A 60,948-nucleotide genomic window follows, 5' to 3' on the forward strand; every position below is an offset into this window, starting at 1 on the left:
TTTAGTTAAATAATAATATAAATATTATTAACGGCCGGGCCAATACTAATATTAAGATTTAATATATTAATATTAGCCTAGTAATAATAACCGAAATAGGTAAGTTAGAAATATATAAAGTTAAAGTAATAAACTAATATTTAAAACGGCTCTTATAAGCCCCCCTAGGTAATAATAATATTTATATAAAAAAAAAGATTATATTAGACCTAGTTACCTATATAGGCTAGTATTTAAAGGTTTTATATATATTAAAATAGGTAAAGCTCGCCCTCTAGACGGCTAGAATTACGTAGCGGAAGGTCGGGAGCTATTAATAAAAAGGAGAAAATGGTCGAGTCGGTTAATTTTAGTTAGTAGTTAGGTTTAGAGCGCAATATACCCAGTTTTCTTTAATATATAATATATAGTACGGCCCTAGCGGATTGCTCCGTTAGGGGGATAAATAAACCCTATAGTTCTATAGAATAAAAGAACTTAAAAAAATCCCTATAATACTATTATTAAAAAAAAATAACTCTTTATGTAATACTAAAGACGTCTTTTATAAAGAATTATTTTAAGTAAAGTACTTTAATAATAAATATTTTTAATATCTCGTACTTGAAAAAAAAGTTATTTCTATTTATATAAATATGATAACTAGTTTATTAAAAACGTCTACGTTAATAATTAATTACCTAACTAAATATTTATATACTTTAATAAAATTATAAATATAATTAATATTAAATTTATTAAATTTATAAAGTATAAGCTTAAGAAGAAGAATAAAAACGAATTGAATAAAAAAATAGACTAAAAAAACGAATATTAAAAAACGAAAAAAGCTAATTATAAAGGAATAATAAAAAGTAAAAACTAAAAATAAGTTCGTATATATAACTTAATAATATGATAATATATACCTATAAATTTAACTTAATATTTATAAATAATAATTAAACACTATTATTAATAATAGTATATAAAAAAGCTTTATATTACTAAAAATAATAAATAAACTTAACCTATTATAAGTATAAAAAAATAAACTATACTAATTATAAATAATAAAAGGCAATGTGCCGGATCTTAGTATCCGTACCGGCCCGGCTATTTACGGCGTTTATATTATTACCTAGCTAGATTCCGTACCGCTAGAGGGCACTATATTACTCCTTCGGTATACCTACGTTAACTATAATAACTAGGGTATCGAGGGGGCTTGAGAATCTATCGAGCCCTAGAGGGGGAGACCTATCGAGGGGCATCGTTAGTAAAATAGGTTCTCGTTAAAATAGTCAGTTAATTAGCTAACTACTTAACTAGTTATCTAACTAGTTATTTATTTAGTTAGTAGTTTATATATTAATAAACTTATTTAGTAATTTAGTTAGTTTAAATTAAAAGTAGTTTATAAGTAATATAAAAAGTAATAAAAATAAAAAAATCTTTATAGTTAAGGGCCGCCTTTAACTTTTATAACTAACCTCTATAGTTAACCTTTTTAGCTATTACCGCCGCAAAGTAGCTTATTTATCCTGAATTATATAGCGGTTTTTATATTAAAATTACTATATTAAATTAAATATGTATTTAAAGTATATTATATGTATTATATAGTTAAAAAGTATACTATATTATATAATTTCTTTTAAAAGCCTAATCTCGTTAAGGTCGATCTTTTATATTTATAAAGCTAGAAAAAAACCACTATATAAATAATAAAAGAAAAACGAACTAATTATAATTACGAATATATTAATTAAAAGACTATATACCTCTCGATATTTATTAATAATTGATAAAAGTAATTATAATATAATCTTATAAAACTTCAAAATATAAATATTATCCTAGGGATTTTATAGTTATAAAAATATAATTTATAAATAGATTAAACTATTTACTAAGTCCTATAAAAAAATCTAATTACTAAATTATTTAAAAAGAAAAAGGGATTAAATAGATTTTCAAAAACTCCTAAAGAACGAAAATAAACGTAATATATAGCTTTTATTAAAATAATAAAAAGCTCTAAAAAGCTTATAATTAATATTAATAATTAAAAATCGTAACGACTCTAAAGTATACCTAAAAAGTATTAAATATATATAAAGTTATCTATAAAACCTAAAAAGAAATAGAATTATTAAAATATAGTAATTAAAATATAGAAAATTGAATTTAAAAAAAGAATATAACTTAGATTCTATTTATTATACTTTATAAACTAAAAGATTAAAAATACTTTAATAAATATATTAATAAAAAGCTTAATAAAAGATATATTTAATTATTAAATTCTTTTACAAAATTTCTCCTATTCTTTATATTAAAAAAAAAATTTAAAACCTATTATTAATTATAAAAAACCTAACGAAATTATTAAAAAGAATTACTATTCTTTATTATTTATTATAGAATTTAGAGATTTATTATATAAAGCTAACTAGTTTATTGCTATAGATTTTAGAGAAGTAAGGAATTAAATTTAAAATAAAAAACGGTATTCTAAATATATAAAAGACTTTTTAAATATCTTATTATACCTTTTAGATTTATTAACGTATTAATAACCTTTTAAATAATAATTAACTATATACTCTAGGAGTACGTCGATATCTTTATTAAATCAAAAAAATAATAGTTTTATATTAATTATAAAGCTTTTTATAATAGTTAAAAAGATTAATACTAGTTTAATTCAAAAAAATAACCTTTAAGTTTATTATAGAATTCTATAATATATTTATATAGTAGTTCTTTTCTAGCTTTATAATTATAAAAGATCGACTTTAACGGGATTAGGCTTTTAAAAGAAATTATATAATATAGTATACTTATTAACTATATAATATATATAATATACCCTAAATACGTACTTAACTTAGTATAATAATTTTAATACAAAAACCGCTATATAATTCGGGATAGGTAAGCTACCCTTTTTATTTAATTTTATATTAGCTCTATATCTTTATCTTTAAAAAGTTAAGATAGGGGTACGCTATTTATTAATAATAAGCTAAATAATATACCTATATAACGGCGGCGGCTAGAAAGGTTAACTATAAAGGTCGGCTACAAAGGTTAAAGGCGGCCTTTTTTAACTATAAAAGTTCTAAACTTTAATAATAATATAAAGGTTTTTAAAGAAAGGGCTAAAAGGGCTAATTTTTAAATACTTTTTAAAGCTTATAAAGATTTTTTTTATATTTTTATTACTTTTTATATTATTTATAAGCTTCTCTCTATTTAAACTAAATAATCTACTAAATAAACTTATAAAACGAATTTATTAATATATAAACTATTAGCTAGGTAACTAGTTGGATGATTATTTAAAAACTAGTTAAAAGTCTAGCTAATTAAACTATATTCACAAGAATTTAATAATACCCCTCGATAAATCTACTCCCCTCGGACTAGGCCCCTTTTTTTAACTAACTTAATACTATAACTATTATAATTAATATAAATATATTTTAAAAATAGTAAAATACTTTTTAATAATATAAATTTTAATTAAGTAACGGTATAGATATTATAAATAACTAGGCTAGTATTAATATTAAAATCTAATATATTAACGCTAGCCTAGTTATAATAACTAAGTTAAGCCGGCTAGAAATATATAAAATTAAAATAATAAATTAATATTTAAAACGGCTTTTATAAGCCCCCCGGGTAATAAAAATATTATATAAAAAAAGAGATTATATTAAACTTAGCTATTTATATAGGTTAGTATTAAAAGGTTTTATATACGTTAAAGTAAATAAAGCTCGCTTTTTAAATAGCTAGAAGTAATAGAAAGTCGGGAGCTATTAATAAAAAGGATAAAATAGTTGAATTAATTAATTATTATTTTAGTTAGTTGTTAGGTTTAGAGCGTAATATACTTAGTTTTTTTTAATATATAATATATAGTCCGGCCCCGGCAAATTGCTCTATTAGGGGGCGAAGCTCTTTTATAAAACTAATATTTTAATAATAAAATACCGTTTTTTCTTTTTTTAACTATTTTAGTTTTTTTTTTTTTAAATCTGGTTATTTAAAGCTATGTTTATAGATTTCTCTAGCACGGTAGCTTATAACGAAGTTATAAAAGTTATCCTTATAAATAAATAAATAAAATAAATACTTATATAGAAGTAAGAATATATAAATATAAGGGGTAATAAGCGTAATAAAAGAGGTTTATATATTTAAAGAGAGTAATATAGTTAGATTATTATATAAAAAGTTACTTATTTAACGAAAGGTCTAGATAGGTAAAAAGACGCCTCTATATAGGTATAAAAACCTCCTACTAGAATATTCTATTACTTATTAATTATAATATAATTAATAAGCGTATACGTAAGTAAATACGTAATCGTAGTGTGTAATACTACTTTAAGTAAATTCTAGAGTATTTCGTTACCTTTTAGTACTTTCTATAGCTCACGTAAGCTTACATAAGCAGTATTGCTTACATAATCAATACTTATAATCATTTACAAAAATTATGAATTAATATAATATATAATATACTTATATCCCTTTAGGGTCTAGCCCGCCTTATTGGGGGCTATCTTTACCTTTATAAGTAAATTAGTCTATTAAAATAAATATTATATATTATTATATAATAAACTTTAAAACTAACTATAGCCGGCCGTAGCCGTTATTAACTACGCTAATATAGCTTAAACTATTACTAACGATATAATATATTAATCGCTTTTTAAATAGCTAAAAACTACCCCCTATTTTCCGCCCTATTTAATAACTCTAAAATATCCCTTTTAGTCTTTCTTAGTTTACTCCTATGCTACGATTTTAGGGTATTAATAATACTCTAGAGTCGATTAGGTATTTCGAGGCTATGTTATATAAGTTAGGCGCTAATAATGGCAATACCTATATCGATATGCCTGATCTTTAAGTCGATAGTATCTAATCTATATTCTTTAAAACGATCTTCCTATAGTTCGGGATCCTCTAGTATAATGCTTATAGGATCGAATATCTAGCTATTAAGGAAGCCCCAGGGGTTAATAATGTTTAGGCGTCTCGGTATTTTAACGAGTAGGTAGACGATTCGATAGTAATAACGATAAATAGCGAGGGAAATAGCGTTTTTTAATTTTAACAAAGGAAAAGAGGTAACGAATATATATATACGAGTTAAAGTTAAGAGGTGTACTAAATATTAATAAGGGCGGTGTCATTCTTAATAACGGCAACGAGGGTATTTCCAATACTACTATTATAAGCTACTATTACTTAGAGGGGCTATAAACTTAGCTAAGTGGGCGGTTTATAAAGTAATAGTATTGCGCGCCTAATATTACTATTAATTAATCCGTAGTTATAAACTTTATAAAAGGGAAAGTTAAAAAGGTAAAAAGAAATCTAAAAAAAATAGTCTATTAGGATAGTAAGAGTATCTACTAATACTATATATATATACTATATAAACGATATCGAGAATTGCTCGAATAGCTAGTAAAGGCAGAATATTAAAAATAAATAATATACTTACGTAATATAAGGAATAAGGTAAATAATAAAGTAAATGAATTTATCTTTATAATAAATTCTTTTTATAAAAACGTAATCCCCCCGACGGAGCAATCCGCCGGGGCCGTACTATATATTACGTATTAAAGAAAACTAGGTATATTACGTTCTAAACTTAATTACTAACCAAAACTCCCGACCTTCTATTATATTAAGTCCTCTAAGTTCTAGCTATTTAGAGGGCAAGCTTTACTTATTTTAACGTATATAAAACCTCCTAATACTAGCCCATATAAATAACTAAATCTAATATAATCTTTTTTTTATATAAATATTATTATTATTTAGGGGGGCTTATAAGAGCTATTTTGAATATTAATTTATTATTTTAACTCTATATATTTCTAGTTTATTTATTTTAATTATTATAATTAAGCTAATATTAATATATTAAATCTTAATATTAATACTAGCCCGGCTATTTATAACGTTTATACCGTTACTTAGCCAAATTCCGTATTATTAAAAAGTACTTTATTATTTTTTAAATATACTTATATTAGTTATAATAGCTATAATATTAAATTAACTAAAAAAGGGGCCTAGTCCGAGGGGAGTAAGCTTATTAAGGGGTATTATTAGCTCGCTAATTACTAACTATATATTAAATATAGACTAATAGTTTATATATTAATATGTTCGTTTAATAGGTTTATTTAATAAGTTTATTTAGTTTAAATAGAGAAAAGCTTATAAATAATATAAAAAGTAATAAAAATAAAAAGAATTTTTACGAGCTTTAGTACGAAGAGTAGCTAAATATTAGCCCTTTTAGCCCTTTTTTTTAAAAACCTCTATATTATTATTAAAATTTAGAACCTCTACAGTTAAGGGCCGCCTCTAACTTTTATAACTAACCTCTATAGCCGACCTCTATAATTAACCTTTTTAACCGCTATTACTATATAGGGTAGCTTATTTATCCCAAATTATATAGCGGTTTTTATATCGAAATCACTATATTAAGTTAAGCGCGTACTTAGGGTATATTATATATATTATATAATTAAAAAGTATATTATATTATATAATTTCTTTTGAAAGCCTAATCCCGTTAAGGTCGATCTTTTATACCTATAAAGCTAGAAAAAAACCACTATATAAAAACGTAATATTAATTAATATTATAGCCTTAAAGTTAATTTGTTATTATAGAGGGGGTACTAAGGACTAATAATAGTTTATATTAATATTCTAAATATTAATTATATATATTTAAATAGAGGTATTAATTATAAAAAGTTATAATAGCAATTTTTAACTTTAATAAAAGAAACGAGGTAATGAATATATATAGACATATATATATATATATATGAATTAAAGTTAGAAGTGTACTAGATATTAATAATAAAGCTTATAGCTAGCGGCGTTATTTTAATAACAATAATGAAGGTGTTTTTAATATTATTATTATAATTTACTATTATTTAAAAGGGCTATAAACTTAGCTAAATAGATTTTTTATAAAGCAATAGCGTTATATATATAATATTACTATTAATTAATTTATAATTAAAAAAAGGAAAGTTAAAAAAGAAAAAAATGTATAAAAAACAATTAATTTATTAAAATAGTAGGAGTATTTATTAATATTATATATAAATATTATATAAACAATATTAAGAATTACCTAAGTAGCTAATAAAAATAGAAAATTAAAATAAATAATAATTAAAGTATTATTATTAATTAATCCGTAGTTAAAAAAGTTATTTATTTAGAAAAATAATTTATTAAAATAGTAAGAGTATTTATAAATATTATATATTAATATTATATAAATAATATTAAAGCTAACTTAGACTAGTAGTTTATTTATTAATAGGCTTATTTAATAGTTTATTTAGTTTAAATCGAGTTTATAAATAATATAAAAAGTAATAAAGATAGAAAAAATCTTTATAAGCTCTAATATAAGTAACTAAATATTAGTCTTTTCAGCCCTTTTTTTTTTTAAAAGAAATCTCTTTATTATTATTAAAGTTTAGAACCTTTATAATTAAGGGCTACCTCTAATCTTTATAACTAACCTTTATAATTAACCTTTTTAATTACTATTACTATAATTATTATAAAAAGGAACTCGAGGCAGGTTAGAACGCTACTATATTAACTTAATAAATATAACCTAATATAAAAAAGGAAAAAGTAAATTAATAAACGGAGTTTAATACGCTAGGCTTTTAGGTTTAGTAATTTAAATAGTTATATAACCTATAAAGGGTCCGTTAAGTACCTAAGGCCCGGGTATATAGGGGCCTAGTACTTAGTATTATAATATTCCCCCCCCCCTTCTAATATAAAAAGGCGCTATCCGTAGTGCTCTATTATTTAGCTATATCCTTTATAATTATCTTTCTATAAACTACTAAAATTTTATTAATTATTTATCGTCCTTTTTTATTTTATTATTAGCTAGCGAGGCCTAGAACTTTACTTTTTTATAAATATTAATAAATTAAAGGTTAATATTAACGCGGGTTTAGTTTATAAAGTACTAAACTATAAAGCTATTACGGGCTAAGGCCTATTTTTAAAGGGTCCGTTAAAGGCTTTAGAGGGCGTTAGTAATTTAGGTATTATTGTTAATATTTTATATATTATTATTATAAACGAGGAAGTATTAACCTTAGGTAGCGTTTTTAATTATTATTATAGCCTAGGTATATTAGTTTTTTATTATATTATTCTTTATATTTTTATTATTATTTTTCAAGTCCTCTTTTCCTATTTAATTTTTTAATAGGGTACTAAATAGTGCAATTTTATAATTATTAATAGTTAAGGCTTATAAAAAAGTAATAAAGATATTACGGTTATTTATATTAACTAAATAATTATAATATAAATCGTAGACTTTATTAATAACGAACGATACCTTTTAATAATAAATATAGGGGCCTCTATTATACTAAAGGGTTATAAAATAGTTAGCCATATTTAATATATAGTGGTTTTTTTCTAGCTTTATAAGCGCAAAAGATCGACCTTAACGGGATTAGGCTTTTAAAGGAAATTATATAATACAGTATACTTTTTAACTATATAATACGCATAATATACCCTAAATACGCGCTTAACTTAATATAGTGATTTTAATATAAAAACCGCTATATAATTCGGGATAAGTAAACTACCCTATTTACTATATAATAGTAATAGTTAAAAAGGTCGACTATAGAGGTTAGCTATAAAGGTTAGAGGCAGCCCTTAACTATAGAGGTTCTAAACTTTAATAGTAACGTAAAGGTTCTTAAAAAAAGGGCTAAAAGGGCTAATATCTAGCTACTCTTTAGAGCTCGTAAAAATTCTTTTTATCTTTATTACTTCTTATATTACTTACAAGCTTCTCTCTATTCGAACTAAACAAACTACTAAATAAACCTATTAAACGAACCTATTAATATATAAACCACTAGAGTTAGCAATTAGCGGGCTAACAATGCCCCTCGATAAGTCTACCCCCCTCGGACTAGGCCCCTTTTTTAGCTAGCTCGACGCCGTAGTTATTATAACTAATATAAGTATATTTAAAAAGTAATAAAGTGCTTTTTAATAATATAGAATTTAGCTAAATAATAGTATAAATATTATAAACGGCCGGGCTAATATTAATATTAAAATTTAATATATTAATACCGGCCTAATTATAATAGCCGAGATAGGTAAACTAAAAGTATATAGGGTTAGGGTAATAAACCGGTACTTAAAACGGCTTTTACGAGCCCCCCCGGGTAATAATAATATTTATATAAAAAAAGATATTATATTAGACCTAGCCGCTTATATAGGCTAGTACTAGGAGGTTTTATATATATTAAAGTAGGTAAAGCTTACCTTCTAAATAGCTAGAAGCGGTAGAAAGTCGGGAGTTAATAAAAAAAAGAAAATAGTTAAGTCGGTTAACTACTATTTTAGTTAGTAATTAGGTTTAGAGCGTAATATACCTAGTTTTCTTTAATATATAATATATAGTACGGCCCCGGCGGATTGCTCCGTCGGTATTATAGCTAGCTAGTCGTAATAAATATATTAATAGAAGTTAAGGCTACAAAGGCTAAATAAATAATATCGTAATTATAGATAGCTTCCCTAAAGCTATATCTATAAATCGTAAAGTAAATAAAGCTTCGGTAATTAATCGTAGTTTTATTAAAAAAGGTTTTTAATAAAAATAGCTAAAAATAATTATAAAATCTAATACTAAATTAATTACTAAAAAAGCTATAAAAAGTCTATTTTTAAGCCCGGCTTAAATTTATACTATATATAAATCTCGTTTTTAAATATATCCTTTATCCTATACGTATTCTACTTATTAATAATTACTAAGTAGATCTTAATAAGCGCTTACTTAGAGTAATTATTATAATTATTTTATTACCTAATTACTTTTTTATTTATATATAACTTATTTTATAGTTCTTCTATTCTTTCAAATAATATATTTATTCCGTTTAATATATATATAGTATACTATAGCCGCCGCGGGCCTACGGGGCGGGCCCTAGTTTTAGTTATATACGTTAAGTCGTAATAGTCGGGGGGGCTATATTTAATATAAATAATAATAAATTAAAATAATACGTTACGGCGTTTATAATAGCTATTATCGTTATTAATATAAAAAGAATTCTTTATTAATTCCTAGGACTAGTTAAATTGTTAAGAAAATAAATAGTAATATAAAATAAAAAATAAGTTCTTAAATAGTAATTTAAAATTCGTTAATAATAGCTTTTTAATTAATTTATAAAGGAAAGAAGTTTAATAGGTCCTCTTGCTTTTTAAGTAATATTTAAGCCTTTTTTAATAGATTTATTATAATAAAGACTATTATAATATTATTATTAGCCCGCGGTAGAGCTAGGTTATTACTAGCCGCTATGTTTATTTATAACGAGAGGTTTTATAGCGGTCCTGCGGCTATAGGGTATTATTTATAAAAAGCTTATAGTATTACTAATATATAATAAAAGCTTTTTATATTATACTATGTCGGGTTATTATAATACCCTTTTTAATCGGCCTAGTATTATAGCTTATTATATTATATTTATAATTTAATTATTTATAAAATCTTATATTTAGGTTTATTAATATTATAATAGATCGGTAGTAGGGGGTTTTAATATTATTTGAATAGGGGGTCCTCTATAGCCTTTTATAGTTTATTTAAATAAAAAATAAAGTAAGCTTTATTTTTTATAAATAATTTTATAATATATATACTACCTAGGCCTATATTAATAATTAACTAAGGGCTAGCCTAGGGCTATTATAGTTTATTAATGTTTTTAGTCTTTTAATATAATATATTTATAAATATTTCATTATTAATTTTTAGGTTATTTAATTATTAATAATAGTTAGCATATTTTTAATATTTTACCTAGGTAATTTTTATATTACCTTTAGCGATTTTTTAAACTTTATAAATATTTTAAGCTATTTACTAGGCCTCGATATAGTTAAGCTTTTTTTTAATTAAATCGAAATACTAAATTTTAATAGCTTAGTTAAAAAATAGCTAAAGTTAGTAACCGAATTCGATTTTATAAAGTAATAGCTTTATAGTTTTATTTAGCTAAGCTATATAAATAAAGTTTATTATAAATAGTATATTATTTTAATTATTTTAATAATAATTAATTAAAGGCTATAGATATTAAAGGATATATTAGTTTAGGACCTCGGTTTAGTTATCTATCTAAAAATAGTTTATTATTAATAATTATAGTTTAATATTATAAGGTTTATATAGTTCTTTTTAAAAGTCTAATATAAACTAAGAGCTATAATTAAAAATAACAGTTTTAAATAGCCTAAAAATTAATAATACTTTTTTATAAAATATTTTATTTATATCTTGCGCTAGAATAGTTTTATAATATAATATTAAAATAGCTCTTTTATTTGATTTATTAACTATTATATATATTATATTATAGCCTTTTTAATTAAGGATTACTATTATAAAATTTATTAAAATATATTATTATAAATAGTTAGGTATTAATAGAAGCCTTAGCTCTCCCGGGGGCCTATTATAGGGTTTTTAAAAATAACGGTATATATAATAGTTTTTAATATATTAATATATATCTATTATAAGGCCGGGCTAATAGTATTATTATTTAACTATTTTAATTACTCTATTTTAGCCTAGGTATATAAATAGCTTTTATTTATATATTTTATGGATTATTATAATATATAAATTATTCTTTTTTAGGATAACGAGCTTATTATTCATTATAAATAGACTATTATTTTAAATCTTTTAGCGCTCGCGGCTTTTATAAGCTAGTACTTATATCGGGGCTAATAGGGGCGTTATAAAATTATAATTTAACTTTAATACTTTTTTAATTAATAAATACTTTTAAAGCTCGTTTTTTAATATAAAGGAGTTAATAATAAGCTCGGGCTATTAAATTTATTAAGCTATAGCTTTTAATAATACTCATAGCTCGGTAATAATATTTAGTAATAGTAGTTCTAGGGGTAATAGGACCTAAATATGTGGTGGTTTTTTTCCGGCTTTATAGGCGCAAAAGATCGACCTTAACGGGATCAGGCTTTTAAGGGAAATTATACGATACGGTATACTTTTTAACTATACGATACGCGCAATGTGCCCTAAGCACGCGCTCAACTCAGTATGGTGATTTCGATACGAAAACCGCCATGTAAATAGGACCTAAATATAATTAGCCTCTTTAAATATTTATTAAGTCCTAATATCCTCTATCTTTTTTAATAATATATTAGTAAATATATTTTTTTATTTTAGCTTATACTATATTTAGAAATTAAAGTTAGCTAAAGTGTTAATTTACTAAGCTTATTATAGATTTAAGAGCCGCTTTATTATAAAAAATAATAGCGGCTAGTAGTCCGTAATAATATTAAATTTTTAATAATAATTAACTAGCTTAATACGCTACTTTTTTATATAGATTATTATTATTAACATTTCTTATTATATATAATAGAATTAAGCTTTATATTACTTATAGTTTTTAAATAGAACGTAATAGGGTATTATAAACTATTATTTATTTATTACTAGACTAGGGCCCCGGGATATATCAAATTTAATTTATTAGTTTTTGAGTATATAAATAGCTTTAGCTTAAAATAATAAAATATAAATATTATTATAAAACCTAGCTTTAATATATTAAACGCGCTATTATAGTTTATATTAAATTAAAAAAAGTATACTTTTATTAACTAACTTTATTAATAGCCTAGCTAAGTATCTATAGTCCTTTATAAACCGTTTATAAAAATTATAAAATTTAAAAAATAATTAAATACCCTTTAATAATATAAATAGTTTTTAGTTACGTATTATAGAGACTTTATCTTTATTAAGCTATATATTATTAATATTAATTTTAAATCCTAAGTACTTTATAATAATAATACCAAATTTATACTTTTTAATATTAGCTTATAATCTAGCTTTTTATAAATAGCTTAATACTTTTATAACGTATCTATAATATTATAAAAAGTTATTTCAAATAATTAAAAGATTATCTATATATATAGTGTAGAAGTTATTTAGATATTTTATTAATATATTACTAATATATTTTTAATATATAGTTAGTTTATTATAAAGGCTAAAGAGTAGTACTTTATATTTATATACCCCGTAGCGGGTATAAAACGTTATAAAGTCTTTTAAAATGGGGTTAAAGCGGATATAATAAAAGGCTTATTTAATATTGAGTTTAATAAATACTTTAGCTCGGCTTAGCTATATTAACGTTTTATTAATTAAAAATAAAAATTAATAATCCTTTTTAATAATCTCGTTTAGCTTTTTAAAGTTAATATAGAATTATAAACTACTATTATATTTTTTAATAAATAGCGTTAATAACGTAAAGGGGGTATTACTAAGCTTAATAAATCCTTTATAAAAGTATTTTAAAAAATAGGCTCGGGTTATTTTTAGTTTAAGTATTAATTATTTATAAAAGGGGTAATAAATAAACTTTTTTAAACTTCTCTTTATAAACTCTATTTCATAATTATAATTATAATATAGTACTAATATATTACTTGTTATTTTACTAAAAACGTTTATCTAGGGCCTTAGGTATTTTAAAAGCTTTTTAATAATAAAGTCTTAGGTCTTTTAATTATTACTATTTAAAGGGTCCTTTTACTTTTTTTATTTATTTTTAATTATTTAGTCTAGTTTATATAATAATATAAAGCTTAGCTTTATATTTTTATATTTTAAATTAATTTTAAACGCTAGGGTACTATTAAAGGTAATATTTAGGGCATTATTTTATTTTTTATATTAAATAGAGGCTTATATAGGTTTAGTTTTTATTAAAAGTATTAATAATATATTTTAAAACGCGCAGTCTATTTTTAAGCGTTTTTAGTATCGTTAAACCGCTATATATATCGGTCTTTTTTATTTAGAAGTTAATTAAATATTTTAATAGGCTTAAATAATACCCGTTTTTTTATAGCTATTCATTATACCGTACTATATTTATTTTAAATATATCCTATTATTATTTAGTATCGATTTAATACTATATATGGATAACTTTAAGGGTATATAGGTCTTTTATATCCTAGATAATAATAAAGGGGGTATTTTATAATAGTAATTCTTTAGGCTATATAAAGCGCTTACGGTATATATTAGGGTTTACTTTATAATATTTAAACTATTTCTATTTAAAAATTAAATTATAATACCCTATATTAAGCTAGAATAGAGGTATTTTTAAAAAGACTTAATAGTTAATATATAGGTTAATAGTTTATATTATATTAATATTTTCTAATCGCTTATTATTAAATTTAATAATAAAAATAGGATATAATAATTTATTAAATAGGGCTATATAGAATTCTTATAATAATAAAGTTATGTAATTATTTATAAATCTATATTTATTAGTTCCTATATTAAATAAAGTTTTTAAACGAATTCTATATTTATTAAGGGAATTAATATACCGGTATTATAAATTAATATACCGGCGTCGCTATTTAATTCTTTAATTAATCTAAAAAAAATTTATTAATATAGTTAAATTCTATTAAATACTAATAAAGTATTTTAAGCCTTTATTCCTTTACTCCCTTTATACCTAAGTTATATTATTAAACCTCGAAATCTAATTTATAATATTTACCTATAATAATTTCTATAATTAAAGTTAGAGACGTTCCCTAAAGCTAATTTTAAAATAATACCCCTATTAAAAAACTTCCCCCTCTATAAAAATAACTATTAATTAATTATAGCCTCTTACTATTATCTAGCTAACTACTATTATCTCTCTCTTTAAAAAGTAGCCGCCTTAGTATTAATTAATTCTATAGAGTTAATAATTTTAAAAAATAGCATAACTTTATTACCGAGCTCTTAATTAATATATTATAAAACACGCAACCTTTTATAAACAATTACTTTAATATAGAGCTTATATTATACTTTACTTACTATTTCTTTAAAAATATAATAAAAACCTAGCGGACTACCTTCCTACAACTTTCTTTAAAATATAACCCCTCTCCCCCTAATAAACAGTCTTAATAACCTTCTTATTTTATAATAAAATAGTTTAATAATACTCTTTAGTTTATTAAATAAATTATTAAAACTAATTAATAGCTAATAACGGCACTACTTTAATAATAAGAATATATCTATTAATAATAAAAAATATAGGGTCCTTAAGTTAATTTACTACCCTATTTACCTTTATAGCTATCCTTTACTCGAAGCGAAACGTCTTTCTAAACTATAACCTTTTATTATACTCTAAATAACCGATCCTCCTCTCCTTTTATAACCTAAATCCTAAACCTACCGATTCTTAGTAATCTAAAATAAACCTATAATACCCTCTTTAACTAAGTTAATAACTTTATAAAAGCTAATAAATTTAGTATTATAAAGCAAAATAAATATAAAGCTCGAAGCCGAATTATTTAATATACCTTCTAATATAATCGGTTTAATAAGCCTAGGCCTATATAAAACGCTAATATTTAATAATGTAAATTTTATAAATACGGTTATAAATAGTAAATTATTATTAAAGCTTAAAAAGAGGATAAATAGCTATTATATTATTATCTAAACCCCTAGTATAATTAATATAATTACGGCCCTAATCTTAAAGCCTTTATATACCCTTTATATCGTAAGCTTATTAAAGTAATTTAGGATATTATTAAAACTATAAGCCGACGAGTTAGGATTCGGGCTCGTAATATATATATTATTATCTAAAAGTAGTTCTTAAAATCCTTATTTATTTAGCGAGATATTTATAACGTTAAAGCTTATATAAACCGAGAAAAACTAACTAAATACTTACTAATTATAGCGTTAATTAAACTATTTAATAAACGAGATATCCTATATGTAATAAAATAGGTAAATAACGAGCTAAACTACTTTATTAACTTTATCTAAACCTTTTTTTACTATCTCTAAATATAAAAGCGATTCCCTAAAATAATTAGCTTTAATAATATTTATAATACTAATTACTTTAAGCTCCCTCTTTTCTAGGCTACTAAATAAACTTATTTTAGATTTATTTATAACGCTACGTTCGGCTTTATTAATAATAAAAGACTAAAAGGTTTCCAGTTTCTTTTAATAAATATCCGCTAACTTATAAACTAACACTTAGTCCGTTACCCTACTATTATTATTATAAACTATAACAAATAAATAAAGGCTATACTAAATAAATAGTTCCCGGACGTTTAATAATAACTCTATATCTACTATATTAACTCTAACGTTATACTTAGGGCTAAATAAAAATAAATTAAAGACCGTAGCTATAATAATAATAGTAATAGGTCTAATAACGAGAAATATTAACTACTAAAACAAATAATAACTACGCTAAATAATAAAAATAAAGCCTATATTAATACGCCTATTAATAAACCCCCCCTTATATATATCATAAAATCCTTATAATATAAAAACTTATTATTTTTATTAAAACTAAGCACACTTTTAAAAAAGCCTAAACTAAGCTTTATAAAGAGTTTAACGACTAACGCCCAATCCTTTAATACCTCTATATAATATACTTACCTTTAAAAGTATAATAAGCCCGTTACTCTATTTAAAAATACTAAAACTTTAATATTCGTATTACCTCTAGTACTAAATTAAATAATAATAATATTAAAAGTTATCTTTGAAATAGTCTTAGTTACCTATATCGGTTTATTAACGTTATATAAAATATAATTAATAATTAAGAGCTACGCTTTTACTAGGCCTATATAGAGGACGAAGTATTTATAGGCCGGGAATATATAAATACTCGCTTTAAATACCTAAACGAACTTCAAATAATACTTTCTTTAAAATATTTTATTTTAATTAAAACATAAAGCCGGCTTATAAAAAAAGTAATACTATTTAATAAAAAGCTATTCCTAGCCCCCCTTAAAAACTATAATCTAAACTATATTATTTTAATTAAACTAAATATCCTATACTACTATAAAATCTACTCTAAAATATTAAATTTAACTACTTTTAATAAATAAAAAATATACCTTTAATAACGTTTTTAAGAGACGTTTTCCTTAAATCTATACTACTAGATCTTTAACCTTAAAATTACTATATCCCTCCGTAATAAACTAAAGAATATAATATAGCCTATTTTATTATAACTAGCTTTACCTAAAAAAGGCCGGTTAATTAATTAAGCCCGCACTATTTATAATAACTAAAGTACAAATAATAAAAAACAAGGCTACTTACCTAAAAATAAAAATAAATCGACACTAACTAAGTTTATAAAAAAATAAATTAACTAAATTAAAGCTAAATATTAAACTTATCCTAGTAATAAATAAAGAACTAGTTTAGCGTTTTTAATAAAGGAAGGATAACGGGGAATTATATAAATAGACGGCTAATATAGCTTAGTATTCAAAAAAAACGGAGCTAATAAAAAGTAATTTATAATAATAATAAATCTTTATAACTATATTAAAAAAAGTAGTTAAGTAGACGTTGCTATAATTTACTCTCTATATATTTTAAATATATAATAAAAAGAAGCCTTACCTATTTAAGATTTATAAAAGCTTATAGTACTATAATTTAGCTTATATAAATCTTAAATAGGCTATATAGCGGTTCCGAACGAGTACGTAGGTTATATTACAAAATAGTAGTATTTTTACTTTTAAAATCTTAAACTAGAGCTTAAATTAAAGAGGATAATAAAAATAGCTATATTAATATAGTTACCTTTACCGCCTTTATTAAAAAGTACTATTTTTTTAAATTAATTAAAGAATCAAATAGCGACGCCGGTATAAGAGCGACGCCGGTATATTAATTCCCTTTATTAAATACTATTATAAACTCGATTTTAAAAAGGTCCCTTTTTATAAAGTTCTATAGGTTTATTAAATAAATCGCTAATTTTTTATCTTTTTTATATTTATCCCCTAATTAAAAAGTTATTTATACTAAGGGACCTAGTTTTTTTAAATCTAAAACTTATTATTTATTAATAATATTTATAATAATTATAATAATAGCTAGCTTTTTAAAGTAGTTTTAAAAAACATAACTAGATTTATTATAAATAAAGTAAATATTACTATTTTTAAGTTTTTAATATAGGGCCTTAAAAATAGTTTTATAATTAATGATTTAGTTATAGGTATTCTATTTAATAATATTACTTTTATTTTTAATAAAAGTAATATAAATAAATATAGTACTCTTTAAGGCCTAGGTATTAATTAATAGGGGCTATATTATATTAGCGAACTAAGTAATATATTTAATATATTTTTAAAAAGTAATGTCTTTATTTAAGTATTTAGAAATAGCTTAATTTTAAAAATAAATAGAGAGCTTATTATAAAAGCGGCGCTTTTATTAAAATTTAAAGAGTTTATTAATATAAGTAAGCTTAGCGAATATAAAGTATTTTTAATAAATATTTTTAAAAGTAATAGAGAGGGTATTTAGTTTTTAATTAATATTATTTATAGTAATTAGATTAATATAGGCCGATTTAAGTTTATATAATAACTAGTTAGTTATAATAATTTTATTAATAACTAATATAGGGTAAATAAACTCGGCTATAATATAATTATTTTATTAATAATATACTTTAAGTAGTAGCTATTAATATTAAAATTTATATTTCAAAGACGCTTCATAATATATTAAAGCTAATAAAAGAACTTTAAACTTTTATTATCGTTGTTATTTATAAAAATAAGGATATTAAATATTTTATTTAATTTAATAAAAAGTTAATAAAACGAGGCCAGGGTACCCTCGTAGCTACTTTGTACTTCGAGTTAGGTAAGACGTAATTCGAGTATATAATAGGCTTTATTATTATTATTATTATATTTATTATTATTAGTACTAAATATAGAACCGTTCTCTAGTTATTTAATATATTTATTAAGCGTAGTATTAATATAGAGGGCTTTATTTAGCTACTTTTTAATATTTTAAAGCTCTATAATAGCTCTATTAAGAACTTTAATATTTTTTTTAATTATTTTATAGATCTACTCGGTATTATTACTTAGTTAGCCGATTATAAAGACTAGTATTTAGTCGAATTAATATTAAATAATATATATTTTTTAATTAACTTTTAATTTAAATATAGAGGGTAATACCTTTATTCTTTTTATATAATTTTAAAATCCCTTTAGGGTCCAGCCCGCTTTATTAGGGGCTATCTTCGCCTTTACGGGCAAGTTAATCTATTAAAGTAAATATCGTATATTACTATATAATAAACTTTAAAACTAACTATAGCTAGCTATAGCCGTTACCGACTACGCTAATATAGCTTAAACTATTATTAATAATATAATATATTAATTACTTTCTAAATAATTAAAAACTGCCCCCTATTTTTTACCCTATTTAATAACTCTAAAATATCTTTTTTAGTTTTTCTTAGTTTATTCCTACGCTACGATTTTAAAATATTAATAATATTTCAAAATTAATTAAGTATTTCGAGGCTATATTATATAAATTAAGCGTTAATAATAATAATACTAATATTAATATATTTATTTTAGATTTTTAAATTAATAATATTTAATCCGTATTCTTTAAAACGGTTTTATTATAACCCGGGGTCCTTTAATATAATATTTATAAAATCGAACTTTTAATAGTTATTAAAAAAGCCCTAGGGGTTAATAATATCTAGGTATCTCGGTATTTTAATAGTATATATTTAAAAATAAGTAAACGATTTAATAATAATAATAATAAATAATAAAATAAGCGTTTTTTAATTTTAATAAAAGAAACGAGGTAACGAATATATTTATATATACGAGTTAAAGTTAGAAATATTTTATAAAGGGTAGCGTTATTTTAATAACGGTAACGAAGGTATTTTTAATATTACTATTATAAACTATTATTATTTAAAGGGGCTATAAACTTAGCTAAATAAGCGTAAATTTATAAAATAGTAGCGTTATATACCTTAATATTGCTATCGATTAATCCGTAGTTAAAAGAGGGAAAGTTTAAAAAGTAGAAAATTAAAAAAAAAATAGTCTATTAAAATAGTAGGAGTATTTATTAATACTATATATTAATATTATATAAACGATATTGAGAATCGCCCGAGTAGTACGTAAAGGCAGAATATTAAAATAAATAATTTTAAAATAAATTTAAAATTAGCTAGGTATTATTTAATATTATTAAAAAGTCCTTTATTATAAATTTAAATAAGGGTTATAAGCTCGTTAATAATATAAAAAAAATTAAATTAAATATTTTATATAATAGAGAGTAGAAGCTACTCGACGGGCTAATTAATAAGGTCGATATTGGGGTTAAATATAAAAAGCTCGGTATTTTTATTAATATTTATAATATTTTAATACTATTTATATAGGTAATAGTTTTATTAAAAATTATTAATATAAAAAGATATTTATCCTCTTTAACTTTTATTTTAAATTATAATATTTAGTAAAGGGGGTATACGTATTTAGAAAAGTATTAATTACTTTATATAGTTAGTTAGTTAGTTACTACTTAACGTTATACTTTTTTTAATAAAAATAGCTATTTATTATAATAGGTTTAATAAATTAAAATATTATTATTTTATTTTTAAAGAATAAGTTAAATTAATTAACGTTAAATAATATTATAAAAAAAAACTTAAAGTAAATTAGAACGCTATCATTTATTTTAATATTCTATTTTTACGTATTACTCGGGCGATTTTTAATATCGTTTATATAGTATTAATATATAGTATTAATAGATATTCTTACTATCTTAATAGACTATCCTTTTTTAATTTTCTACTTTTTAAAATTTCCCTTTTTTAATTATAGATTAATTAACGGTAATATTAAGCGCGCAATGCTACTACTTTATAAGCTATTTATTTAGCTAAGTTTACGGCCCCTCTAAATAATAATAGTTTATAATAGTAATATCAAAAATATCCTCGTCGCCGTTATTAAAATAACGCCGCCCTATACCTTTAACTTTAATTTATATATATATATATATATATTTATTACCTCATTTCTTTTATTAAAGTTAAAAAACGCTACTTCTTTTACTATTTATTATTATTATTATTAAATCGTTTATTTATTTAAATATATATTATTAAAATACCGAAATACCTAAATATTATCGACCCCTAGGGCTTTTTTAATAGCTATTAAAAGTTCGATCCTATAAATATTATATTAAAAGACCTTGGGCTATAATAAAACCGTTTTAAAAAATACGGATTAAATATTATTAATTTAAAGATCTAAAATAGGTATATTAATATCGGTATTATTATTATTAATACTTAATTTATATAATATAGCCTCGAAATACTTAATCGATTTTAAAATATTATTAATATTTTAAAATCGTAATATAAAAGTAAATTAAAAAAGATTAAAAAGAATATTTTAAAGTTATTAAATAGGGTAGAAAATAGGGGGTAGTTTTTAGCTATTTAAAAAGTAATTAATATATTATATTATTAATAATAGTTTAAATTAATAACGGCTACGGCTAGCTATAGTTAGTTTTAAAGTTTATTATATAGTAATATACGATATTTACTTTAATAGACTAATTTATTTATAAAAGCGAAGATGGCCCCTAATGAGGCGGGCTGGACCCTAAAGGGTAGAACGCTACTATATTAATTTAATAAACGTAACTTAACGTAAAGAAGGAAAAAGTAAATTAATAAACGGAATTTAAGGCGCTAAGCTTTTAGGCCTAGCGGTTTAAATAGTTATATAACTTATAAAAGGTCTATTAAATACTTAAGGCCCGGGCGTATAGGGGCCTAGTGCCCAGTGCCGTAATATAATAGTTTATTTATTTTAAATTATATAGCGGTTTTTATATTAAAATTACTATATTAAATTAAATATATATTTAGGGTATATTATATATATTATATAGTTAAAAAGTATATTATATTATATGATTTCTTTTAAAAGCCTAATCCTATTAATATCGATTTTTTATATTTATAAAACCGGGAAAAAACTACTATATAATTAATATTAAAAACTGACCGAGTAATTAATAAAAATAGAAATATAAATAAATAATAACTAGGGCGGTAGCCCTTTAGGCCCGGTAATCTAGCCTACTATATTACTATTAGAGAGTTAGCTTTGATACCTAAAGCTAAGCCTATATAGGCCTATAGAGCCCTAATGCCTAGTGCTATAATAATAGTATTTACGAAGTATCAAAACCTACCCGAAATGCTCGTTAATAAAAGTATTAAGTTAAGCTTTTCTTAAGAAATAAATATTTCTTCTTATAGCAAGCTGGTTGCGATTACTAAGGTAATTCTAAAGCACTACAGAGGCGCCCGGGCCAGCCATACGTGGCTGGCTAATTTCAGTAAAATTCGTACCAGCGACTTATGTGGAACCTGTGTGCCTGAGGGGCCCTGAGGAAGTCCAAGTGCCCGGACCCCGGTGCTTTAAAAAATCCCAGCCAAGGGGAATCACCTCAGAGTCATACTCTTTTGGCAGCTCCGGTATAGGCGGCATGAGAATCCACTAAGCCGCAATAGAAGAGCCGTTCCTGATCCCTGCTCGTGCCATCCCCGCCCCCGCCAATTGTCCTTGTCCGATGTGGTAAAAAAAAAAAAAAAAAAGGTGAGTCCTCTTGGGAAGAGTCACTGGCTCCATACACCCTACGCCCACATAAGGTAGGCGCACCCGCGAGTCTTTGCACATTCAACGCATTCAATTCACTTACCGTTGCAAGCTCCACGACAGAGACCAATCCAATGTGCCAGAGCTCTAAGTAATTTACGACTTACCACCCTAACATCTGCTGCCATCGATCATGGGCTTGGTCAATGGCTCAGATTCGGGCTCAGGCCCGACCCGGATCACGATCCTGGGCAAAGACGACATCGTCGTCGACCACGGCATCTGGCTTGACTTCGTGACTCAGGATCTCCTCCACCATCTCAAATCATCGACCTACGTCCTTATAACCGACACGAACCTCTTCGATACCTATGTCCAGCCTTTTCAGAAGGTCTTTGAAGCTGCCGCGCCTGCTTCGGCACGACTGCTCACGTACGCAATCCCGCCCGGCGAAGCTTCAAAGAGCCGCCAGACCAAGGCGGACATTGAAGATTGGATGTTGTTGCAAAAATGTACGAGGGACACGGTCATCATTGCTCTAGGCGGCGGTGTCATTGGCGACATGATCGGCTATGTCGCTGCCACTTTCATGCGGGGCATTCGCTTTGTACAGGTGCCGACGACGCTGTTGTCTATGGTTGACTCATCCATTGGTGGCAAGACTGCCATCGACACCCCAATGGGCAAGAATCTCATCGGTGCTTTCTGGCAACCGTTCCGTATCTATATCGATCTGAGCTTTCTCGAGACGCTGCCAGCGCGGGAGTTCATCAATGGCATGGCCGAGGTCATCAAGACGGCCGCCATCTGGAGCGAGGACGAGTTTAGCGCACTCGAGACCAACGCACCCGCCATACTGGCTGCTGTCAAGTCCCAGGGGGAAAAGCGACTTTCACCCATTCGAGACATTCTCAAGCGAATTGTCCTTGGCTCTGCTTCAGTCAAAGCTGAAGTTGTCTCCAGCGATGAAAGAGAAGGTGGCTTGAGAAATCTGCTCAACTTCGGCCATTCTATCGGTCACGCCTACGAAGCCCTGTTGACACCTCAGCTTCTTCATGGAGAGGCCGTCGCCATTGGCATGGTCAAGGAGGCAGAACTGGCCCGCTTCCTTGGTGTGCTCCGTCCTGGCGCTGTAGCACGACTTGTCAAGTGCATTGCGAGCTACGAGCTTCCCACCTCGCTACATGACAAGAAGGTTATTAAGCTGACAGCAGGAAAGAAGTGCCCCGTTGACGTGTTGTTGGAGAAAATGGCGGTTGACAAGAAGAATGATGGAGCCAAGAAGAAGATTGTGCTCCTCTCTGCCATCGGAAAGACCCACGAACAAAAAGCCAGCGTAGTCCAAGACCACGTCATCAGGGTAGTCCTATCATCGGCAACTCAGGTCATACCAGGCATGCCAAAGTCTCACAGCACCATAGTCACGCCCCCCGGCTCCAAGTCTATTTCCAACCGCGCCCTCGTTCTCGCCGCTCTCGGGCAGGGAACGTGCCGAATCACGAACCTGCTGCATTCTGACGATACAGAGTACATGTTGTCAGCCATTGCTCAGCTTGGGGGAGCGACATACGCCTGGGAAGATGCCGGGGAGGTGCTGGCTGTCAAAGGCAAAGGCGGCGAGCTCAATGCTAGCAAAGAGGCGCTGTACCTTGGCAACGCTGGTACCGCATCCCGATTCCTGACGACTGTTGTGGCTCTTTGTGCGCCGTCCGGAGTGTCTTCCACAGTACTTACCGGCAACGCTCGCATGAAAGTTCGTCCAATTGGTCCTCTGGTCGATGCTCTCAGGGCCAATGGGCTGGGAATCAAATACCTTGGGCAAGAGAAGAGCCTTCCTCTCCAAGTGGATGCTGCCAATGGCTTCGAGGGCGGTGTCATAGAATTGGCCGCTACTATCTCATCGCAGTATGTGTCGTCAATTCTCATGGCTGCACCTTACGCGAAAAACCCAGTCACCCTGCGACTCGTGGGCGGAAAGCCCATATCACAGTTCTACATTGATATGACCGTCTCGATGATGCGGACCTTCGGCGTGAACGTCACGAAATCGACAACGGAGCCCAATACCTACCACATTCCGAAGGCGGTGTACCAAAACCCAGCCGAGTACGTCGTGGAGAGCGACGCCAGTTCCGCTACCTACCCTCTGGCTATTGCAGCCATTACCGGCACCACTTGTACTGTGCCCAACATTGGTTCAGAGTCACTTCAGGGCGACTCTCGGTTTGCTGTTGACGTGTTGAGACCTATGGGATGCACGGTCGAGCAGACTGGAACTTCTACAACTGTCACAGGCCCGCCCATTGGCGGTCTCAAGGCGATTGAGCATGTCGATATGGAACCCATGACAGACGCTTTTCTCACAGCCTCCGTCCTAGCCGCTGCGGCATCCGGAACAACCAAGATAAGCGGCATCGCCAATCAACGCGTCAAAGAATGCAATCGCATCGGGGCAATGCGCGAGCAGTTGGCCAAGTTTGGCGTTGAGACTGACGAATTTGACGACGGGATCATCGTCACCGGCCGCGCCGTGCAGGGGCTCCAGCAGCCTACCGAGAGTATTTATTGCTACGACGATCACCGCGTCGCCATGAGTTTCGGCGTTCTTTCAGTGGTATCCCCCAGGCCTGTGACGATTCTTGAGAGGGAATGCACTGGCAAGACATGGCCTGGTTGGTGGGACACCATGTCGCAGTTCTTCAACGTTGAGCTTGACGGGATTGACGAGCACCCCAAGTCAGTGGCTACGGGACTTCCCACGAGATCTCGTAAAGATAAGTCTGTTGTTATCATTGGTATGCGTGGCGCAGGCAAGACGACTGCGGGAAGATGGATGGCCGCGACACTCAAGAGGCCTTTCATCGATTTGGATGAAGAGCTGGAACGGCGGTCAGGCATGACAATTCCGGAGATGATCAGAGGTTCCAAAGGATGGGCAGGCTTCAGAAGTGACGAGCTTGAACTTCTCCGGGATGTCCTGGAGAAACAGAGCCATGGGCATATCTTCTCATGCGGCGGCGGCATTGTAGAGACTCCCGAAGCTCGAAAACTGCTTGTCGCTCACTGCCAGAACAACGGCACTGTGTTACTCGTCCATCGTAATACTAAGGAAGTCGTTGACTACCTTCTGCAGGACAAATCAAGACCAGCCTACAGAGAAGATATTGAAGATGTCTACTGGCGTCGGAAGCCCTTCTTCGAGCAGTGCAGCAACTTTGAGTACTTCAGCCCTCATCCTCCCGGTACGTTGGCTACGCGGGAGCCGCCGCTAGACTTTCGCCGCTTCGTCAATGTCTTGTGCGGAGAGCAGATACAAGTCAATAAGGCACTGGCGAAGAATCCCAGTTTCTTTGTTTCCCTCACGATACCAGAGGTTGCGTCGGCTCTCACTCTGATACCGGCTGTTGTGGTTGGTTCTGACGCCGTGGAGCTCCGCGTGGATCTGCTCCAGGACTATTCTGAGGAGTTCGTTGCACACCAGGTTGCGCTTCTTAGATCGGTGGCAGACGTGCCCATCATCTTCACTCTGCGCACACAGTCTCAGGGCGGAAAGTTCCCTGATGACGCTCACGACCAAGCCTTAGGGCTGTACCAAAAAGCAATTCGCATGGGGGTCGAGTTCGTCGATGTTGAGATGACACTCCCAAGGCGAGTCATTAGAACAGTCGTGGAGAACAAGGGACCCGCACGTATCATTGCCTCCCACCATGATCCCCAGGGCAACCTGTCGTGGAAGAACGGTTCTTGGATCCCCTTCTACAACAAGGCTCTCCAATGGGGTGATGTGATCAAGCTGGTCGGTGTCGCCAAGCGGATCGAAGACAACTATGACCTAGCCCAATTCAAGTTGGAGATGTTGTCTTCGCACAAAATCCCAATCATCGCTCTGAATATGGGACAAGCTGGAAAGCTCAGCCGTGTCCTGAACGGCTGCCTCACCCCTGTCTCCCACCCCAGTTTGCCATTCAAAGCAGCCCCGGGGCAATTGTCCGCGGCTGAGATCCGGCAAGCTTTGGCGTTGCTTGGTGACATCAACCCGCAAACGTACTATCTTTTCGGTAGTCCCATCGCAGCGTCGAGGTCACCTGCTCTACACAACACTCTGTTCGATCTGGTCGGATTGCCTCACCGTTACTTGCGCAAAGAAACGGCTAATGCAGCCGACGTGCGCGACTTGATCCGAGCTCCTGACTTTGGCGGCGCATCCGTTACAATCCCGCTCAAGCTTGACATTATGAAGGAAATTGACGAAGTCTCGGAGGCGGCTCGCATCATTGGCGCTGTGAACACCATCGTCCCAGTATCAACCGGCGAGGACGCGGCTAAGCTCATCGGTGACAACACTGATTGGTCAGGTATGGTTCACTCTCTTCAGTCGGCAGGTGTTTCGTCCCAGTCGGTAGAAGATGGTCAGTCTTCTGCCATCGTTATTGGCTCAGGCGGAACAACAAGAGCTGCCATCTTCGCATTGCACGCACTTGGCTTCGGGCCCATCTACGCTCTAGCACGCAACAGTGGCAACCTGGAAACCCTGAAGGCGTCGTTCCCCTCAGATTATCGCATCGAAGCCCTCAAGAATGCCAGCGAAGTTCCTGCACTCGCATCCTCGCCTACCGTTATGATCAGCACGATCCCTGCCGACAAGCCAGTTGATCCCTCGCTCCGAGAAACTCTCATGGCAGTATTGCGTCAAGACACGGCGGTCAATAGAAAACGCGTCCTTCTTGAGATGGCCTACCAGCCTCGCCATACACCACTGATGCAATTGGCCGAGGACGCCGGGTGGGAGACCATCCCTGGCCTCGAGGTGCTCTCAGCCCAGGGCTGGTATCAGGTAAGTGAATATTCGTGGACGGTGGACACGAGACACCCAAGTAGAGGAATGTGACATAGGCAGCTAACTTTGATTTCAATTTAGTTCCAGAAGTGGACGGACATCACCCCTCTCTACCAGACCGCTCGCGCAGCCGTCTTGGGCGAGCAAGTGGCGTAAGATGGCTAGGGCATGCTGCAGGAGCCGACCATTGAACATGCATACCAGATATCATTGGTGTTTCGTCTGTCTAGTTATGAGTACTAGAGTAGAGAAATGAGCTATAGGACCTAGCATTGACCACACAGACCTAGTTGCCGAGTAGGTGACTAGACTTTGGGACTTCACCATAGAAATAAGGAATAAATATTTGAATTGGAATAAAGAGTATCATGTCCTTATCTTGTAATCAGTGTATATTTGCGTGTCGTCGCGAGTGTAGCCCGATGTCCTTCTGTGGTCCTTTTTTTAGCCATTGGTGTCGGCCACTTATGCCATACGTGGTAGGACACCAATTTTCACTGGTGAGGATTAAAAAAGGGCACAGGATCAAGTTGAAAATGGTGTTATACATATTAATATTTCTATAATGCATCATTCCCCCTCATCCCATATCGTAAAAACTAGCGACGCCTGCGTGCCCTTGAAACCTCCAAGTTCCCACCCCTTTTTTTTATCTAGCCTTGCGGTCTCGATTTGGACCATGGTACCATAGTGTACAATATCTCATACGTAATCGCTTCGTGGAAGAATGAGCAATGTTGGAAATTCGCTAATATCCGCCAGCCCCAAACCATCGCAGAAATCAAGTAAATGATGAAAAGTGATAAACATCGCTACTTCTCAAAGAGGAAAAAAAATGCACAAGTCCAGTCCGACCAGTAGTCAACGACCATAGATTGCATCATATGGATAAACAACCACAGGTTTCGTTCGATTCGGGGCTGTCCATATCGCATAGAAAGGAAAGGATAAGCCTGTGGTGGGGACGCATGTAGTGTAACGTCATATCATCCATCCTCCCCAGCTCGGTCCCATCAATTCCCGATTTGATAGACTCAGACGGAGGTGAATGATGATGCCAAGGCTCATGATGATGTCGTCGAGTGGAGTCGGGCAAGTTGCACGACGTCTGGCCATGAAAACCTAGTAGGGATTGCGAACAGCAAGTGATGTCATTACGGGTCATGTGGATCGTCAGGGTCGCTGTGCACGGACTATGTGATGTCATGTTGCACGACCCTTACTGCACCATCGAGGACCCTGAATTCGCAGCCTTGTTGATTCGCCTGACCTCCCCGCGTCCCTGAATCACTCCTCATGTTCGGATGGTGCACGCTATTGACGATGGTTGGGTAGACCATCAGCTTCCTCGGAGACCGGTGCATTCTTCAGCCGACTAATCCAGTGTAAAGCCTGTCGCGGAGCAGACACCATCCGAGCTGGGTGGTATTACCAGTAAACGTAGGTAGCGTATTCAGACGTTATGCCCCCGGCGTCGGTGCTTGCCTGGGAATTCAACATCCGGATGACAGACTCGGTAATGTCGTGTGAGCGCATCGGCACGACTGAATGTCTTCTCTTCGGTGCAAAGATTACAGCGCACCTTTTGCTTCCGCGCATTGTGAATGGTATCCTCGTGACGAGTCAAGTCGTACGGCCGTGAGAAGATTGTGTGGCACGGTTTGCCCGTGCTGGGATTGATACGATCGCAGCGGTGAGGTCCGGCTTGACTGTTGAGCATGCTATCGGGAGACGTGACAACTGCCTCAGGCCTTCTAGGCCCCCCGATACCCTGAGTCTGCCGATGCCCCTCGCGCTTGTGCTTTTGCAGCAGAGCAGGGGTTTCGAATCGCATCGTGCAGCCGTGGTAGGTGCAAGTGTAAGTACCACCATCAGCAGCAGCACCTGCAGGCTTGGCTATTGGTGTCGCATTTGAAATCGAAGTAGCATCAGATCCCCCGGTGCTTGACTCGGCAGAGCTGAGCCGAGGAATCTGCTCATGAGATTGGCGTGGATGAGCAATGAACGGGTACTGCTGTGGAATGTGGACAGCGGTCTGAAGCTGAGCAGGCATATAAGGGAAAGTTGCCCCATTCTGCATAGCAGACCTGGCAAAGTTGACCTGCTGGTCTTGCGTAGCCACTGCCTTTGCAATATCTTCAATGTCCACCGTCTCCTGGGATGGAAAGAGTGAAAATGATGGTTCAGCATCGCCATCGTGGAATTCAAGCATCGCGTCCTTGGGGGAGATGGTTTTTGGGGTTTCCGGCTCCGACTTTACTGTCATTTGTTGTCTCATGATTTGTGCATCTTGCTCCGCCTTCTTCTGTTCCCGGATTTGGTGGGCCGAGTTGAATCGTAGACGAGAGGCCTGACCACCTCCACCAAAGTCGTGACTGGGCATAGGTGCCAATGGTGAGCCCTGGCGGAAAGGCGAACGATCGCGTGACACACTGGAGACTGGCGACTGTGCCGCACTCAGGTGCTGGTTGTTTGCGGCGCTAAGTCGTTGCGCGAACACGTCATTGCTTGGAGATACAGCCATCTGGTTTTGGGGCGGAGCTGCCGAGGTAATGGTGAAATTGGGGCTGTACAGTTCATCATTGTAGATGTCTGTCATTGTGCGGTCTAACTTGGGTATGTTGCTGAAGACTGTGTCGAAAATGTTGGTTAAGCCTGTGTTCAATGAAATTCGCGTGGGAGATTTCTTACCAGCTTTCCGCCGCCTGTCATCTTCTTGTTCAAGGTGTGATGGTGTTGCGGGCGAGTCCCCGGCAATGGAGCTTGCCACAGAATTTGGGTGGGATCTGCTACCAGCCATAGAGAGTTCAGGCGCAGGTAATAACCCGCGGTCAGATCGTGGCCGTTGAACATTCAAGGCTGAGGCGTAGCCAGCCATGTCCGACGAAATATTCTGCAGTCCGTTGTAGTTGGGGTACATGTTGTCGTGAGACACCGCCATTGACTTGTTGGTCAGCTGGTAGTAAGCATTACCGTCGTGGGCCTGCATATCGTACAGACCGTCGGGTGTTGAGTCTATAACCGCGATTTGGGGATTCGACGTGCTGTGGCTGAAGGGTGACGCGGGACCGGCTGAACCGAGTGAAGACAAAGATGACTCCCGCTGATGAGGAAGTCGACCAACAGTCTTGGGAGCGTACTGATTCCCGAGTACCCAAGCGTCTGACTGCATGAGGTTATGATGATGGTCGTAGTTCAAAGCAGAGTCTTCGAAACCTGAAGTGTTTGTCGCTGATCGTCTTGGGACGGCCAGATGGGACGTATCGTAGCTTGCAAGGCTTGCTGAATTACTTGCCAGAGAATAATGTGAAGGGAGGAAAGATTGGGTCGAGAGCGGAGACGAGGAAATACTCGACGAGGTGAGGCCGGGGGCAGTGTCGTCAAAGGAGGCTTCGACGTCAAAATCGATCGAGTGAGGGTAAAAATGCTGTGGTTGTGTCTGATACTGGTGGTAGAGGTCGGAGTGATGTTGATGGAATTGTTGCTGTTGCTGATGTTGCTGGATTGATTGTGAAGCAGTGGGTCGGGTCAACAGCATGGTGTGGCAGTTAAGAAGTTTAGATGTTTTGTAGGTGTGGTTGTGGGAGAGGTAAAGTGAGTGGCAAACAATGGAGGGACGATGACTTATAAAGATGGAAAGACTAAAGAGAGGCAGCGGGTTGGCAGCACTACGTAGGGGACTTGCAATGAGGTAGCTGGTCAGGTACGTACCCCAGAGGGCTATGGGGCTTAGAATTGAAGGGCCAGGGTGTGCGGTAAGGTAGCGCGCTATGGGTAAGTACGTACCGCACCTCGCAACGCGGACGAAGAGCGGAGGTACCGGGTGGAGGACCCGAGGCTTAAACAAGTTGTGCTGGCGGTCCCGGGGATGGGATCAGTGTGGTAAGTAGAGCAGGGTTACAGGGGGGTTTAGGGATCGGGACCGGGGAGAACACCTTAAGGTCTGGATGCAGGAAGGGGAGGGCCCGGAAGGGGGGGAAAAGACTGGGAGAAATTTTTCAGGTGTGTGGGATGATGACCAAGTCGACCAAGAGCATGCGGTATGAGTCCTTGAATTTTTTCCTCCTCGATTCCATTTGCTGGAAGGCCGAGGAACCCTGAAGACCGACAACGGCCCAACCGGGAGATTTGAGTTTTTGTCTCTGTTAAGCAGCCCAGCGAGCAAGCAATTGCTTGAATAATGCACATGCAATGTGACACGCACAAGGTAAGCAAAAAGCGCGAGAAAGGCTCACTTGGTACTGCTCTCGGATCCACGTAAGGCGTATATTCGTATTCCGTTTCCTCAGGTCGACAATCGTACTTACTGAGTGACATTTCCCTTCTTTGGCCTTACGATCCACATCATGTGAGCAACGCACGGAGTAGTAGAAGGCAGCAAAGGAAGTGCGCCGAGGTCTACAAACTAAGCATCCGGAGTTAACGCAAAAAGAACCAGCGGGGCGTTGCTAAAATGGCCGCAGGCAGACGGAACAGTGAGTCCTCAACATCGGACAACTAAACAGCTGACGCGGATGGAAATTGAGTCACATGACAGAAAGAGAGATCGAGAACGGCCATGGCCCAGTGTGGTACGTACGCGGAAAGCGGGTGTGTGCAATAGACCACTAAGGCAATTTGCAATGCCTACAACGTGAGGCAGCGTAAGGTAGGTACGGCGGTGCAATGGAAGTGACGACGGAAGGGCTTGCTCGAAGCCTCTGGAAGTTTCTTGGGTTCAGAGATCATTGTCGTTCACCCAACAAGTACACATTGTCCGCAGCACCGGCGACAATTGACTTCGACAGCTTGGACCCTCAACTTACATTAACAACTGATGAGTGAGCATACTCCGTACTAAAACACACATTGGTCGCGGCACTCACGCACTGTGGGTTGAGCGAGACGGACAAGGGCGGGAAGATGCGAGGCGGGAGATAGCACGGAAGTAATCCGAGTCTTGCTCTCGTTCCATACCGGTAGCACCCTTCGCAGGCTCGCAGACAGGACACTCAAGACTTGGCAGGGTGTTCGGCTAGGCTTGCGCTTGATGCTGCGCTGAGCGGGTGGTTGCACTCAAAGGGTCATGAGAAGCAGCGATCAAGACGTAGGTGGACTCCATTCCGGCGACGGAACGACATCGATAATCCCGTCGAGGGCTGGTGGAGTGACGTAGGGCGAAAGGTTGGGACCACTGAGGTCTCAAAGCTCGCCGCCATGGCAAGGTACCTAGTGTAAGACCTGGTGTCTAACCACCCAAGGTGCTCTGTACCTATCCTGTGCGGGTATGGTATTGAGAGAACCTAATGTGTCGGAGTAGCTTACCAACCTCATCTCACAGGCTCTAATACATACATGCCTAGGTATACTATCCGTGCCTCCCACATTTGGTCGTCGATTCCCGCGGTACAGAACCTACTGTGTCACTATGAGGAGAGTGGAAGGGATTGATGGGGTGGTGGGCCCACCCGATGACATGCTGGAACGCACACACTGCATAGGTACGCACACCTTTACCACGCTACATTTTTCCATACACATCCCAGAGTCCCTCGATGATGGCACATGGATGCATGTTATTCCAGGACCAACACGGGCCATCCGTCACCGTGCTTGCAGCCTTTATCTCTCACCGGCGATTGATCGTCAGCGGCCGACTCCTCCTTCAAAATGGCCGACAGAAGGTGGGGAGAATAGAGGTAAAAATCCCCAGTTCCAAGCTCCTTTCCCAAGTATGTATGCATATCCGGACGGAGTAGATACCTTACCTAGTACCATTCATATCTTGTAAGCACCTAGACATGTCCTTACCTGGTCGCGATTACCTAAACCTCTACACACACGTCAATGACCATTATCCGAGGTTTTGGTCTGCGTGCCTGCCAGCGATGAATGTCATCCAAGAACCCACAGGAGTATCCGTACCGCAGTCCCTTCACTACGTAAGGTAGTTTCCGGCCGTGCCAGCCCAGCCTGGCGGGCAAACGCCGATGGCCAATGATGGGTGGGCCGGTCCAGGGAAGAGTGAGGGGGTACGAAGATCGCTTCCATGCTCGCTGCACCGGTCGCTTCTACCATGCCGTGGCCCCACGAAGGCTGCATGTTTTGAAGGGTCCTGTCGGGCTGGATCATGGATGTTCATGGAGTGTTTGGTGGACGCGGGCAGACAGGGAACAAGGGTTCGTGCGAAAATGCCATGACCTCAGTCCGTGCCGGTTTTCCAAAAATGCAATGATGCAAGCACCCGAAAGGAAGGATGAGGGGGAAGAAGGGGGGAAAAAAAAAAAAAAAAAAAAAAGGTTCTTTGGAATTTGTCTTCGGCGAAGCCTCGGAGGACGGAGGGAGGGTGTCGCTCGTGCCCCGCGGTCCATAGGGGAGAACCCCGCGAGGCGAGGCCGCGAGACAAGAGAGCACCCGGCCCCCCCCCCCCACCCAAAAAAGGCGAGACCGCTTGTATGTAAGATGCTTACAGGTGCACTGTTTTCATTGGCCGAAGGCATTGTGCTCAGCCACACTGCCACACCGACGGTTCAGCGCTCAACTGTCCGTCTTGTTCAAGCCGAGAGAAGCCACCCAATCACGTAATGTGTCAATGTGTCAATTCACTTATCCGCAGGGTCTGGCGCTTTCTAATTATGCAGTGCACCTCCTCTCTGGCATCGGCCTCGTGGTTGTCGTCTGCAGGTACACGCCATCGATAAACGAAGCCGAGATTCTATACCTAGAACGAATGCTCGATCGGTCCCCTCCCTTGTCGCCTTCTCCCATTCGTGCACTTCCAGCGCACTCCAGTGCGGCAGTGCCCTATGAGAAATCTGGGGAGATAAGCAAATAAGGTACGGACACCATAATGGTATTTTGGTCTACACTGCATTGTATTGTTGAAAATGTGCAACCATATGGGACATCTTTCTGATCGGCTTGTTGACTAAAAAATCCTCTGTTGATGACAAATGATCGTAACGTTTCATGCCCAGAAGCTACCACTTGTCCCTCGTCGTACCTGCCTATCTCGCGGATGATGTCACCCTTGATCTCTGTACGGCACTATCCAACGGTCGAGGTATCGTGTGGCTGGTGGCTGGTGGCTGGCTCCCTCTATGTAGGTAACCTTGCGCATGGCGCATATCGGTTCTGGCTGAACTAAGCATGTCCAAACCTTACCTAACCGATACCCTAGGCCTCCCCATTGAACTGAGGTTTGACTACCAGTGCCTAAGTCCGAGAACCCCTTAGAGTTTACAGCCAACGTCATACAGCAACAACAGGCAGGATCTTGCTGTGCGTGCACAATTTTCTTCCATCATCCAACCAATTTACTTTAGGTACTTTACGACGCTACGAATAAGGTATGCTTCGCTGCAAGTTCGCATAGCTTTTGTTCAGGTGGTTTATTTCCTCGCAACACATATCACAATACGGCTCGAATGCGCCAGCACTGCTAGAAACACTGTCTGTCCACCACCACTTTGGGCAGCATGGTCATCTGCCATCGGCCTTCTGGTATTCGTAACGCTCCAAGGTATCAGGCATTCGACATGGTTATAATGGTGTGATGGCATGTTGGCATGCAGCACGCCGCAACCTGCAAGCTGAGATGTGGCTGGGCAGTGCTCGCTGCCATGTATTCTTGACGACCACTTTCGGTCATCATTCCGGCCCACTATATACCTCCCTATACTGTACACCTTCGCGTCCTCGGATTATAGCCGGATTTGGCACGATATAGCACTTGGTAGCCGACGCTCGTTGGTAAGTTACACAGTGATAGGTTGGGTGTGTTTGCTCTAAACTTGTGATTCGTGCTTTCGTCTCAGTGATGTGGCTTAACCATGAGAAGGACAGGCCACCCATGGCCGGTGGTCCCCTTAGACGATTCTAGTGGATGGATGCCGAGGCATGTTCCAGCCACACATGCCGATCTTCAATGTGGCTTGCTCGCCTGCATGTCGGGTCCCGACCGAGCGGGTTTCCTCGGATAACCACCACTATGACACTGTCGGCACTTCTCACTCAGAGTGCCAAGCTGCCAGGGAATGTAGTAATAAACTCACATTGTCAAGTTTGAACCGGGGCTTTGAACCGAGTCCTTGCTCCCCGCGCGCAGCATCAGAGAAACGGGGCTGTGAATGCCACGAATCAGTCACGCTGACAATGCCAGCTGACAGATGAGTTTGCTGAATGACTCCTCTCGGCAGCCGCAGCCGCAGCCGCTGCCGCGCCAGCTCTAGGTGTTATGGACTTTGATTACCTAGCTGCCAAGGATTTGGCTCGGACGAGACCCTTCTCATCGCGACTCATAATATGCTGCTATGGACTTTTGCTTTTTGCGTTGTCAGCTGAGCGTTGTATCCCGGGATTCATCGTATTTCCCTCGTATCAAACTTCCTTAGGTTCACATGATCTTCATCGCTGTGAACTGCCAGGTTGCGTGCATTGCAGCTACCATCATGTTCAGCGCCGCCGTACCAAGAGTGCCCCACCCGGATCCATGAAGACCTAGAGCGGTCTCGACCCCCGTTCCGTCGGCCGTGAGGTGGGCTCAACCCATCCGTCGGCCGGTCCAGCCGTTGGAACTCTCGGGGGTCTCAAATACACGAATACGGTCCTGTGCGTGAGTGCCCGAAAGCTTAAGCATAACTAAGAGATTTACGTTGCACATCGCGAGGCATGCGGTCTGTCAGGGTAGTCGCATACATGCTTATTCGTACCAGCAAGCCAACCTCGAGAACTAGCACTCCCTGTAGCGCTGGGGGGTATATTCATGGGGCTCCATCAGGTTGTAGGAGCTGAACTTAGGGGCATCATCAGAGAAGGAACTCGACTCCTCTCTGCTGTGCTTTGTTTAGATGCGTGCGCGTCCGTCACTGCATAGCCCGGGCCCATCATCTTGAGCATGAGACGAGCAAGCATAGCAAAGTGGCTGATTGATCACTTCTGAATTTTCTTCTATTCTGTGTTCTCAAGAACAAGATCCGGCTGACTCATCCGCAAAGCTGATTAAAGCTTACCTTCGCCGGGCGGGTGTGCATGGACTACGTAGTACACCGAACTAAGTCCGTCAGGTTCACGTCACCTTAGCATCTTTGAGACTTATCCGCAGCCGAAATTCAAGTCTGCATACACAGCTAAATGATTCAGAAGTTTGGAGCAAATCAATTCCTTCGGGAAACGAGTAACAATGAGAGAGAAAACTTGACTGGTGCAGGGATTGACAGCGATGTCGCGATGCCCGAAAAGCGATGTTGCCGATGCCGAGTGGTGTGAGAATGTGAGAGAGACGTGATAGGCTGGCAAGCTGGCTGTCGGGCCAGTGTTGTGTAAGGTGGTGCATGTCCAGCGAAAAGCAGAGGGGCCCGTGCAGGCTTGCAGGAGAATGCGGGAAGAGAAAAATTCTCGATCTTTTCTCTTGCATGCAGCCAAGTGCGTGGTCCGGCCCAGTCTTCGGCTTCTCCATGTCCAAGGTTTTCTCTGTCATTCAGGGATATTCAGCCCTCGTTTACCCGCCCGCCTCTAACCAGCCCATAGGAGACGAATAAGTTGAGGTACCTTAAGATTCATAGCTTTGACTCTTGTTCCCTTCTATGTTGCTAAAACGCAGAAATTGGCCATTGTGTGTTGGCCATCAACTTGTCAAATGCTTGGAACGCTATGGGGTAGGTGAAGTGGCACTATAAAGCTGACCAATCAGTAATGCGGATCCCCACGAGTGTGGCTGAAGCCGATACCGTGATCGGCGTTAAGCCACAGCGCTGTGCAATTTACCTTACACAGACTTCCATGACCACGGCTGGATGACAGTTTCGGAACGGCCGCCCCCACCATCCGAGGGCGTCTGTAAACTCCGTATTCACCCACACCTACCTCAGACCTCAGACGTTGAGAGCATGGCCATGCTTACCAATGAACCTCTAGTGGGTCTCAATGAGGTCCGTACTGCGTAGGTACTCCGCACCCGTCGACCCAACGCTGCACGCATCGGTTGCTCCGGCACGTAGCATAGCTTCCAGCTGCCATCTCGGGGCCTCCCACCCTCCTAGATCGTGCGGAACATCAGGACCACTATTCACGAATACGATGAGGAATCCAACTTCTGTTTCCGCACTTCCTTGCGGCACCCAAGTGCAGACCGTAGCTTGCCTCCGGCTCCGGTAAAGCCCCATGCTTGGTCATGACTACCTTATCGAAACGCCGCTACTCGATGGCCATCTTTTTTGCCCTAATGCTGTGCATCGTGAGCGACGGCGCAGTCCGGCATATCCGCTGCTGTGTAACTCCCACTGGACCAGGCCGAGAACTCGGGTAGACCAACTTCACTTTACATAGAACAAAAAGTAAACGTGCGAAACGCAGATAGCAGAGTCCAGGATCCATCCCGACTGCACACTACTCCACTGAGTAATGCCCGGCTGTATGTACCACGAAATATGGCTGTGCTGTACCTACATTAAGGAAGTATTGACATCTAGATGTCCTGACTACGGATACGTCTAAGAACTTGAGAGGTGAGTGCCCAAGCCCAGAGATCAAGTTTAGCGTGACGGCGCTGTACCCTAGACCGGGGGGGAGGGGGGGCCGGCAAGCAGGCAAAGGGAAAAATCAGGTCCAGCGTGCATACATAGGCATACAGGCATGCGCAAAACAGGGCAGGTGGCGAAAAGAAAGACAACAGTTGGATCGACTGCCGCCCAGAGTGCAAGATCTCTCCGTGGGCGACGCAGATCCATTCCTTGGCCCAGGCGGCCGGGTTCCGTTCCGTGGAGAAGTTGACTCAGGGTCCTGTCGGAATTCTAAATTTAGTGGATTCCATGGCTTCCGACCGCCAGTGACAGCACTCAGGGCTCACCTCTCCTCGGCTTGTGCGCTCGCGGCGCTGCGCTAGTATTCCCCCCAACGGTCAAGGGGGACCCTGATTGTCCGCGGGAGGGCTTAGAGGATCTGCAACACGTCAACCGGCATTTAACCGGGCCCATCGACTTTTGCGTCTTGCTTTCCGCTGCTTCTCAACTTTTCCATCTTGCGCGGCCGGCACCATCCGAAGTGATGTCCACACATTCATTACCTTCCAGATGACCTACCTGGCCAGCAATCTGTCCACCTTCAGGCTAGTTTTGCTATGTCGGGTTAACCTGGCCTCCACAGTCCACTGGTGATGACTGTCCAACCCTGCCACTTAGCTCACTTTTAACAACATCGCCCATCCTCAATAGCCAACTTACATTTATCGCCATCGAACCCATTCCGGCTTCTCGGATACCACCTTCTCCCCGACCCCCGAATCCCTAGTTCCATATCACGGGCTGCCTTCCCCTCTCGCACTGAGCAGGAATAAGTTGAGCTTGTGGCTTGGCTTCCGTCTCCCGCTTGCACCATCTTTAGCCACACAAGTGTCCTCGAAATGACCTGGCATATGCCCACTGGTCTGTACTTAGCCAACCAGATGAGTTCTGACACTGACTCACTCGCCTGGCTTCACCAATACTATCGTCGTGGTTGTTGGCTTCCTCCTCTACATTGCCAGGGTTCCTGAACATTGGCTAGGTCCGAGCCTCGGTCTCGTGATGAGCTGAACTGTCTCCAGTGGCGTCGTCCCTCTCGGTTCTTACTCCCGGCAAACCAGATGTTGTCTGTAAGAGTGGCTGAATGGCAGCTTGGGTCGTCAAACTTGTACACCTCGGTTCTTGCCACGCATACGCGTGACGACCTCTCTCTTGGGCTGCTGCCACGCACGCTCGTGACTCATCTTTCCCTGCCTCAAGCTTAGGCAGTCACGGGCAGCCATTCTAAAACTTCGCTTCGGTGAAAGGGGGATCAAAAGATTATATCGGGGCCTTATCCGGGAGTAAAGTCGACAGTGAAAGTGGCCTAATTGGGAAATGCCGAGTACGAATGACGAGGTGCCACGATGCCCCCGATTTTGTCCCTGTGTTGTGCCGACCCGGTTGTAGAAGACTTCCAGTTTGCTGACGACTGTGTTCCACCTGCCGTGGGAGGTTCGTCCGGCAAAGTGGAAAACAAATGAGTCCGCTGCTTAACGAACCCCAAGTCACTACCTACGTCTACTTTCGCTGCCATTATTGCTGCTGCTCGGCCCAGCCGGCTCCTTTTGTTTACTCTCTAGCTGGGATACCTCGAGGAGCTCCATAATACCAACGCAATGCTGAGTACTGGGGCGACGAAGAGGGGACGTCGTTATATATGTGTTGAGCGGTAAGTGGTATCATCACCCACTCTGCCAGGTATCGTCTATGTTCCATTCAAGTGCCAACGTCTCAAGTACATCGACGTGACTTGGACACACCATTCTCAGACGGCTCTCCGCGATTCCTATATTGTCTTGCTCAACAATATTCACTCTGTCCGGGTCAGTCGGGATTAGACATCCAAGGCTCAGCATATCATCTGACTATATATCCTACAATACAGTGATGTGCTATTGGGCACTTTGAGTGGCTGTTTGTTATTGGGAAATATGGTATCTAGGAGGCTCTGGACCCATCCGTGGCGAGTATATAAGATATAAATGGGGCAAGTCACAGCTGGTAGGGGAATAAGCCGTCAAGTTGGTGGTCTAGCCGGACCACGTGGATAATCCATAGGTGCGACGTGGGAAGGCCACAAGCTATCTAGGCCCCGTCGGGGCATCGAACAACACTGATGAGGTATACACGATAATTACCTGATCTCAAACCTGATTCTGTAGTGCTCTGTTCCTATATGACGCTTATCCGTCAGAGAACGCCCATCTAGTGTGCAATCGAGGTTGAAGTCGGACAAAGTCTTGGAAAGGCGGTATTCAATATGGCCGGCCATCATTCATGCCCCCCGTTCAAGCTACCTGGTGGAACAGAGTACCATTACATCTCACCTTATACTAATGATTGGGCTTGCGTTCGATCTCTGTGTCAAGTCGAGGACATGGGTGGAGAAGCTTATGCAAAATGTTCCGGCAATGTGTTGTTCGCCGTGTTACTTCGGCACAGTAGACTGGTTATCTACTGACTTTGCAGTAGAATGATGTCTCCCTCAGCTACTCGTTGCATATGGTACGCCGTGCTGTGGGATCTTATATGCGCCTGTCGATTTTCCGGGTCTAAACCCCAGTGTCTAGGGCTTGTGCTGGTGTAGTCGGCACAAAGTTGCTAGCTCGCGCTTTCCGATGCATTCATTCGGCCTATAGGCCATATTAACGGGCCATGTTTGTCTCTCTTGTGATGGATCTCTATGCAGGCTCGGGGCTTCGAGCTACCGTGAAATGATCATTGGGTTGTGCCGTAAGGCATGTCGGCGGTTCAGCAAAAACGACGCCCGTGTTCCGATCCTGTGAATCACGCACGAATCTTCCGCGCATTTCCAGCTGCATTTACTAGTAAGGTTACGCAATATACCAAGTAGCTAAGCATGGCCATGCGTTTCATGTTCCGGGTCTTGTGCTAGGTTGGCATCGAGGTATGCTGGTCGTGGACTTTGCATTATGCCGCGGTGCGTGCTACTAGCCATGGGACAAGCGCGAGGCCGAGACAACATTGTTCTCTTGTGCTAAGAGACAGTCGAGGCAGGTTGTTCTCCCTCTTGTTGTTCGCTCCTGCTCAATTGGGGACTTCGGGCCTGCGGCGCGATTAGGTGACGAATCTTGCTACTGGGCCCAGTTGCTGTTACTCTTTTTGACCAACTTTGTAGGTCGATATACCGGACCATACGCGCTTGAGACTCGCCTTCTCTCCAGCCCCTCCATCTCAGCTGGTACTGGGTTCTTTGCGAGACGCCGGGGTTGCGTTTCTGTCCGCTTCTCCTTGGGCCAGCGTGTACTGCATGCAACCGCTTGGGTCGTGGGATGTTGATTCGTGTGGTAATTGAAATTTTCAACTTATGCAGAGTAAAGTACGCCTCTGGTAGTCTCTTGGTGCCAGAATTGATTTAATCGACAGGATGTTGCTGAATAAATGATTTTTGACATGTTTTGTAATACATGTTGAAGTCGCCCATACTTTTGGACCGTCCAAGGAATAGCATCTTGATCCACAACACATGTCCTCACCGCGACTTATCTGAAGTCAAGTAGACACAAAGCACGAGAGTCCCCCTTGATGGATCAACCCCTTAACGGAGAGGCGGCCCAAAGTGTAGGTTCGGATGACAAGAGCCCTGCCAGCCCTAGAATGACGCATCAGGCTTCATCGGGGACTTATGGGCCACAGGCCCCAGGACGATCAAGATGGTCAACTGACCACAAAGGAGAAGACCCCATGAGAATAAAATAGGCACTGGAAGCATGAGATCATATTCGATATTGTTAAGAATTCAGATAGACGAACTCAATCACATCAGTTAATGGCAAAGTGCGTACCCATTGAGGTAAGAAACCTTTCAAGACAAGAGGGCCAAAATTACTAAGAAGAGACATCATCCTGCACACACAATGGGAAATACGGACAGCGGGACAGCAAGTTGTACGATGCTCTATGTGGATCGTATTGTTGACTTGTTCATCACTGAATGACTTGAATTTGGTATGTGTAAAATCCCCACACCATAGCCCACTTAAATAAGAACATCGAGGGTCAGCAGCCTGGCGCCAACGCACGTTCAACGGCAGCCTGGACAGACGTATATAAGGCCAACATGCATCGAGAACCAGCGCTGTCAGTCGACACCCGCACGGGACGCGGCGCGACGGTAGCAGAAAGACTAGGGCAAACAGCATGCACGGCGGAGAGTCAACAATTACAGTCACAAGCCAAAGACGCGACACGCAGCATCCAGCCGCGCCAATGCAAAAGGGAACTGAGAAAAATTGATCAAAACGTGCCTCGGCGAGGGATTATGTCTCAAGCCAACCAAGCCATCCGTATAGAACCCCATTTCCCGTATGGTACAGTAGAACACCCAAAACCAGCCAAACCCATGATCATTCGTGACAAAACACTCCACTCCCAAAGTCCGCATGGGCCACCGCGTCGTGGGTTGGATCGCGTTATGGCCCAAGAAAGATTCGTAACAGGCATGCAGAAATACGACGCTTAACCACCGAAACCGTACAGGGTGCGACCTTGGCGCTTCAACGCGTAGACAACATCAAGAGAAGTGACAGTCTTGCGCTTGGCGTGCTCAGTGTAGGTGACGGCATCACGAATGACACCCTCGAGGAAGGACTTAAGGACACCACGAGTCTCCTCGTAGATCACTGAAGGAACGACGTGTTAGTCTCTTGCAAGCCGAGGCGAGCGGGGGTTGGAACCTACTGGCAGAAATACGCTTGACACCACCACGACGAGCGAGACGACGGATAGCAGGCTTGGTGATACCCTGAATGTTGTCACGCAAAATCTTGCGGTGACGCTTGGCACCGCCCTTGCCGAGACCCTTTCCGCCCTTGCCGCCTGGTCACCTCAAGTTAGTATACCGGGAAAGATGGAGGAAGTATGCGAGATCGGCACTTACGTCCAGTCATTGTGGATTGTGATAAAATTGAAGTGCTTTAAGGTAGGAGTGATGAGGCTCTTCCGAGAGAATGGCGTGTAAGATTGTTTTGGCAGAGATAACGTGGGGCTGAATAGTAAGAGGAAACACGATTGTAGTCGCGAAGAGGGGGGCGGGCATTTATATCAAATGTCCGTGGGCCAAGTCTGATTCGGGATCAGCCAGAGAAAAGCGGGTACGTCCATCACGCTGGATCACACCCTGTCGCGACGCGAGGTGAAAAATAAAAAAACAACGCCAGGAAGGCACAACCGCACAGGCCACACTGGCTTTCCCGGTACCTCATCAATCTCAGCTGATTCCCAATTGGAGCAGCAGATGGATGGGTACGATTAAATGCAGCCAACCAGAAGGCGTCCCTCGTCTGTCCCTGCTCCCTTCCTCCTCCTCCTCCCACCGTTCATTGCCACCTTGCCTTGAAGTTTACCGTGCCAGACCTCAGGCGCGCCGCGTGCCATCAGCACCGTGTTTCCGGCTTAGGTTCCATCTGCAAAGTACAGACCCCTCCGACTGTTCCACCTGAGCGCAAGGAACCGATCATCTCACTGGCAGTTACCGACGTGGCAGGCAACCACTGCTTTCAAGTTCGATGCTAACACTACTGAAGTTACTGACTGCATCGGTAATCGTTTTACTCATCAGCCGACATCTATAAGCCTCGAAAGCGTGTTTTGACTCGAGTCTCTTGACTGACCGGCCGGTGACGTGATGACGGGCGCTCTCTCATTCGTCGCGCGCTTGAGTCATCTAAGTAGTTCAACATGCCCTAGTTAAATTCAGTGCCGTCTTCAATCCAAGCCGAGGTGTCGCTGCACCCACTGTGTCACTGCCCCATTTACCCATCCCCAGGCTCCAATTTTGGTAGGTATTCGTACATCAGAATGAGCAGGAGACCGGGAAACCGTCTCACTGAACCTCCACATCAGTCGCGTAGGTATTCACGATGCCGCGGCCGCGCAGAGATCGCGTCACGCCTGATACTCTGTAGACCGCACGCGAAAAGCCTGGGAGATGGGCGTGTTCCGGGCAGAGATCACTTGGGTAGGCTCATGGCCTTTCATGTCAACGCCGGGCGGGTAGGTAAAATACATGGATGTATCTCGGAAAACCTTTGTTAATTGTTCTTGCCTACTACGACAAACAGCCTTTGATATTCATTGATGGAACATATGAATAAATGATACCACTCTTAGTATCAACTGGTCTTAATGCTGACGCCTCCACGCGCTCTGCTTCCCAAGTCCTAACGCGTAAAGCGGTCGAGCACTGGAGGTGCTTTACGTAGCTTTTGCCCATCCCGCATTTAGATGGAAATTTCCGCAGACGGGGAACGCTGGGCTGAATCTTGGATGGGCATAGCCTAAAGGTGCCTTAAGGTACTCGGTAAGGTATCCCGCATATGCAGGACCTGTTTTCAGTGCCTTGCCTATGACCACAGTGGGTCTCCGGAGGCATTAGAAGCTGGGTACGTACTCTCCCCTGCCGGGTGTTTGAGAGAAAAAAGATGGGGTGGCGTCAGACTTGATGCAAGATTTCCAGCCAATCAAAAATGAGTCAACTATCCGTTTTGACAACAAAGCGCAAAAAACCCGCCTAAATGCGCCTGCCTTGCAAAGCAATCGCGCCTGCTAAAACGGCATTTTTCCAAAAAAGAACCCACGCCTGCCACGCTCACACCTGGCACTTCCCCTCCACCCGACCATAACCAGGAAGGTGCGCACAGGCCACTTTCCTTTTGGCGCACAATCACTCCCCTCTGCACGCGTTCCGTCTCCCTACCTATTTATTCCCCTCCACCCGTCGCCCACTCCTCATCCTTCTCTTCTACATCCACTCACAACACATCCACAACAACCAACGGGTACATCATCACCAACAAACAAATCCATCAAGTCCATCATCACACAACAGCAGCAATGGCCCGCACCAAGCAGAGTAAGTCGCATTTCCTTTGCGACATCTTCAGTCTACCCTTTGTACTGACTTGACTTTTCACAGCCGCCCGTAAGTCCACTGGTGGCAAGGCTCCTCGCAAGCAGCTCGCCTCCAAGGCCGCCCGCAAGAGCGCCCCCTCCACCGGAGGTGTCAAGAAGCCTCACCGCTACAAGCCTGGTACCGTCGCTCTTCGTGAGATCCGTCGCTACCAGAAGTCCACCGAGCTTCTGATCCGCAAGCTCCCCTTCCAGCGTCTGGTAAGTTGAGAACCACAGCGCGTCACCTCAATCGCATCGGCTAACACTTCTCTCCCAGGTTCGTGAGATCGCCCAGGACTTCAAGTCTGATCTCCGCTTCCAGTCCTCCGCCATCGGCGCCCTTCAGGAGTCCGTCGAGTCTTACCTCGTCTCTCTCTTCGAGGACACCAACCTGTGCGCCATCCACGCCAAGCGTGTCACCATTCAGTCCAAGGACATCCAGCTCGCCCGCCGCCTTCGCGGTGAGCGCAACTAAGCGACTGTCTTTTGATTTTCTCTTTTCACATGGGTGGCTCATGACTCGCGCGTTTGGGAATGCTTGACGAAGGGACCGTCTTGGTTTTGGGGGTAATCTGGCGTTTAACGATGCGTTCTTCAGAATAACGCAAGGGTTGTACATTAAACAAGCAGTAAAGGATGACTGCATGCAATGGCAAACACATTACGAACTACGTTCTCTTGCGCCCCTAATGCGAACGTGAAGCTGCGGCGTCAACCAGCCACACCGCCATCGTAGACCACAGCTCGCGCTCTTTGCCGTGCATGCCCCGCCATAACGCGGTTAGAGTGGCCCGCTAGACTGGCGATAAGACATCTCAAAGGCGCGACGCGTACCAACTGGATGCCTGAACGGCAGGCGCGTTCGCCCTGCGGCAGTGAACGAAAGCTTCATTATTATGATGCTTGTGTTTCTCAAAGGCAAGATGTTGTTTTTAGAGGTGGACAATATTGACTAACAATAGGATGTATGCTGGTGATATTTCTATAAATGTATCCTGTCCTGATTCAGTCATTGTACATGTGTTTTTGCATACTCAAGCACCCCTTATCATTGTTGTCCGAAAGATCGAGCATATATAGATATCTTGATTGCTGTCCCGCCTCTGCCACCTTTGTCGAAGCTGCTTATCGGAGATGTCGCGGGGACGGAAAGGGGAGGGGGGAGAAGCGGTGTACAACGTAGATTACAAGGAAATCGAACCGCTTAGATAGCCATTGGACTTGCAGGACCTTCTTCTTTCCCAGGTCCGATCGCGCCTTAACCAGAGGCAGGCTGCTCTCGCTGATCCAGAGCTGCGGGCTGACAATGCCGTTCGTTGCGTTCCCGGCAGACCACGGCCAGACTGTCTCCGTCCATCGGGGCTGGCCGAGCTGACTTGGGCGGCACGTACCACATCAGAGTCATATCTACAGGCGACAGCTTACTTTCGCAGTGATATGAGAGGCGTTCAAAATTGATGGAGCAAGGTACAGCTCGCAAAAAAAGGTGGGTGAGAAGAATGAGCCTCAAGGATCACATAATATGGAACAAATTCTCGATAGGTACGACCCAAACTGTTTGTCCATGGCAAGACTTGGAGTGCAGTTGATCGTTTGGGTATTCACAAGTAATATCACAGCCACATCAACGACGAGCGAAATTGAGCCAGAACGCATTGACTGTCCGCCATGAGCTACAAGTCCAACACGGAGAAACTCAAGTCTGATTGGTATTCTATTCGTCTGAGACGATCTCTCATTGACTACTGGCGAGATTCTCTAATTTACATGTTTTTCGCAACGGCCCAAAAGTTGTCCATCTTGGCTCGGGCCAACGCGTCCCTGGCCTCGGCATCAGATTCGCAGACCTTGCTTCCCCACTTGCGGTATGCCCTCGCCTTCTCTTCGCCTTCAAACACTAGCTTACACTCATTGTGGGACATGTCTTTCAAATTGCCGCTCTCATTTTCTGCCACCAGCCATTCGCGAACCTGTTGTTGAGACTTCCCTTCTTGCGAATGTGCATTTTCAGTCCAGTCAATCCGCTCGAGCATGAGCTTCTTGTACTTGCGTATACTGTGCTCGCCGCCCTCAACGATGACAAGATTCATCCTTGGGTGCATGATGCAAATCCCCGTGAGAGCATGCTGTTCGGCGTTCTTTTGGATCCTGAATCTATTCCGGCCGTTGGCGAGACTGCCAATCTTGAACACCAAGATATGGATACCCTTTGCAGCATCTTTTTCTTGGTTCGTAGCAAGTTTGATGTGCTTCTCTTCCTTTGTGAGCTTCCGTTCTTCATTGGCCTCCAAGTGATTCTGCTGGCGCTCAGCGATCTGCCTGTTGACAAGGTTTTCCACAGCCGTTGGATCCTTCACTGCAGAGTCTGCGTAAACACGCATCATGTTGCTCTTCTTGACTTTGGGGGGTGGAGCTGGCACTAGCCCAAGTCTGATCTTTGCTTGCTGCTCCTTGAGTTCGGCCATCCTCCTCTGCCTCCTAGTCTTGGCCATTTCTTTCGGCGTCAAGTACATCGGCTTCAGGGCTGGCGTATTCTTCTCCTGCGGCGGTTCCAGCGCGACGGGGTGCTGTACATATTCCGTGATGATGGTGTCTTCTTTGATCTTGAGTTTGGATTCGTCGTCGATACAGTCGTAAGAGGGCCCGTCGACCAATCCACCGTCGAACCATTCTATGTCTGGAGGAGGGTCGACAACAAGGTTCTTCTCCATCTCCAATTCATCTTCGATGCCAGCTTTCCTCGTTTGAGCCGCGATTCTCTTCTTCATCTCCTCGAGAGCAGCTTGTCGCCGCAGCGCCGCGGCTTGCTGGATGAACTTGCCCTTGGCATGGAAGTTCAGCGACCGAGCCTGACGTTGTCTTCCACCTGCGGGCTGTGCTGCCTGCTGGTCGTTGAAATACGGGTTGGCCAGCGGCGCATCGCGGCCTCGCCCGACAGCATCTGGGGCTTTGAATCCAGTCGAGAACTTTGAGTCAGAGTGCGGTCGACTGCCGGATGACTTTCCATCGTTAGGTCTAGCTGGCGCCTTTGTCTGGCCGAGACTCTCGAGGACTGGATGTAGTCCGACGTTAAGGCCTCCTTTAGCCTTGGAGACGCCGACTGCCGCGGCGACTCTTGCTTTGAGCGCGGCCATCTTATCGGCAGCCGATTCAGGTTTCGAAACCCGGGAGTTGGGGTCATGACGAGGCCCAAGGCCTGCCGAGTCTGATTGTCGATCCATTGCGACGAGGCTAATATGCTGCCACCTTTCTACACGACTGAGGATAGGAGCCAAATTGTGGAATGCACGTCTTTCCGAAGGTACAGGTGCTTCGTCGGGAGGATGTCTAAGCCTGGACGCTCTCTCGCTGGGCCGATCGTCTTCGCGGGGTTCGCTGGTTGTGTATCGCAGTCGGAAGGGTAAATCATTCGCAGAGACCCCAAAGCAACAACCATGGGCGGTAGAGGTCCGTAAAGAGGATTCGGTGGTGGCCCCGTTGCACGGTTGATGGGGCTCACTTGTGGTTGAGGAATAGGAAATGTCTCTTGAGAGCTGAAGGGAAACGTCCCTATTATGGGCTCGAACAGGCAAGGTGGCTGTTGGTTGTAGGCTCTGGTCAAGTGGGTGGCTACGTAAACGTTCGTAGTGCCCGTCGTGAGGTAAACACAGGCACAGAGGCTAGGTACCTAATAAAGCAGCACGCAGACAGGGGAGTGAACACTGTGCAAGGTAAGGTACCTTAGCTTGATCGCAACCTGGAAGGTCCCGTCTCTTCGTCTGGGAATGCCTTGGTGCCTTGCGCCGATAGCACAGTGGCAGACAAAAAAAAAGTGCAGGACCCACCAGATAAGGCGGGTCTTCGTTCTGCCGACCACCACCGCCAAAAAAAAAAAGTTCCCCTCGGTCTCCCACCGACGATTGCTGCTCTGGACCATCCGCCCCGGTCGTATTGAATTTGCGATCGAGCGAGTGCCTCTTTGAAGCGGAAGCTGTATGGAAAATTTGCTTCGGACACCACTCCTTCTGCCGTTCCGACTCAGATTGGTGCCAGGCTATTACCTGACGCCTCAACGGCAATATGAACATCTCTCAACCCATTTCGTCGTCCGTTGAGACGGTCGAGTTCACATTCCTCACCGAGGAAGAAATCAGAGCAATCTCGGTCAAGCGCATTGAGAACGACAGCACATTCGACAATCTTCTGAACCCCGTTCCTGGTGGTCTCTATGATCCTGCTCTTGGGTCATGGGGCGATGCCCTGTATGAAATGCCCAGATTATCCCTTTTCCTTTGCTCAATTGACTTACACGTCTCTTCACAGCTGTGCAACCTGTAACTTGAATCAGTCTTCATGCCCGGGCCACGCCGGCCACATCGAGCTCCCCGTGCCGGTATATCACCCTGTATTTCTCGACCAGGTTCTCCGTCTTCTGAGATCGCAATGCGTCTACTGCAAAGGTTTCCGCATGCGCCATCGCGAAATCAATCGATACTCTTGCAAACTTCGACTGCTGCAATATGGCCTTTTGCACGAGGCTCACTTGGTTGATGCCATTGGAGAAGAGCTCAAGGGCCTCGCACTCCCGGGTGTGCCTACCGATTACGAGAGCGAGGCCGAAGAAGAGGGCACCTCCACGGTCGACAACATTATCGGGGCCCGGGAGGCATACGTCCACCAATCTCTCAAATCACACAAGCTCAATCTGGGCGAGGTCAGGAAGGGCAAGCACGAAGGTGCTATCGAAATGCGGAGAGAGCTCATCAAGGACTTTCTGACACAAATTACCAAGTCCAAACGATGCGACAACTGTGGTGGTATCTCGCCTACCTACCGAAAGGACCGCTTCGTCAAGATATTCGAAAAGGCCCTTAACGAGAAGGATATGGGTCAAATGGCGCAGAAAAACCTACACCTCAAGGACTCCATGGCGACAGCAGCTCACCAGCGCAAGTCGAAGCGCGGCAACACCGACACCGACGAAGGGGTTGCCGACGTTGATACAAACTCATCGAGCGAGGAAAACGATGTTGACATGCGTGATGCTAATGACGATGACCTCGAGATGGAGGAGGCAGAGTCCAGAGTTGATGCTGTTCGTCAAAGCCCCGGGCAACAGCGATACCTTAGCGCAATGGAAGTTCGCGCACGTCTGCGGGAGTTGTTTGACAAGGAACAAGACATTATGTCCCTCGTCTACAATTCGAAGCCAGTGACCAAGAAGGCAGCCAAGGTTTCTGCCGACATGTTCTTTATCCGAAGTATCCTTGTTCCCCCTAACAAGTTCCGACCCGAAGCTCGAACTGGCGATTCTCAGATTTCTGAGGCACAGCAGAATTCTCTCTACAAGATGATCATGCGGAACTGCGGTAGCATTGCGAGAATATACCAAAGCGTGGGTGGCACAGACCAGTACGGAAGAGCAAGAGACATCAACGATTTGCACCAAGTATGGACGGAATTGCAAGAGTCCGTCAACTCTCTGATCGACAAGAGCAAAAACCCCGTCCAAGGCGCAGCTGCGAAAAGGAACGAAGATGGCATTAAGCAGAAGCTGGAGAAGAAGGAAGGCCTTTTCCGAAAGAACATGATGGGAAAGCGAGTCAACTTTGCTGCCCGCAGTGTCATTTCCCCAGACCCTAATATCGAGACCAACGAGATTGGTGTGCCTCCCGTTTTCGCACGCAAACTTACCTACCCTGAGCCCGTCACGAGCCACAACTTCAAGGATCTGCAGCAAGCCGTCATCAATGGTGTCGATAAGTGGCCCGGCGCAGCTGCTATCGAGTACGAGAACGGACAAATTGTCAACCTTCGCTCCAAGTCTGCAGATGATCGCCAGTCTCTTGCCAACCAACTCCTCACGCCGACCAACGCCCAATTGAGTGGCATGAAAGGCAAGAAGGTTTACCGACATTTGACGAACGGCGATGTTGTTTTGATGAACCGTCAGCCGACACTCCACAAGCCATCAATCATGGGTCACCGAGTTCGCGTGTTGCCGGGAGAGAAAACAATCCGAATGCACTACGCCAATTGCAACACGTACAATGCTGATTTCGACGGCGACGAGATGAACATGCACTTTCCCCAGAACGAGGTTGCCAGAGCTGAGGCTCTTCAGATCGCCGACACAGACCATCAATATCTCTCCGGCACGGCAGGCAAGCCTCTCCGTGGTCTAATTCAGGACCATCTTTCAGTCTCCGTTGCTCTTTGCAGCAAGGATACCTTCTTCGACCGAGACTCATATCAGCAGCTCATCTACTCCGCCCTCCGCCCAGAGAGTGGTCATATCCTTGGCGAGAGAATTGAGCTCCTTCCCCCTGCAGTCATCAAGCCAAGACCTAGATGGACAGGAAAGCAGGTCATCAGCACGATCCTGAAGAACATCAAGCCACCAAACGGAGAAGGGCTCTGGATGTCCGGAAAGTGCCAAGTCAAGGGCGAGCAATGGGGCAAAGGTCATCTTGAAGAGGGCTCAGTCTTGTTCCAGGACGGACATTTCCTGACTGGTATTCTTGACAAAGCCCACCTGGGTCCTAGTTCAGGCGGTCTGGTCCATTCCATTCATGAAGTCTATGGGCCTGCTGTTGCAGGCAAGTTGCTCAGTGCCATGGGCCGCCTCCTCACTCGCTACCTGAACATGCGGGCCTTTACTTGCGGCATGGACGATTTGCGGCTCACATCGGAGGGCGAGCAGGCTCGAAAGGAGGCATTGAAGGCAGCCAAGGACGTCGGCCTCCAAGTTGCGGCCAAATACGTTTCTCTGGAGGACAAGGCACCTACGAGCACAGATCGGGAACTGCTCACTCGCCTAGAGGAGGTCATGCGCGATGACACCAAGCAAGAAGGTCTCGATCTACTCATGAACCAGAGCGGTGGCGGTGTTTCAAGCGCGGTCACAGCAGCTTGTCTTCCCGTCGGCCTGGTGAAGCAGTTCCCCAAAAACCAGATGCAGTCTATGACAACCTCTGGTGCCAAGGGTAGTCAGGTTAACGCTAATCTCATTTCATGCAACTTGGGACAACAAGTTCTTGAGGGCAGGAGAGTCCCTTTGATGGTTAGCGGAAAGTCTCTACCCTGTTTCAAGCCATTCGAGACCAATGTTCGTGCTGGAGGCTACATTGTTCAGCGATTCTTGACTGGTATCCGACCGCAAGAATACTACTTCCATCACATGGCTGGTCGTGAGGGTCTTATCGATACAGCTGTCAAGACGTCTCGCTCTGGTTACCTGCAAAGATGCATTATCAAGGGTATGGAGGGACTTACAGTGACGTATGACTCGACGGTGCGAGATGCCGACGGCACCCTTGTGCAGTTCCTCTACGGCGAGGACGGCCTTGACCCGACTAAGCAGAAATACCTGACCGACTTCAGCTTCATCCTCCGCAATGTTGGTTCCGAGTCAGCCCAGCTTAACTTCAGCAACGGCTTCAGGGAACAATTTGCCGGCACCAAGGACGAGATCCTCAAGCATATGAAGAGTGCAATTAAGCACGCAAAGCTTGATAGCCCTGGGGCAAAGGATCCCATCATTTCCCTGGTCAACCCTGCGAGAGTAGCATTTGCGACATCCGAATCCTTCTACGAGAAAATGACAAAGTACATCAAAGACAACAAGGATGGTCTCATTCGCGACAAGTCAAGCAGTCCATCTGGCTTGGTGGATGCACCCGCCGTCAGCAAAAAGTCGGCAGAGCTTGTGTTCGCGGCCAAGTACATGCGATCACTCGTTGAGGCTGGTGAGGGTGTCGGCATTGTTGCTGGTCAGAGTGTGGGAGAGCCTTCGACACAGATGACCCTCAATACATTCCATTTGGCAGGTCACTCGGCAAAGAACGTCACGCTCGGTATTCCACGTCTCCGTGAAATCCTCATGACGGCAAGTCGATCTATCTCAACACCGGCCATGACACTACTTCTCCATCCTGAGTTGTCCGAAGCTGAGGGAGAGGTATTTGCAAAGTCCATTAGCGTTCTGCCTCTTGCCCATGTGCTTGACACAGCGACCGTCAACGAGCGCATCGGAAAGGGCATCCATGGTTCATTGGCCAAGCTGTACGATGTGAGGCTCAACTTCTTCTCTGCTGCAGAGTACACCAAAGCCTACGCCATTGATCCTTCTGATGTCATGGATACCATCGAGAAGCGATTCCTGGATCACCTCCTGAAGATGATTGGTAAGGAAATCAAGAAGCGCAGCAGCGATTCCACCTCGGCGACGCCTGAAGTTGGCGTCAAGTCTGGCGTAGTAGAGATGGTCAGTGGCAACGGTGAGGCAAGACCTACCAACAACGACGATGATGACGACGACGAGGATGGCGATGGTGACGCCACGAGTGCCAAGGACAGGGCAAACCGGGACGAGGCTGTATCATATGGTCCAAATGATGACGAGGATGACGCGATTCAGCGACAGATGGAACGGGAAAATTCCGAGGACGAAGATGAAGGGTTTGAGGGTAGCCCACTGCCGGCAGCCGACAAGAACGGCTCTGAGGACGAAGATAACGGGGACAAAGACATGGACAGTGAGGATGGTGGCTGGAGAGCCGAGCGAGTAAAGCAACTCTATTCTCCCGTCACCAAGTTCAACTACGACAGCGCAGGAGAGTGGTGCGAGTTCACTCTCGAGTTCACGGCAGATACCCCCAAGGTATTGATGCTCAACATCGTGCAGGCGGCGGTCAAGAAGTCAGTCGTCCAGCAGATTCCTGGCGTTGGCTCTTGCACCTTCACACCCGACCACAAGATCACAAACGCCGCTGGCAAGGATGTGACAGTGTCGGCCATCTACACATCGGGTTGCAACCTCGTGGCCATGCAGAAGTATGGCGACTTCATCAACCCGAACCAGATCACTACCAACGACATTGGCGCCGTTCTAGACGTGTACGGAGTTGAGGCATGCCGAAACAACATCGTGTCTGAATTGGCCGGCGTCTTCGGCGGTCACGGTATCAGTGTCGACAACAGACACTTGAACCTCATCGCCGACTACATGACGCGCAATGGTGACTACACGCCCTTCAACCGTAATGGTCTGCGTGGCAATGTTAGTCCCTTCACCAAGATGAGTTTCGAGACGACCCTGGCTTTCCTCAAGGACGCCGTTCTTGATGGCGACTGGGATGATCTCAAAACACCCAGTGGTCGTATTGTCATGGGCCGTCTGGGCAAGATTGGCACGGGTGCCTTTGACGTTTTGACGGCTTTGCCTACGCATCATATGTCGTCCAACATCGAGTGAGCTTAGCTCCCTGTCTGGCTACTCGTATCTGTCTTGCTTTGGGTTCTGGGATTAGGAGTCGCTATGGCAAGTTGTTTACTGACCAATAACTGTACTTTGTATGCGGGATTGATAGAGGTGGCATTCACCTGAAAAGTAATTATGAATTACCAAGATATTTATTCATTAAAGTATGTTCAAAAGACGTATACGATATTACAAATACAGTCACACGAAGAAGGGGATGACGCGGAAAGTGAATCGATGATCATACGGAGTGTCTCCCCCCTCCTTTGCGCCTGGGGGCGCGGTCTCAGTAGATTCGAGAAAGTGATAAGGGTATGTATGTACGTATGCGAAGTAGGGCAAGGTAAGGTCGTCTACGTGCCTTACACTACAATAACTGCGGATTGCACGGTGTGACACTTCCGTCGTGTCCACGAACCGTTCAAATGTTCTCTTAACACGGATGCCATACATAGGATTTAGGCGTGAGGCTTGTTTACGGCCTGACACTCCTGCTGATGGCCAAGGCCGTAACTGATTACCCTGCCTCCTTTGTCAGACCGACGACGCATGCACAAGTGGCGCCCGTTGTGTTGGCGCATGTGTTGAGCCAGCCCTACCAGGCAGTAGAGCCGAGACATGACGGAACTTAACAGAGATGGGGGTGGGAAACACCCTCCATGTGAGAAGGGGGCACGGTGCGGGTAGGTGGCATGAACGGCGGCCAGGCGAACGCGATGCGTCTCACTTGCCTGCATCCCATCCCATCCTCTCGACTGACCGATATGTGACCTTGGGGTGTGGGTACGAATTACAGATGTTTGGGTGACAAGCTGCATGCATGGAGATGATACACGCGGGCTCGCAGGGCCAGTGAGGGGAGAGACGAGGATAGGCGCCGAGAGAGACGAGAAAATGCGACGCTACCGCGTTTGGGGGCGGTTACTGGAGGGTGCATGATGCGGCCATGCCCACGACTACGACTGTAACCCGGAGATCCTTTGAGGGAGAGAGGGAGGGAGAGAGAAGAGTCTTTGAGTACCTAGGTAGGCCAAGGTATAACGTACGAGTACCTCGGGGAAAGGAAGAAGCCGTTGGTTAGACTGATTCGAGACTGCACGTCATAGAGTTGTCTGGGTTGGAGAGGTAATCATCGATCGACGCTCACTTCTTGGTGAGCCAAGTCTACCACAAAGTGAACTGGGTGAGCAGGCGGGTAGGTGTGTGAGGTGCTTGCCAGCCGGCGGGCGAGAAGGGGACGGGGACGGGTACGGGGACGGATGAGCACGCTGCCTACCTTACTGGTAATCGGCAGAATGCGACCCCAAGGGTGTTGGGTGGTTATTGAATGCTACCAATTGCGTCAATGACATGTTCAGAAACATGGCCTTGAACACCTGTGGCGCGTGAAGGGTGAGAAGAAAGCCCTGTCTACTAAGTTGATACCTGTGGGGAGGAGGAGAAGGGGCGGGGGGGTTATCAACTTGTCACCTTCCGATTTGAAGAAGCATCGAATGTCATGATGTGCATGGCTTTGGGTTGTTCCTCTACAGGGCTGTCCGGGAATCATGGCTCAGTACGGAACAATACGTGTACGGAGCAGACAGTCACGCAGTGAAGACACTTTCTTTCAATTATTGGAATGCCAAAGACACCAATATCTAATGCAACGCTGCACCAACAGCAAGGAGAAGAGCATTGAGCAGTAAGGCACTACCTATGTGATATGTATCCGTAGCCTAGAGGGAATTCGGGGAGAGCACACACCACACCTAATACGGACCCCGGCCATGCCCTTGCCTTTGCTGGGTGCCCTTGCCGTTACCTGCGCGAATCCCCGCCGTAGCGCGCCCCGCCGAGACCGAGGAGACAAATCAAAAAGGGATTGCTGGACAGTTTCCGGTGTCCAGGGTGCTGTAAGATGTTCGATACAACGTGCCATCGGTCCCGAATGGTGTATCGTACAGGGCAGTAGTCAGCTGTGAGTATGAAGTAGGATAGCGGGTGCAAGACAGGGGAGAGCGCGAGAGTATTGTACTGTGTAATGTAAGTAAGGCAAGGTAAGGTAGGCAGTCAGATGGGTAAAAATGTACAGAGTACCGAGGTATTTGAGTATGGACTGTGTCTTATCTTATGTAAGCAGAAAGGGAAGAGAGAGGCGACATAAGGTTGAAATAATTCGCTAATGCTGGTGTATACCTAATCCGCCAACCCTTTGCGTTATGGTAGCTATCAGAATCCGAAATCAGCCGCTATTGTGTCTGTACGGAGTAGTTGGTGTTGCTCGACGAAAGGGACCAGGTAGTTTGGAATGGAAATGCAGTGAAGAGATGCTTGAGGAATCCGTACAGGGTACCTAGGTAAGCTAGTACTGTGTCAATATCCGTATCCGTAGGAGCTCTTGCCTTCTCTACGCAGTAAGGTAGTGTACGGATCAGGTACCGAGTCTTTTCTTTGGGCAGAATGGAAAGTTCGCCAGAGAGTCCAGCGCTGTCATTCTTCAAGGTAAGGTAGCGGGCCGTGGGTCTCGTTCCAGCTGTCAGCGTGCGGTGCAGCTTGCTCCACGCAAAATCCCGCCTGCCAAGAGCTGCAATGACCGGATTTGGTCAGGTCACGATACCTCAGCGTTTGTACCGCAGTACGGAGCGATACGTCCTCTTGACACACACAGAGAAATGTACTTCTTGCCATGTACTTGTCGCCATGTGCTTTCCAAGAGACGGGGTGAGGTGAGCAAGGACCACCTGTCCACGTCCAACACTTGCCCGTCGCCCGCCCGGGGCTGTTGGCTCCAGCTCCCGAACTCCCGGTCCCACCCAACTGCTAGGTACGGCCCTGTGTGGAAAGATGCATGCCTTTCATGCTCCAATCTTCAACCCAGTTCGCCTGCAAGTTCCCCCTCTCCTCCACCACCCTCTCCGTAGTCCCAAGCCATGTGCCATCCAACGTATTTCCGTACGAATACATGCTGCCTCTGTCACTCTTTGCTGACAACCGGCTTTCCTCGCTCCCAACGAGGGGGTCAACCAGGAGGAATCGCACCTCATACGGACAACACCATCGTCCAAGATTCACGTTGCAACTCTTCGTCAACCGCACCACAACTCTTAGCCTGGCGCTTGTATGGCCAATCGCATACTTGCCGTTCGGCCCTATGGCTTATGTGGCTCGTAGCTCACTCTCAGTGGTGATGTGCCTCAGCATCCCAGTCTGGGATGGCACCTAGCCCTACCATGTTCAAGCCGAGCTTTGGCACGCAGCGGTTCACGTCCGCAGCAAGCCTCTTTAGGCCCGGAGTTCTGCATGCACTGCGTCCAACGTCTTGTTCTGCAGCATAGATGCGATCCTACGTCGCCGCCTTGTTGGCCTCAGTTTCTGTCTAGTCGTGCTGGAAGATGCCGTCAGACGTGGCATGCTCAATCGTGTCGTCGTCCGTAATAACTCGCGTCCCCTAAATATCTTGCATGTCCGGCCGATGTCCCCTCGCACTCCCCATCACCACGGAAGCTGACCTTGCCGGGCCTGCCCTGGCCTCTGTAGGTTGTCCGTTGGAGCTTTGTGCAGCAGGCCAACAAACAATCACGAAATTTGGAATTTGGGGCCTCTGTTCCTTATGTTGTGCCGCCGAGGGCTCTGGTCGGACACCACCTGCCTTACCATACCGTTATACCCTGCTACTTGGAAATTGGGAGCTCGCTCCTTTGTCTTCAATATGCGGCCTCAAGCGGGGCCAGGCTGTTGCCTCCATGCCATCCACATTGTAGATCCCGGCTTCGCAGTGTAGAATCCACGGTATATGCCCTGAATTGTATCCGATTGGTCAAGGTACAGTAGTTTCATTGCAATTGAAGGCCTTACTCGGCCGTATAGCTACTACTGCTATTGCTTCACTTACCCTTATCATGCCCATCAAATACATTCCGTCATTAAAGTATTTCCTCCTGCCGTGCCCGCTCAATGCTCCAACGCCATGATTAAGACATTTACAGTATCTCCACAGCAAATGATTTCTCGTGCGTGCAAATCAAACCAAATCCTCCAAAGCCAGTTCGAGTTAGTGTTACAGTGATCCCTTAGACGTCGATGAGAAAGGCTTGTATGACACACAGCTCCTTCACGAGAGGATTAAGTCGCCGTTCCATTACCGCTGCCAACTATCGCCATGTGTTCCATCACTCGTGCCAGACAAGACGCTTCTACTCCTGTAAGCAGATGATTCGGGATGTAAAAGGCTATTACCGCCCCCCATCGGCGCGTTGATGGGAGGCAGAGGTCCCGAGCCGGGTCCCATGGGATGTATCGGCCCTCCCATGCTACGATTGACCGGCGCTATGCCTCCAAAACCCTCCACACGAAGGTCGCAAGTGCCAACGTCGAAGCGTTTGGAACATCCATCATCCATGTGCCTAAAGCTCGGATTAGTGATATATTCTTGGCAGCCACTAGTCTGTGTGCCTCCAGCCGTATCTCCCACAACTTACCTGCGAAGCGTGTCCTTCCGGGCGAATAACCTTCCACAATAGTCGCAGCGGTGGTTTTTTTCCTTCATATGAACGCTTTGGTTGTGTCTCTGAAGGTCTGTCTTCCGGACAAACCTCTTATTGCAATCGGCCACTGGACATGGAAATGGGTATTCCCGCTTGTCGTCATGTGTATCCAGATGTGCCTTGTAGTTGTAGCTGCGACTGAAGAGTTTGCCACATCCTGCAACTTGGCATTGGTACTGAGCGTCCGCAAAGGATGTCATCTTCCGTGGCGCTCGTTTTGGGCGGTTGTGCTTCCCGTCTTCTGCCCGCTTCGAGTCTCGACCAACAGGAGCTGGCTCCCCTGCAGGAGGGTTTTGGTAGTACTGGTCCACGCCATATTCGACCTTGGACCAGCTTGGAGATTGGTTATCTGATAGATAGTGCTGGTGAAGATTGCCGTACGTGCTTGATTCTGTCATGTAAGGCGTCTGCATTGAGCGTGGAGAGGCGTAGTGTGAGGCGTCAATTCCAGATCCGTACTCATTGGCGTTCTCCATCTTGATCCTCGGTCCCAACGAACTTGAGGCATGTCCAACTTGTGCATAGGAAAGCGAACTCCTGGACGAGGATGGCCCGGGTGAGCGCCCCGGGGAGTCTGTGAGAGACTGTTGATGGTGGCCTAGCGCGGACGAGTGGGATGGCGGCAGAGGGTATGAGTCGGATCCATATGAGGCGGATACTTGCGAGTCGTACTCAGCAAACGGGTCGTATCCTGTAGATAGAACATTCGGGATGGAGAAGGATGAGGATGAGGGCGCCATGATGTCGGTGGTACTCCAATCTACCGGTGGTCGAGTATCCAAAGGCGGCAAGGAAATATCTGCTTCGGCTGCCTGATCCAAGGAGCAGAGTTGGTCGGCAGCGTATAAAGAACTGATCTTGTACTGCTGAGCCGCCAAGTCTGGAGACGGATATTCAAGCGAGGAACGTTCCGATGGACAATAGGTGTGAGTTGGAGATGCCGGCGACCTGGTAAGAGATGGTGGTGTAAGATCCATAACTGGTTCGGCCGCAGGCTTGCTATTCTTTTATCGTTCCGACGGGCGGTTGGTTGGTTGTTGGACGCAAAAGTTTGGTTTATATACCAACAGGGTGTTGGAGCAAGACGCAATCAGGCCTCGAGGGGGGTGGAGGATGCCCGGTTGGGACTCGGGTAGATTTGTGTGAGTGGAGGAGCGTGTGGATAAGAACCTGATCTTGAGTGCTCTGTTTCTGATTGGCAACCTTGTCTAAGAAGGCTGAGGGACAATAGGTAAGATGGAGAAAGAGGCGGTTATAAAGGAATTTGTTCACAGATGCAGAGGGGGCAAGACAAGGCAGCAAACTGGAAACTGACAGGGGTTCTGCTGAAGAGAGAGAAAGAGGTGCGTATAAAGTAGTCAGGGTGTGGATATGTATGAGATCAGGTGCGTGGGCAAAGGAAGGTAAGGTACCCGTCCGTAAGGTGTTGAAGTATCCAAAAGATGGGGATAACCTAGTCGAGAGCTATTAGGGGTGGATGAGGCAAATGGGTCGAGATGACACCCTCTATCATCGCCAACAGGGCTGAAGGGAACCGAGAAGAGACAGAGACAGGAAGACAAGGCGGACCAGGCGCTGGGATACTGCAACATCCGAGGCAGACTCTTGGAAGATGATATACAATCCGTTTCTATCTCGGGATCCTGCTTCTGCCTGGAGCCCAGAGTAACATGAGAGACAGGAATCAAGACTAGGTGCAAGGTAAAGACGCGGAAAGCTAGCAGTACATTGGCTGGCCCCGAGTCCCGGATGAGCAACGAAAAGAGACGCAGGAGGGATGGCGACCTGGCAGCAGAGGCAGCAGGCAGGCCAGAGTGCCTGGTGGAGTGGTGTTGGACCGTCCCGCGAAGGATTCAACAGACCTAGTCCAGCCAGAAGTACCATTGGGGGCGGCGCGAGACGTGGAGGGGGAGGGCAGAAGAAAAGCAGGGGTGGAGGAGGAGGGGCGTCGTCAGGCCAGGAACCCACCGAGAAGGGGGTGAGAGCAAGGGAGGGGGGACGTGACCGAAAGTCCGAATAATGAGAGAGAAACAGATGAGCAACGAGCTTGCTAGGTGTACGGAGTATTGTGGGATCAGCGGACTCTTTTTTTTTATTTTATCCTTTGGGTATGGATGAGACTTGGGTGTAGCCGAAGGGGAT

At 41.6% G+C, this 60,948-nt stretch overlaps 8 protein-coding genes across 8 annotated transcripts; 4 read left to right on the forward strand and 4 right to left on the reverse strand.

The window, feature by feature from the left end:
* Nucleotides 1-22,963: 22,963 nt before the first annotated feature.
* BDZ83DRAFT_578908 (pentafunctional AROM polypeptide) lies at nucleotides 22,964-27,763 on the forward strand (the record flags this gene model as incomplete). The annotated part of the gene is made up of 2 exons (XM_060505184.1): nucleotides 22,964-27,604; nucleotides 27,689-27,763. The coding sequence occupies 2 exons, from the start codon at nucleotides 22,964-22,966 to the stop codon at nucleotides 27,761-27,763; spliced, it is 4,716 nt and encodes a 1,571-aa protein (XP_060364361.1).
* Nucleotides 27,764-29,060: 1,297 nt separating this feature from the next.
* Nucleotides 29,061-31,145, reverse strand: BDZ83DRAFT_578851 (uncharacterized protein; the record flags this gene model as incomplete). Its single annotated transcript, XM_060505172.1, has 2 exons — nucleotides 29,061-30,238; nucleotides 30,299-31,145. 2 exons carry the CDS (start codon nucleotides 31,143-31,145, stop codon nucleotides 29,061-29,063), a joined length of 2,025 nt encoding a protein of 674 aa, XP_060364362.1.
* Nucleotides 31,146-42,606: 11,461 nt separating this feature from the next.
* Nucleotides 42,607-42,943, reverse strand: BDZ83DRAFT_578861 (histone-fold-containing protein; the record flags this gene model as incomplete). The annotated part of the gene is made up of 2 exons (XM_060505175.1): nucleotides 42,607-42,770; nucleotides 42,829-42,943. Coding segments are annotated over 2 exons (279 nt in total), but the record flags the coding sequence as incomplete, so codon positions are not given.
* Nucleotides 42,944-44,982: 2,039 nt separating this feature from the next.
* On the forward strand, nucleotides 44,983-45,514 carry BDZ83DRAFT_652278 (histone-fold-containing protein; the record flags this gene model as incomplete). The annotated part of the gene is made up of 3 exons (XM_060510512.1): nucleotides 44,983-45,001; nucleotides 45,065-45,258; nucleotides 45,317-45,514. The coding sequence occupies 3 exons, from the start codon at nucleotides 44,983-44,985 to the stop codon at nucleotides 45,512-45,514; spliced, it is 411 nt and encodes a 136-aa protein (XP_060364364.1).
* A 1,288-nt stretch (nucleotides 45,515-46,802) lies between these two features.
* Nucleotides 46,803-48,173, reverse strand: BDZ83DRAFT_578950 (pre-mRNA processing factor 3; the record flags this gene model as incomplete). Its single annotated transcript, XM_060505186.1, has 1 exon — nucleotides 46,803-48,173. The coding sequence occupies one exon, from the start codon at nucleotides 48,171-48,173 to the stop codon at nucleotides 46,803-46,805; it is 1,371 nt and encodes a 456-aa protein (XP_060364365.1).
* Nucleotides 48,174-49,098: 925 nt separating this feature from the next.
* Nucleotides 49,099-54,274, forward strand: BDZ83DRAFT_578890 (RNA polymerase Rpb1; the record flags this gene model as incomplete). Its single annotated transcript, XM_060505178.1, has 2 exons — nucleotides 49,099-49,280; nucleotides 49,342-54,274. The coding sequence occupies 2 exons, from the start codon at nucleotides 49,099-49,101 to the stop codon at nucleotides 54,272-54,274; spliced, it is 5,115 nt and encodes a 1,704-aa protein (XP_060364366.1).
* A 2,898-nt stretch (nucleotides 54,275-57,172) lies between these two features.
* On the forward strand, nucleotides 57,173-57,626 carry BDZ83DRAFT_623254 (uncharacterized protein). The gene has a single exon (XM_060508372.1). The coding sequence runs from the start codon at nucleotides 57,225-57,227 to the stop codon at nucleotides 57,483-57,485; it is 261 nt and encodes an 86-aa protein (XP_060364367.1). The 5' UTR covers nucleotides 57,173-57,224; the 3' UTR covers nucleotides 57,486-57,626.
* A 774-nt stretch (nucleotides 57,627-58,400) lies between these two features.
* On the reverse strand, nucleotides 58,401-59,783 carry BDZ83DRAFT_720005 (uncharacterized protein; the record flags this gene model as incomplete). The annotated part of the gene is made up of 2 exons (XM_060512236.1): nucleotides 58,401-58,665; nucleotides 58,741-59,783. 2 exons carry the CDS (start codon nucleotides 59,781-59,783, stop codon nucleotides 58,401-58,403), a joined length of 1,308 nt encoding a protein of 435 aa, XP_060364368.1.
* Between the last annotated feature and the right edge of the window lie 1,165 nt (nucleotides 59,784-60,948).

The sequence above is a fragment of the Colletotrichum acutatum genome, assembly GCF_030867785.1.
Source record: "Colletotrichum acutatum strain CBS 112980 chromosome Unknown BDZ83scaffold_53, whole genome shotgun sequence".
In the NCBI taxonomy this organism is placed as follows: domain Eukaryota; kingdom Fungi; phylum Ascomycota; class Sordariomycetes; order Glomerellales; family Glomerellaceae; genus Colletotrichum; species Colletotrichum acutatum.

Coding starts and splice junctions, on each gene's coding strand:
- BDZ83DRAFT_623254 (XM_060508372.1), top strand. CDS start 57,225: ATGCTGCCTCTGTCACTCTTTGCTGACAACCGGCTTTCCTCGCTCCCA.